This window comes from Hyperolius riggenbachi, chromosome 7 (assembly GCF_040937935.1).
Source record: "Hyperolius riggenbachi isolate aHypRig1 chromosome 7, aHypRig1.pri, whole genome shotgun sequence".
Classification (NCBI taxonomy): domain Eukaryota; kingdom Metazoa; phylum Chordata; class Amphibia; order Anura; family Hyperoliidae; genus Hyperolius; species Hyperolius riggenbachi.
The window spans coordinates 73724002-73792739 of record NC_090652.1 but is presented as its reverse complement, the minus strand read 5'-3'; the positions used below and the strand labels follow the sequence as shown (position 1 = coordinate 73792739).

The 68738-nt window shown below is 45.1% G+C and overlaps 1 protein-coding gene across 2 annotated transcripts; it reads right to left on the bottom strand.

Moving 5' to 3' along the window:
* Positions 1–10587: 10587 nt before the first annotated feature.
* Positions 10588–32758, bottom strand: LOC137524344 (cytospin-A-like). 2 transcript variants are annotated; one of them, XM_068244100.1, is made up of 14 exons: positions 31876–32758; positions 31230–31439; positions 30614–31033; positions 30459–30505; positions 27130–27232; positions 26886–26947; positions 21905–22038; positions 19564–19660; positions 16773–16839; positions 14489–14555; positions 14300–14402; positions 13224–13340; positions 11719–11778; positions 10588–11636 (listed from the first exon to the last, which is right to left on the bottom strand). In XM_068244100.1, exons 2-14 carry the CDS (start codon positions 31270–31272, stop codon positions 11547–11549), a joined length of 1410 nt encoding a protein of 469 aa, XP_068100201.1. In that variant the 5' UTR covers positions 31273–31439; positions 31876–32758; the 3' UTR covers positions 10588–11546. The 2 variants fall into 2 exon arrangements, with proteins under 2 accessions (XP_068100201.1, XP_068100200.1); XM_068244099.1 differs by having other exon boundaries at positions 31230–32758.
* Between the last annotated feature and the right edge of the window lie 35980 nt (positions 32759–68738).

Here is a 68738-nt window from a genome sequence, read left to right as displayed (position 1 = left end):
TCTCTTCTCTCCTCTAAACACCCACTAATTACCCATCAATCACCCCCTATCACCACCTGTCACGGTTACCCATCAGATTAGACCCTAATCTGCCCCTTGCGGGCACCCAATCACCCGCCCACACCTCAGAACGTCCTCAGACCCCAGCCCTGATCACCTCGCTAGTGCATTGCTTGCATCTATTTCCCCCCTCTAATCACACCTTGAGACACCCATCAATCACCTCCTGTCACCCCCTAGCACACCTACCCATCAGATCAGGCCCTAATTTGCCCTGTGTGGGCTCCTGATCACTCGGCCAAACCCTCAGATCCCCCTCAGACCCCCTTCCGATCACCTCCCCAGTGCATTGATTGCATCTATTTTCCCCTCTAACCGCCCCCTGAGACACCCATCAATCACCTCCTGTCACCCCCCTAGCACTCCTATCCATCAGATCAGGCCCAAAACATCCTGTCATCTAAGAGGCCACCCTGCTTATGAAAGGTTCCACAAAATTTGCCCCCTCATAGACCACCTGTCATCAAAATTTGCAGATGCTTATACCCCTGAACAGTCATTTTGAGAAATTTGGTTTCCAGACTACTCACAGTTTTGGGCCCGTAAAATGCCAGGGCAGTATAGGAACCCAACAAATGACCCCATTTTAGAAAGAAGACACCCCAAGGTATTCTGTTAGGTGTATGATGAGTTCATAGAAGATTTTATTTTTTGTCAAAAGTTAGCGGAAATTGGATTTTTATTGTTTTTTTCACAAAGTGTCATTTTTCACTAACTTGTGACAAAAAATAAAATCTTCTATGAACTCACCATACCCCTAACGGAATACCTTGGGGTGTCTTCTTTCTAAAATGGGGTCACTTGTGGGGTTCCTATACTGCCCTGGCATTTTAGGGGCCCTAAACCGTGAGGAGTAGTCTAGAAAACAAATGCCTCAAAATGACCTGTGAATAGGACGTTGGGCCCCTTAGCGCACCTAGGCTGCAAAAAAGTGTCACACATGTGGTATCGCCATACTCAGGAGAAGTAGTATAATGTGTTTTGTGGTGTATTTTTACACATACCCATGCTGGGTGGGAGAAATCTCTCTGTAAATGGACAATTGTGTGTAAAAAAAATCAAAAATGTGTCATTTACAGAGATATTTCTCCCACCCAGCATGGTTATATGTAAAAATACACCACAAAACACATTATACTACTTCTTCTGAGTACGGCGATACCACATGTGTGACACTTTTTTGCAGCCTAACTGTGCTAAGGGGCCCAAAGTCCAATGAGTACCTTTAGGATTTCACAGGTCATTTTGAGACATTTGGGTTCAAGACTACTCCTCACGGTTTAGGGCCCCTAAAATGCCAGGGCAGTATAGGAACCCCACAAGTGACCCCATTTTAGAAAGAAGACACCCAAGGTATTCTGTTAGGTGTATGATGAGTTCATAGAAGATTTTATTTTTTGTCACAAGTTAGCGGAAATTGATATGTATTGTTTTTTTTTTCACAAAGTGTCATTTTCCGCTAACTTGTGACAAAAAAAAAATCTTCTATGAACTCACCATACTCCTAACAGAATACCTTGGGGTGTCTTCTTTCTAAAATGGGGTCACTTGTGGGGTTCCTATACTGCCCTGGCATTTTAGGGGCCCTAAACCGTGAGCAGTAGTCTAGAATCCAAATGCCTCAAAATGACCTGTGAATAGGACGTTAGGCCCCTTAGCGCACCTAGGTTGCAAAAAAGTGTCACACATGTGGTATCGCCGTACTCAGAAGAAGTAGTATATTGTGTTTTGGGGTGTATTTTTACACATACCCATGCTGGGTGGGAGAAATCTCTCTGTAAATGGACAATTGTGTGTAAAAAAAAATCAAACAATTGTCATTTACAGAGATATTTCTCCCACCCAGCATGGGTATGTGTAAAAATACACCCCAAAACACATTATACTACTTCTCCTGAGTACGGCGGTACCACATGTGTGGCACTTTTTTGCACCCTAAGTGCGCTAAGAGGCCCAAAGTCCAATGAGTACCTTTAGGATTTCACAGGTCATTTTGCGTCATTTGGTTTCAAGACTACTCCTCACGGTTTAGGGCCCCTAAAATGCCAGGGCAGTATAGGAACCCCACAAATGACCCCATTTTAGAAAGAAGACACCCCAAGGTATTCCGTTAGGAGTATGGTGAGTTCATAGAAGATTTTATTTTTTGTCACAAGTTAGCGGAAAATGACACTTTGTGAAAAAAAACAATTAAAATCAATTTCCGCTAACTTGTGACAAAAAAAAAAAATCTTCTATGAACTCACCATCCTCCTAACGGAATACCTTGGGGTGTCTTCTTTCTAAAATGGGGTAATTTGTGGGGTTCCTATACTGTCCTGGCATTTTAGGGGCCCTAAACCGTGAGGAGTAGTCTTGAAACGAAATTTCTCAAAATGACCTGTGAATAGGACGTTGGGCCCCTTAGCGCAGTTAGGGTGCAAAAAAGTGCCACACATGTGGTATCGCCGTACTCAGGAGAAGTAGTATAATGTGTTTTGGGGTGTATTTTTACACATACCCATGCTGAGTGGGAGAAATATCTCTATAAATAGACAATTGTGTGTAAAAAAAATTAAACAATTGTCATTTACGAAGATATTTCTCCCACCCACCATGGGTATGTGTAAAAATACACCCCAAAACACATTATACTACTTCTCCTGAGTACGGCAATACCACATGTGTGGCACTTTTTTGCAGCCTAACTGCGCTAAGGGGCCAAAAGTCTAATGAGCATCTTTAGAGTGAACCAGAGACGAAGCACCCTTATGTATTTTACCATAGAAATCAGTGGGAACATTAGAGAAAACATTTACCATGCTCTCTGTTCCATCCTCACTGCTAAAAGTGTCTGTTATCTAGCTGAGATAAGAATCCCGGACTGAGCATTGAGTCTGGCTTTGCTATAATGACTCAGCTATAATGATTCCTGAGCAAAGCCAGCAGGGGGCAGGCTTGGACTTGAAGACAGCAAAGAACACAGTCTCAGCTATAATTATTCTGTAGCAAAGCCAGACCGACTGCTTAGTCGGGATTCTTATCTTAGAGGTGATAACAGGCAAATTAAACAGAGAACAATGTAACAAAGAGCAGATTAGGTGTTTACTGTCATGTTCCCACTGATTTATAAGGTAAAATACAAGAGGATGCTTCATCTCTGGTTCTCTTTAAGCTTTACAGGGGTGCTTACAATTAGGCACCCCCCAAAATGCCAGGACAGTGAACACACCCCACAAATGACCCCATTTTGGAAAGTAGACACTTCAAGGTATTCAGAGAGGAGCATAGTGAGTCTGTGGCAGATTTCATTTTTTTTGTCGCAAGTTAGAAGAAATGGAAACTTTTTTTTTTTCTTTTTTTTGTCAGAAAGTGTCATTTTCCGCTAACTTGTGACAAAAAATAAAATCTTCTATGAACTCACCATGCCTCTCACTGAATACTTTGGGATGTCTTCTTTCCAAAATGGGGTCATTTGGGGGGTATTTGTACTATCCTGGAATTTTAGCCCCTCATGAAACCTGACAGGTGCGCAGAAAAGTCAGAGATGCTTGAAAATGGGAAAATTCACTTTTGGCACCATAGTTTGTAAACGCTATAACTTTTACCCAATCCAATAAATATACACTGAATGGTTTTTTTTTTATCAAAGACATGTAGCAGAATAACTTTCGCGCTCAAATGTATAGGAAATTTTACTTTATTTGAAAAATGTCAGCACAGCAAGTTAAAAAAGTCATTTTTTTGCCAAAATTCATGTCTTTTTTGATGAATATAATAAAAACTAAAACTCGCAGCAGCAATCAAATAGCAGCAAAAGAAAGCTGTATTAGTGACAAGAAAAGGAGGTAAAATTCATTTAGGTGGTAGGTTGTATGACCGAGCAATAAACCGTGAAAGCTGCAGTGGTCTGAATGGAGAAAAAGGCTCTGGTCCTTAAGGGGCGAAAAGACTGTGGTCCTGAAGTGGTTAAGGGTACTTCTGACTACCTAATACTATGTGGCACCTGTAGCTACCTTTGACAGGCAAGGGAAGTAAGGGAGAAGGGACAGCTGGGACAGCCAGCACAATTGCAGTGCAGTTTTGTGGGGGTTTGTAGGTTCATGGGTGTGGTCAAGCATAATATGGGCACGGTCATGGGTGGGGCCAAATATACATGACCTTAGCAGTGATGTAAAAGGTCTGCCGGGGAAGTTTGAGCTGTGCCATAGTGTATGCCACAAAAATAAATGTAATCTGACAGCAGTTCACCAAAAAGACAGGTAATTTGGTAGAAGTTCTTCCAAAATACAGATAATATGGCAGTGGTTCCCCCAAAATAGACAATGTGGCAGCAGCAGTTCCCCCCAACATACACACAATCTGGAAGCAGTTTCCCAAAATGTGCAAAACCTGGAAGTGGATCACCCAAAATACACGTAACACCCAAAATACATGTAATCTGGCAGCAGTGGTCCCTCAAACATACACAATCTGGCAGCAGTTCCCTAAAATACAAGTTATCTGGCAGCAGCTGTTCCCCTAACATACACATAATCTGGCAGCGGTTCCCCAAAATACACTTACTCTGTTAACAGCGGTTCCCCAAAAATGCAGATAATCTGAAAGCCGTACCCCCAGCATAGGTAGCCAGGTCTATAGGTGTCCCCAGTATAAGAAGGCATGAGTATAGTTGTCCCCAGAATAGGTAGCCAGGTCTATAGATGCCCCCAGAAAAGGTGGCCAGGTGTATAGATGTCCCATAGGTGTATAGATGTCCACAGAATAGGTGGCCAGGTGTATATGTTCCATAAGTAGCCAGGTGTATAGTAGTCCCCAATATATGTAGCCAGGTGTATAGCTGTCCCCAGTATATGTAGGCATGGGTATATGTGCCCAGTATATGTAGGCAGGGGTATATGTCCCCAGTATATGTGCCCAGTATATGTAGGCAGGGGTATATGTCCCCAGTAAATATAGCCAGGGGTATATGTCCCTAGTATATGTAGGCAGGGGTATTTATCCCTAGTATATATAGTCAGGGGTATATGTGCCCAGTATATGTAGTCAGGGGTATATGTGCCCAGTATATGTAGGCAGGGGTATATGTCCCCAGTATATGTAGGCAGGTGTATAGCTGTCCCCAGTATATATAGTCAGGGGTATATGTCCCTAGTATATGTAGGCAGGGGTATATGTCCCCAGTATATATAGCCAGGGGTATATGTCCCCAGTATATGTAGGCAGGGGTATATGTCCCCAGTATATGTAGGCTGGGGTATATGTCCCCAGTATATGTGCCCAGTATATGTAAGCAGGGGTATATGTCCCCAGTAAATATAGCCAGGGATATATGTCCCTAATATATGTAGGCAGGTGTATAGCTGTCCCTAGTATATGTAGTCAGGGGTATATGTGCCCAGTATATGTAGGCAGGGGTATATGTCCCCAGTATATGTAGGCAGGTGTTTAGCTGTCCCCAGTATATGTAGGCAGGTGTTTAGGCAGGGGTATATGTCCCTAGTATATGTAGGCAGGGGTATTTGTCCCCAGTATATATAGCCAGGGGTATATGTTTCCAGTATATGTAGGCAGGGGTATATGTGCCCAGTATATGTAGGCAGGTGTATAGCTGTCCCCAGTATATATAGTCAGGGGTATACGTGCTCAGTATATGTAGTCAGGGGCATATGTGCCCAGTATATGTAGGCAGGGGTATATGTCCCCAGTATATGTGCCCAGTATATGTAGGCAGGGGTATATGTCCCCAGTATATGTAGTCAGGGGTATATGTGCCCAGTATATGCAGGCAGGGGTATATGTCCCCAGAATAGGTAGCCAGGTGTCCCCCCAGCAGGAGGGGAGCAGCGCAGAGAAGAGGGAGAGCTGTGGGATCAGCAGTGGGGAAGGGGGGACATCTCCCCCTCCTTCCCTCACCTTGGGGCTCCCCCTCCAACGCTCTCCCCTCCAGAACTAAGTGTTGTGCAGTGGCTGGCAGCGGGCGGAACTTGCCTCCATCTCGTAGGCGCGGGATGGTCTAATGGATTTGCCGCTAGTCTGGTCTGGTCCAGACCAGAGCAGCGGCACCAGAACTTCCGGTGCTTGGAGCAAGATGGAGGTAAGTTTCGCCCGCTGCCAAACGCCGCACAAGACTTAGTTCTGGAGGGGAGAGCGAGGGAGGGGGAGCCCCAAGGTGAGGGAAGGAGGGGGGAGACGTCCCCCCTTCCCCACTGTCCCCACAGCTCTCCTCTGCGCTGCTTCCCTCCACACATGCCAGGGTGGACGTCGTCCACCCGCGTTCACACCCCACTCGACCCCTGGGCTCCTGTGAGGTAAATCCGGGCCTGCCCCCCGCAGTTGCAGGGGCTATTGTTAGTAATCCAACTTTTTTACTGAGAGATACTGTTTGGGTTTAAAATCTATAGCTAAGCCTATGTGGCATTTTTATTTTATTTATACTGTATTAAATGACAAAAACGTGTAAATATTTAAAATCGGGCCCATCACTTGGGGTGGAGTATATTACACATCCACAGACAAGAACAGAGTTTAAACTTTTATTTTATCACAAATGATTAAAAAGGAAACCACAATGGTTCTTGCGTATAAGAATAAAGCAACGCAGCTGGCAGGGGTGGGTATAAAGAACAGTCAGAATATATCTAGTACTGACAACAAATGACATTTATTATTATTATTATTATTATTTATATAGCGCCGACATATTACGCAGCGCTGTACGAGTTTATTCTCTTGTCACTTAACTGTCCCTCAGAGGGGCTCACAATCTAATCCCTACCACAGTCATATGTATGTGTATGTATCGTATAGTGTATGTATCGTAGTCTAGGGATAATTTAGGGGAAAGCCAATAAAGTTCTCTGTATAGTTTTGGGATGTGTAAGGAAACCGGATTGCCTGGAGGAAACCCACGCAGACACAGGGAAAATATACAAACTGTGCAGATAGTGCCCTGGCTGGGAGATGACGTACAAACCAGGGGCCCAGCGCTGCAAGGCGAGTGTGCTAGCCAGTATTCCACCGTGCTGCCCAACCATAAATGTACAGGATTGCTTTTGGTACACCCCCAAGTTTTGCAGTCATACCGTGCCACTTGGAGAGCTGCACACTATAATGTAACACAATAAGGAGGTAACAACATTTCATCCATGATTGACATGGCTTCATATAGTTCTATGAGTTGCAAAAAACATATAAACAATCAGGTTATTATTATTGCTTTTATCATGAGGCTATAAAGTATTAGCATATATAAACATCAGCAAAAAAACGTTACCAGTAATTGGGCAGCGTAGCCAGTACAATGGACACAGAGGGCACCTCCAGAGGGGCCACTTATCTGATTTCCTAGTACTCAGGTAGTGCGCAAAGCGTAATGCTAAAGTCCAGCCCTTGGCAGCAGCACATACAGGCCGGCCAGCTGACGTCGGGATTTGCAGTTGAATTTGGGTCACCTTGAAGTTCTGCCCAAACATCAGTCATTTCAGCTGAACCAAAAGAAATATTGCTGACATTTGGGCTTCTGTGTTTGGGTGTCTAATTTACCCTTCATTGTTGTGTTTTCATCTGTTGATATATGCGTTTCAGCTGAATGCTGGCTAAATCGCATAAACCCGCAGCTGAATAAGGACTATATGATATAACTGAGGGCTCTTTTCCACTATGAAATGCAATCGCAGTTGTGATTGCAATCGCAATCGCGTTTCAATTTCCACCATGCAATTGAGCTACTATACTCAGTATAGTAAAGCTCAATCGCATCAAAAACGTGGCAGGACGACGATTTTGTTTTGACCAAAATTGCATCGCAATCGGATCGCACTAATGAACATTGCTGCTGCAGTTTCCATTAGTTTAATGTACCTTCAGAATGAAATCGCAAATCACGGGGTAATGGAAAAAGGCCCTGAGAACTTAGAAAAAATGTGGTTACCAGTGGGGAAATGTGTTGTTCCTGTCTTCAGCCCGTAGGTGGCACTGTTGTTGACCCTGTAGTAGTGTTCATTACTTGAATTTCCTGACTACAATACGCAACAATAACCAAGATAGAGAGGAAGACTCAGGTTCACATAGTGGCTGTGTGTAATAGTGCTCCTCCTCATTCTTTATTCCTGATCACGCACTGATGGAAGACAAGATGATACCCAGAGGAGTAACTAGAGGGAAGCAGCTTCTGTGATTGCACTTGCTTTATGACCCTTGTGAGATGAGCCCCAAGCCGTAAGGGGCACCAAGAGGAGGCAAGAAGACGTTCAGGGGCCCCATCAAAGTGTCACTGGGGGGCCCCATGGATTGTGGTCATGCCACTGGTGATGCCTTATATTATGATGGAGATCTGCAGAAGTATGACCTGTCCTCTTGCAGCTGACTTTGTGATGATAACATCATGCCTTGCGGAATGTCCATCCGCATCTGTATAAATAGACATACCACGTCCATCATCCACGGCACTCTCTGTGCATTCCCTGAGACATTGCTGTGTGCCATGGCCTCAATCAGTGGCGTAGCTAAGGAGCTGTAGGCCCCGATGCAAATTTTACAATGGGGCCCCCCAAGCACTTTATACATAACAATTGATACGGCGTACCAAAACCTTCCAATGGCAATTACAGTATCAGAGGTGCAAGAGGGGGATGGGGAGGAGTTTGTTAATGATTACTACTATTCAAAGTATCTATAGAAGTGATTATTATGAGCACAGTGTCAGGAATATACTGGGGTGCTTATGATGTAAGGATAATATTTTCATTTGCCTGTCTGACTGCTATGTACTGTACTTCAGATGCGTATGTATGGGTCATCATCTGGCTTTGGGGGAAGCTGTACTTGTCTGTGTGACAGTGTGGAATACAATTACCCTCAGTTCCTCGGAGAGCAGGGAGCTAATTAGAAGCCCTATTGTCCCATTATACCAATCAGGACATAGTCAGGGAACTTCAAAGACCTACATTTGCATCTAAAGAGGACTTCAGTGAAGAATGCTTGGGGTAATAAGACAATGGCAGAAATGAAGTGTGAAGTCCTTTTGATACCATTTGCTACCTGTGGAAATTGAATTATTGGTGGAGGTGCAACCTCCTTATCTTTGATCAGCTAGGAAGTACTGTCAACAATGGGGTTGTCACCTGTAACGTGGACTAGGGAAATCTTTTCATGTATGTGGGCTATTGTACATTTTTCGCAGGTGGATGTTAGATCTCTGGAGATCCAATTATGACTGAGGATGTAATTAAATCTAGCTCCCCCCCCCCCCCCCCCCGTCCACACAGGCTTACAGCCTCCAGGCGTATTTCATAGTATAAAACCGCAGCTAGGATAGCCACAACTTGTAGTTCTTGGAGGTAGCTCACACGGCTAGAACTAACCTGGTTCCTGACCAGAAGTGCGAACCCCCCGCAACAACACCAGATCGATACGCTGGTACGTTTATTTCCCGTTTATTTTGGTAAGCAAAATCGCTTTGTGTGTTATCTTTGTAACTTTTATCTTGTAACTATTTTCACTTTGTTTTTTGTAATCTTTTTGTATATATTAAGTTCTGCATTGTTCTATGTTTTTCTAGAATATTAAATTATTATTTAATAAGTTTGACTTCTGCCGTACTAAACTAACACTCATAGCCTAGAAGAGACTGAAGTGTAACCGTGTATAAGTTCATGCCTAATTGTACGCTTGAGCAACACTACCGTATGAAATTGTAATTGCATTGTGTGTGGGGGCGTTTGTCATACGTTGGCCTAAGCGCGCAGCTGACCCAACGTACGAACAACGCCAGTGCGAGTAGCAACAGCAGAGTGGCTAACAGTATCGTTCGGAACAACTGTTAGTGGGTCTTTGCTTCACGACAGTGTAAGATTGCAACTGTGTGTGTGTGTGGGTGCGTGGCGTTCCCGTATTTGGCCTAAGCGCAAAGCTGACCCAAATACGAAAACGCAGATTGCGTATTGAGCACTCGATAGCTGAGTGAACGTGTCTAGCAACGCTAGTGGTGGCAGTGGGAAGTGTTTGAGGGGTTCCAGCCTTGTTTGTAGCTTAAATAAGGCTGTTCCCCGCTTAATCTGGTCAAACCCGCAGTCGGGAACCGTATACGCAGGCGTGCCGCGGGCCGGTTCCTGACACACAGGACCAATAGAGAGGTAATACTGTAGTTGAGGGAGGGCCCTTCGGGGCCCCTCTGGCCCAAGGGCCCCGATGCGGTCGCAACCTCTGCAACCCCTATTGCTACGCCTCTGGCCTCAATTCACTAAGCTTTATCAAACACTTTATCGAATGTTTGATAATTTACCTCATGGGTAAAATCTCATTTTGAATTCACTAAGGTGTTATAAATTTATTGAACATTTTATCGATAAAACATTCGATGAATATACTGTATAACACCTTTGTGAAGTCAAAATAAGATTTTACCCATGAGGTAAATTATCAAACGTTCGATAAAGTGTTTGATAAAGCTTAGTGAATTGAGGCCCATGTGTCTTCTGAAGCACCGCTGGGTACACTACACCACTTAAAGTTTAACACTTGTGTTCGGTAGTCACGGAAGCAGTATAACTGAAACTAAGTTTATTTACAGGCTTCAACAGCTCTCTACATAAAACAGCATTTTCACTCTGTGCTCCTAGCTAATAAAAAAAAAATACAGGAACCAACAACCCACAACAGTACAGATCAACAGATAATCATATCAGTTTTACAAGTAGCACAGCGCCATCTACAGCGTACCAAGGATTGGATGTATATGATGTCCTTTCCCCCAGGCACGTCTGTGTTATGTTTGTTGCTCAAGGAACTACTTATATTGTGAGTCCTTCAAGGTAATGGTGTACCATGTGTCTCCTGAGTTATTGCTGTGTCTCATGTGCTCCCTAAGCACTGTGTGTCATTTCCCCTCCCTGAGGTGCCACTGTGTACCGTGTGTGTCCAAGGTTATGTTGTGTACTTGTGTGTCTCCAAGGTTCTGTTGTGTCCAGTGTGTCCATGAGGTAAAGCTGTATACCTTGTAACCCCCGAGGCTCCACTGTCTACTGTTCTCTGACACACATCTGTGTACCATGTGTCACGCGAGGTACTACTATGTACTGTTTGTCCTTTGTAGTAACGCTGTACACTCTATGTATCCGGAGGTACCACTATGTACTGTTTGTCCCCTGAGGAACCACTGTGTTTTTTATGTCTCTGGAAGCACTGCTGTGTACTGAAGGCCCCCCAAGATACTGCATTGTACTGTGTGTCCCGCAAAGTTCCACCGATGCTGGACATGTCACCAGTTGTGGACACTCCAGCAGTCCTGGACACCATTAGTGCAGCTAGGATATGGCAGTGCTCTGGCATTATATTGTCCAGCCAGTCTTGTATAAGACACAGTTATTTTCAGTGGGAGGAGCTATCACAATACAGCTCCACCAATAAATAAAGTGAGAAGCTCTGTGACGCAATCATAGCAGCAGATCCTGACCAATCACAGGAAACAATCGTCACAGGCTGGGCTCTGGAATTGTCGCTCCTCTTCATGCCTCAAACTTCTGGTAAATGGATTCAACGTAGAGAAGCACTTTCTGCCAATCAGGGCCCTGCGTCTGCAGCATGTGATCAGCGGTCTGATGGGAAGAGACAATTGTGAGAGGAGAGAAGCAGAATTGGTGGGGAGGGGGAGTCTGTGAGTGGAAAACGGAGACTCACCAATACAGAGGGGATGCCAATGCTTTCTGCTACCTGGAAAGCCAGCTGGAGATTCTTCCTCTGCAGAGGAGACAGATTATTACCCTCGCATCGATTCAGAACAAGACAGGCTGCAATACGGAACAATTAGATTCAAGTGTGTGTGGCCATGGAATCAGTTTATGACTATCATTATACCTTCCCATGTATGAAGTAATGTGAGAAAGATGTGATTGGGAGGATCTGGTGCCACCGCCATCGGGTTGGCTGCTGGATGCTGAGGCTTGAAAGGATGATGAAAGTTTGTGAACAGTGGCGTCACTATGGGGGTGTGGTAGGTGCAGACCGCACCAGGTGACACCTGCAGAGGGGGCGACACCAAGCTCCAGTCTAAGGGAGAGTGAAGTTTAAGGCTATATAATTATAGACCTTTTTTTAACTACAAAAAAGCATTATTGGTTTTGTTTAGAGTCATGAGATTGGAGGCTTATGGGGTAAAAGAGGGGTGACACCATGAATTCACGCACCGGATGACGCCTCTGTTTGTGAATGTCCGTCAAGGTTATTGGGCAGGGTTAGATGTATATGGGGGAAAGAGGAAAGAGGTGGTTGCTAGAGACTGAAGGTTAAGGTCAGGGATCCAGAAGGGGAGGAGGACAGTTCTCACATTAGATGTTTGAAGAGGGTATTTTTTTCTAAGGGAATGATTATGGATAGTACATCGGGGAAGAAGAACCAAAAACACTCAAGAAACAACATAAAGTACCTCAAGTACAGTATGAGGTACAGTTAGTAACTTCTCAGCCAATACACGGCACTGCTGCCCAATCCTGCCAAGTAACAACCAGAAGTACCTTTCTTGGAGTTTACTGCTATGACTAAACCTCCCACACTGCTGGACATTGGCTCTGCTATTACCACTGCCATATTGGAACATTTCCTAAAGTCCAAAAGAAAACAAAAGCTGCCACAATTATTCATATTGGTTTTCTTGTCTCCTGCTTCAAACAAAGCTGTTATCTGGCCTGAGGCCACCCCCTGCAATGTAAAGGTAGAGGGCCTTCACTTGGCTATAGAAGAGTCAGTGTCTGGCTACCTCCTGCAGTGTGAAGGTAGAGGGACTTCACCTGGCTATAGCAGAGCCAGTGTCTGGTTACCCCCTGCAATGTGAAGGTAGAGGGACTTCTGGTTATAGCAAAATTGGTGTTCAGCCACCCCTACAGTGTTAAAGCAGAGGTGCTCCTCCTGGTCATAGCAGAGCCAGTGTCTGGCCACTCCCTGCAGTGAAAGAGCAAGGGGTCCTCCTCCTGGTTATAGTGAAGTCAGTGTCCAGCCACCCCTAGTCTCTGGGCACCTGCACCAGGCTTGCAAAAAAAAACCCAAAAGAACAAAATCCCTCATCTTTGAGTTTTCCTTAGATTATGAATCTGTGATTTCCCTTATCTATGTACTATTCCCATGACTAGCTAAAGACCATGCTTAGCAGAATGCTATATTATTGTTGTTAGTGCTGTAAATGGTCTTACCTTTTCTAGGGGGCGGAGCTGGTTGTAGGGGATCCTTTCTGGCAGGTAGGAATGTAGGAGGGCACAGAGCGCCATGCCATCCACCCACGAGGAGCTGAAGTTTGTAATCACCACATGCTGAAAAATATATATATTCACAGGTCACCTTGCTCGATGGTGTAAAAAATTTTACTTCTCATCATAATATTTATGAAGGTTGACATCAGACCGCTTCCCTTTCCTCCAAATCCAGGGCACTACCCCCTATCCCCTAATAGGCAATATCCTCCTACCTTCCAACCTGTTTGCTACAGACCAGTTCTGAGCTCTCTTCTTCTGTGTTGTTACTCCTTCAAAGGAATTGGTCTACAACCACCCTAGCAGAGCAGGGACAAGGTCCTCCAGCACCCAAGGCTGAGACACCAAAGTGCGCCCCTCCATCCCTCCCACCCCAGCTATTACACACTGATTGCTATTAGACTAAGAGGGCCACAGGGCCCACAACCTCCCCAACACCTTAATATCTAGTTATCTGGCTTGCAGTCACTGCTATATATCCCCTTTTCTTATTTCTTTCTGCTTCATACACAATTAGGAATGACAGCTGAATGAATTATGCGCCCCCTCCTACACTGAGCCTCTCCAGCCTATGCCTCGGCCCGGCCCTGCACCCCAGTGATCAAGCCCAGATTTATACTTTTATCCACCCTAGGCCAACTTTTGTGCACCTCCCTTTAATGTGCGGCACCTCCCTCCTATTCCTTGTGGAGCCCCCTCTTCCATGTCTAACGTTCATGTACAGCAGCCCCCTTCAGTTATATACAGACCGCTTGGGCAGCAGCTCCCTATGTCCATGTGTTGCTTCACATTTGCAACCTCTCTATTCCATTGACAGCCTCTTCTTCAACATTCAGCAATGTTCTTCCATGTCCAGCAGCCCCTTGGCCAGTTGTCGCTCAAGGTCCAGGCCCTTGTGGCCTTTGCATAAATCTGGCCCTGTCAGTGATATGTCACCCCTACTATCAGTATATCCCCCTCCACCTCAAAGCTTCTTTTCCCTCCTACAAGCGCAGACTGTATGGCAGAGGCTCACCCACCTTATAGCCACAAGTTCGGTCCTGGGCCCAGCGCAAAAAAACACCCCTCTTGGAGCCACCATAGCGACGGAAGAAGGACCCAGAGTCATCAGTCAAGTTCTCCCTGTGAGAAGAGACGATAGATAGATGAGATCTCAAGAGCTTCCAGAGACAGTTATCTATCATGAATGAATGAGAAGAGTGACCCACGTGGCTTTAGACTGGTTTAGTAATGTCTCCAGGCTACCTCTTCGCTCTCGTCGAGATGCTGCAGCATCTTATAGAGGAAAAACAGATATATTCACAAACCGAATTGTAAAAGGTAGCAGCCAGAACCAATCAGAAGACAGAATGTTGCAGACAAGTGTTATATAGAAAGACATCTTCCCTATGTCAGTTTCTGTCACCTGAGTCAATGCTAACCACACACCATATATACTGTATGTGCATCTCTCCACAGACATGAAGAATAAGCAGGCTGGGTTTCCACCTGGATTTTGCAGTTATAGCTTAATTTATTAGTGGTAACATAGCCACAAACAGCACAAAGTTTCGGCACTCGGCATGCTGAAACGTTGTGCTTTTTGTGGCTATGTTACCACTAATAAATTAAGCTATAACCGCAAAATCCAGGTGGAGACCCAACCTGCTTTTTCTTCATGATTGACTTTACACCTTTGTGGGATCTGGGTGTTTGCTGGTTGACTCCCTGGTGTATTAATGGTTGGTGGTTTGAGCTCAGGGGCCATCTTTTCTTTCTGCAATCTCTCCTCAGACATCTGGACCAAACAGACGCTGTATATATGTGCTAAGTGTGCCATGTGTCCACCTCTCCTCAGATGCCTGCGCCAACCACACAATGCATATTTGTGCCATGTGTTTATCTCCCACCAAGCCCTTGGGCCAACCACACACTGTATATAAATGCCCTCTACCCATCTCTCACCAAACTCTGAGGCCAACCACACAACCTAGATGTTTTCTCTAGCCATCTCTTACCAGACTTCAGCCCCAAGCAAACATTGTAGACTTGTCTTCAACTCATCTCCTAAATATGACCAATGGGCCAACTACACACTGTATATGTGCCCTCTGCCCATATCTCACCTCAATCCTGGGACAACCACACACCCTACATGTCCCCTTTACTCTTCTCTCACCTGACTCATGGGCCAACCACACACTCTATATTTGTGCCATTTGCCCATCTCTCACCAGAACTCCGAACCAAACACGCATCCTTAATCTGCTCTATGCTTGTTTTTCACTTGACTCATCATGATACATTGTCATTAAACATTATTCTATAAAGAAGACACATGATCTAATAAAGACAAAATGGATCAAAGCATAGTTGTTTAGCACATAGTCTGCAAATACAGCAATACCAAGATACAACACAAGAGAGAGCCCTGCTCATATGAAATTTCTATCTACATCTGTCCTGTGCCAATTTCTCACCTGACTCCTCGCCCAACCACATAGCTTACATCTGTCCTGTGTCCATTTCTCATCTGACTCCTGGGTCAACCACTCATCCTACATCTGTCCTGTGCCCATTTCTCACCTGACTCCTTGCCCAACCACGTCTTACATTTGTCCTGTGTCTATTTCTCATCTGACCCCTGGATCTACCACTCATCCTACATCTTTCCCTTTGAGCATCTCTCATCTGCCACCTGAGTCTACCCTATATCCTACATTTTTCCTGTGCCCATCTCACACTTGACGGTGGCCAACGACTATTTGTAAATCTGTCCTGTATCCACCTCTATTCTGCACAGACCACGTTAATTGCAGTATTTGTATAGCGCCTTTCTCCTGTCGGACTCAAAGTGCTTGCGAGGCAGCCTCTAGAGCGCACTCAGTAGGCAGTAGCAGTGTTAAGGAGACTTGCCCAAGAAACTCCTTACTGAAATAGGTGCTGGCTTACTGAACAGGCAGAGCCGAGATTTGAACACAGGTCTCCTGTGTCAGAGGCAGAGCCCTTAACCATTACACTATCCAGCCACGTTAGTCCTGCGCCCATCACTGACCTCACTTCTGTTCCACCACATCTGCCATGTGCCTATCTCTCGTCTGACTACTTGGCATATCACATAACAACATTTGTCCTGTGCTCATTGCTCACCTGACTCCCGAGCCAACCACACACCCTACACTTGTTCTGTAATCACGTTCTTCATTTTTTCTGTGCTCATCTCTCTCCCGACTTCTGGTTTAACCACACATCCTACATCTACCCTGTGTCCAGCTTTCACCTAATTTCTGGGCCAACCACACATGCCACATGTCCTAATTCCTGGGCCAGCCCAATAGACCACACCTATCCTAATCCCTGTGTCAACCACTTTCACCACATCTACCATGTTCCCTTAATTCCTGTGCCACCAGACTGGGCAAATCACACACAATATTTCTGTCCTGTACTCATCCCTCACCTGACATTTGGCTCAACCACACAACCTACATTTGCACTATTCCCATCTCTCACCTGATTCTTGGGTCGAGGAGGCACCTGGAGGCACGCTCATTAGGCTGCTTGACTTTACAATAGGGTCCTGTAGTAGAGGGTGAGATAAATAATATGTAAAGTGGGATGATGGGACAGTGGAATGGGGGGTATGAGATGCTGGAGAGGAAGGATGTTGGAAAAGAGGGATTATAGAGGAAGGAAAGTTCACACGATCAAAGGAGAAAAGGAAGAATGAATGAAAGAGGAGAAATGATTATGGAGGTAAGAGAGGTGATAGTAGAGAGATGATGGTTAACATGATGGAAGGATGAGAGGTGGGATGTTAAATAGAGAATAGGTGGCATGATGATGTGGATAATGTGAGAATAAGTACAATGTTGGCAAGAGGAGAGGTGGGATAATGGAGAGAGAAGTCAGATAGCAGAGAGGGGGAGGATGGGATGATAAATAAGGAAAATGGATGATGGAAAGGGAAGAGCTGGAATGATGGAGAAGGGAGCATTGTGTTGGTGAAGAAATAAGAGGAGTGATGGCGCGATGAAGAGAGGTGGATGATGGAAGAAGTGGAAGGATGGAGGAAGAAGAGGTAAGACGGCAGAGACAGGAGGTGTGGGATGATAGAGAGGGAAGAGGTACCATCATACAGAGAGGAGAGGTGGGATGATGGAGAAAAAAGCAGTAAGATGTCAGAGAGAGAGGAGGTGTGGGATGATAGAGGGGGATGAGGTACAATAATAGAGAGAGGGGAGGTGGGATGATGGAGAATGACGAAATGGGATGATGGACAATGGTGAGGTGGAATGATGAGACAGACAGGAGAAATTTAATGATGGAGAGATAAGAAAAGTTATGGAAGAAAGGATGATGGAACATAGAGAGATGGGGTAGTGAAAAGAGGAGAGATGGGGTGAAATAAGGCGAAGTAAAATAATGTAATGAGAAAAAGTGAGGAGATGAAAAAAGAAATGGCATGTTGTAAAATAGAGTGGTAATAAGATAGAGGAAAACAAGGAAATGTGAGACACGGAAGGGAGGAGAGTCGTCATGAAATGTGATGATGAAGAGATAAGAGAAGAGAGAGAGGAGAGGCATGACGATGGACATAGGAGCAGTGGTATGATAGAGAAGAAGAAAAAGAGAGTGGTTGATAGAAAGAGGAGAAGTAGGAGCGGTGGGATGATAGAGAAGAAGGAGAATAGAGTGGTTGATAGAAAGTGGAGAGGTTGGATAATAGAGAGATAAGAAGTGCGTGTGATGATGGGAAGAGAGGTGAGGGGATGATGAAAAAGCAGAGTTGGAGATAGAGAGAAGAGATGTGGGGTGGTGGAGAGATAAGAGGTGGGTGGGATGATGGAGAGAGAATAGGTGGACGATAAATAGAGAAGAGATGTAGTGATGCTGAAGTAGATCTAAGATTATGAAAGGATAATGGAAGATGGAGATATGATACTATGGATAGAGGAGCATTGTGAGGAGATAACAGAGACAGGAGAGGGAAGATGATGGAAGAAGGCAGTGTACATCACTTGTGCAATCAAGTCAATGTATTGCTTGGGAGGAGGTTCCATATTCTGCAGCAAAGGGGTGGGACGATGGAAGAAGAGTAGGGTTGACGGAGAAAGAAGTGGAATGATGAAGAGAGTAGAGAGTGAGGATGGTTAAGACAGGAGAGGTGAGATGGAGGAGAAAGTAGAGATAGGGTGATGTACATATTAAAGGTGGGATGGTGGAAAGATGAGAGGTGGTATGATGGAAAGTAGCATTTGTATGGTAGATGCAGGAGAGGTGAGATGGTAGAGACAGTAGAAGTAGGATGATTGACTTATGAGATGTGAGACAATGTGAACATGAGAGGTGGGCAAATGAGAGGTGGGATGATGGAAAGATGGGTGGTGGGATGGGGAGAACGTAGAGTTTGTGTGGTGAAGACAGGAGAGGTGGTGGAGACAGTAGAGGTAGGATGATGGACATATGAGAGGTGGGCTGATGAAAGATGGGCGGTGGGATGGGGAGATGTTTGTATGGTAGAGGCAGGAGGGGTAGGATAATGGACATATACGAGAGGTGTAGAGACAAAAAAAGAATGGGGACACCGAGAGCCCGATATAGTGTAGTATGTATTGGTAATGAAGGAAGTTAAAGGTAAGTATAGTCATACTCACAAACCAGGGTTACCGCTTAGGCAACCACTGAAAATGCAGGTGGGAAGAACAAGCTTGTCCCCACTCAAGATTAAGAAGTCGCTCTGTGTAGATAAGAAGAAAATTAGGGTTTTCGCCCTTCCACCAAGGGTGGACTAGTAGAATATACGAGTGAACCAAGGCGCCAAACGAATAAAATCTCATAACATTTTTAAAACATGGAAGTGGTGGCGGTGGACTCTTACCCACTCCAAAGGACACCTATCTGACTGCCTGTTGAAGCGGGAACACACCTGTGAAAAGCATTGCAAATATTGTGGAGTATATGAATACATTCTCTTTTATACGTTAACACGTTTCTACTGTCTTGTCCTTTAGAGCGGCTAAGAGTCCAACACCACCACTTCCATGTTTTAAAAATGTTATATTTTATTCTTTTGGCGCCTCGGTTCACTCATATATAATATATGAGAGGTTGGACAAGGGAAAGATAGGTGGTGGGATAGGGAGAAGGTGGAGTTTGTATGGTAGAGGCAGGAGAGGTAGGATAATGGAGATGTGAGACATAAGATGGTGGAGACAGGAGATTTGGGGCAGTGGATAGACAAGTGGGATGATGAAAAACAGAAGGTTTAGGATGATGGAGATGTACTACTATTTGCAGTTACCCTCAATGAAGAAAGGATGACTCCCCGTGGAAGGCTGCGGTATCCTTGAAGAGATCCATTGACATGTGAGGTCTCTGCCCAATCCACAGTGTCTGACCTGCAATGTAGTTATACAGCTGAATTAGCTGGAACTCCCCATCACCTTCAATTATTGCTTTCAGCAGGAAAGAATGAACCACAGGCAGCATATATCAATACCCAGGATCAGAGGATTCCAGCCATGTGCATTAGTAAAAGTAAATTACACTGGTTGCCGGGCGCAAAATTTAAATATTGACCTTGGTCTTTTTATACATAGGAAATGGATATGTACACCCCTTTACTTTCACTCATTTAGGCAGTGGCATATTTAGGGAAATTAGCACCAAGTGGAAGCACTGAAACTGCTCCCCAGGCCATGACTTGAAGTAGGCGTGTCCAATTTTAATAGTGCCATGACCGGCAAGGGCTGTCAAACAGTGAGACATAAATAGGTTAATTTAAAGAAATCGCCCCTAAAAATAATTAGGCAACGCAACAGCATATGACTCAAATAAAAACTAGACAGGATGTTCTCAATTAGCAAAATTAGCCAGACATTTCTCCCAAATAACATAATTAGGCAGCATGTCCCATCCCAGTGAAAGCCCAGACCCTTGTAAGAGACAGCCCCCCCCCCCCCCCCCCCCATTGACAAACTCCAGTAACAAATATCACCCCATGACAGTCCCCAGTAATAGACAGCTACCCATTAAGAACCACAGACCTGCACTCACTGCACTCACTTCAGACCAGCCAGCATTCATCTGCACCGCTTGCTATCTCCCCCATCACATCCTCCGTGGCTGAAACGTGTGAGGAGGGAGCTGGGAGATGCCAGACAGCCAAGATGAATGCTGACCAGGCTAAAGAATCTGGACACAGCCACTTTGATAGGGAGCAGGGGTCCAATGCATGTGGAAGGTATGCAGGGGCTTCACCTCCCTCCTTCTCTCTACCCTATGGCTGCTCTATGTCCTAAGTTATGCAACAATAATCCTGTTCCCAGAGTACACTTGGTGCGCAATACCCTACATATGTCTCTGCTGTCTGAGAGCCGAGTCTGTGCAGCTCAGCCCAGTAATGTCGCCCATACACAAAGATGTGTATGCACCTTTCCTCCTCATTACACATAATCGTTTTATTATATCACAATGATGGCCCCAACCAAGCCTCAGCCATCATGCAGCCACACCTTGAAGAGCTTCTGCTAGCATACAAAAGGAGGTGCTAGGAAACTGTGGGCCATTAGGATAAAGCTGCAGCTGTTATAGGAGAGGTCTGGACCCCGGAGACCAGAAGGATGAAGGAGCAGCTGTGATAGGTGAGGTCTGGACCCCGGAGACCAGAATGATGGAGTAGCTGTGATAGGAGAGAGAGGCCTGGACCCCAGAGACCAGAAGGATGAAGGAGCTGCTGTGATGGGAGAGGCCTGGCCCCCGGAGACCAGAAGGATGAAGGAGTAGCTGTGATAGGAGAGGCCTGGCCCATGGAGACCAGAAGGATGAAGGAACACCTATGACAGGAGAGGCTTAGACCCCCGAGACCAGAAGGATGAAGGAGCAGCTATGAAAGGTGAGGCCTGTCCCCCGTAGACCAGAAGGATGAAGGAGTAGCTGTAAATTGTTTTTACATGAAGAGTGCGACCATACCCATCTTGTCTAGACACCCCAGTGGAGTCGGGTTTATAGATTTCCACCTGCTTACAGCGGTTGTTTGGAAAGTTGGAGATGTTGCATGGTAGAAATAAGCACTGGCTTGGCTGAAGAGTGTCAGGACATGAAAGTGCCATCACCAGCCAGTGACAGTTTTTCGCCTTCCTGCTTCAAAGGAGCCCAGCTCTGTGGCTGCAGGCAATTCCACAGCAGCTAATCTGGGGTATGAATGGTAGAACACAGCTGGTGCTCTACACCCCAAATTATCTGTAGCCCAAGGTGCAGGTCATGTCTTCCATATTCAAATACATATCTGCATTTAGCTGCTGTCTTTTGTACCATTTTAGGACAGATTCTGTTCTTCTTACAGTGCTGTACCCAAACCTGTCCTCTATATCCAGGATGTATCTGTTACCAGTGACCTACAGAGGGACAATACTAGACTTCCATCATGTGTTTTATCTTGTCCTAAGAGTAAGTGACTTTTGCAGCTGCTGTCTAGCATTAATCGTTGATGCTGATCTTACTGGTAACCAGGATTAGCAAATCCTTCAGTTTTGGTTCCCTAATGGGCAGTTCCAGACTTCATTCCCTGTGACCTCCCCACTTACCACCCTCCAGGAAAAAACTTTGTAGCCAAAAACAGATGACATGATAGAGGCACTCACCCTTTGCCTCGGAGCTTCCTGTTCTCCTTCTCGCTTCTCTCTAGCTTCTCCTGGGCCTCTTCCCGGAATCTCTCAGCCACAGTCACAGCTGTTCGGAGGTCAGACTGTAGGAGGTTGAGGTCCTGCACTTCACCCTGCATAAAAAGGGAAGCTATAGCATTCAAAATTTGGTGAGGCTGTATCCATGCTAAACTACCAATCCCACATGGAAAAGTTCCTACCAATCCCAAGTGGAGAAGACACCAAGAGTCTATCAACCCCAGTTGAAGAAGTTTCTACCTATCCTAGGTGAAGAAGCTTCTACCAATCCCTGTGGAAGAAATTTCTACCAATCCCAGGTGAAGAAGTTTCCACCAATCCCAGGTGAAGAAGTTTCTACCAATCCCAGGGGAAGAAATTTCTACCAATCCCAGGTGGAAAAGTTTCTACCAATCTCAGGTGGAAAAGTTTCTACCAATCCAGGGTGGAAAAGTTTCTACCAATCCTGGGTGGAAACATTTCTACCAATCCCAGGTGGAAAAGTTTTTACAAATCCTGGGTGAAGAAGTTTCTACCAATCCCAGGTGAAGACGTTTCTGCTCTCATATTTTAGTAAACTCCTCCACATCTGTATTGCTCCTCGCATTTTGTTTTGCTTCTGAGGTGATTGGGAATGTAGACTAAAATGAAACCAGTGACCCCCTATCCGGATAAAAATAATGACTTCTTAGCGAGATCTGCCAAGATGTCCTACCACTGTTATAGCAAAATGGGAAAGGAGCTTATCTTTTATTCATTTATAACTTATTTAGTCAATCTTTGCCCATTGTTAAATATTTTCAAATCTTTTCCCTCCCTGATTTATCACAGGTGAGATATTTACTGCTTGGAAGGTGCATCAACGCAGAATGTTTGTTTGTTGAGTGAACCAAAGTGAGCACCTGGTCTCCCAGAATGCTCTGGGGCAAAAGGCTGCATAACCAAATAGTCTAGGCTAAACATCACTGGGAGGGCGGGGCTACATACCAATATACAGCAGAATATACATATAGGTAGTCTTTCTAATCCTGAAACCAGGATAATTAACATAAAATTAGGTATCCTGAATAATGCAATACATTATACTATATGTGGTTGCATACCCCTTTAAATATATAAATATAATACTTTGCCATGAGTGAATCTTCAGTTTGGGTGTTGGAGGGACTCCCTTGACCTTATGATAAAGGGGAGACAGAAACCTACTTCTCCCCGAAGCCCAGCTCAGAGGTAAGAGAGCTCTGATTGGTGGTGGCTTTTGGCCAAGGAAGCATGAAAACAATTCTCTGAGTATGGTCTAATTCTCTTAAATGAATTATGTGAATGTTTTATAGATCAGTGTTTTGGAATATACAGTTTTCCTTATAAGTTTACATACCCTGAATTTATGATTCCTTAGCAAATAGATCACAGGTGAAGGTGGTTACCTCTAATAGCCATTAGAACCAGTTGTGTCAAGTTGCGTGCATGTTATTAGGCGAAATCACCGGGTATTGTAAACTTTTGATTATGGTAATATTGGGAGATTGTGTAGGGATCCTGATTTAAAGTGGACCTGAACACTTGCACAGGACTGAAGCAATACATAGAGAAATGCACCCTGTATGTATTTAGAGAGTTTAGCCTGTTTAATTCCCCCTCATTTGTGTCTAATCACAAGTTGTAATTTGATCTCTCCTCTGTGTCACATGACTGCCTATGGCAGAGATGGCAGATAAGGCCATTTGAAAGCACAGGAGGTTAACAGTATGTCTGCTTCCATGAATCAGGAAGTAGAAACACTGCAGATTTATTTTAGGATTTGTATCAGGTGTAACAAAGAAATGTTTTTGTGTTTAAAGGTTATTGTGCTGTTGCTTATCTTTTAGAGTGGAGAGGACGTTCTGAGTTCAGGTCTGCTTTAAAAAGATTAAAAACAGTTGATTGTCAATAAATGGCATCAGCCAACTACTAACGATGAGTGAAATAAAAGTTTTTGTGTTATCATTCATATTTTATGAATAATGGTTAAGAAATCATAAATTCTTCCAGGGTATGCAAACTTATGAGCACAACTATGCCTGTATTTCCATAGAAATGAAGGAATGATGTGCAGGTCAGCTGAAGGGGCACATCATGGGAGTAAATATGTAGAGTATACAATATACACGTGTCTTCCATATTACTGCTCACATTTGTTTTGCTATTGATGTGAAGTGCACTTTGATGAGAAGAGTTGCCAGAAATGATGCCAACTTCCCCTACATTGACTATGGTAATTACTCATCAGATTAATCTATCATTTTCACATTAACTGGAAGCGATGTACTATGGGGGTCACTAAATATGTTCAGCAGGGCTGGGCAGAGGCAAGAGAGGCTCCAGCCTCAGGGCGCAGTGTAGGAGGGGGAGCACATAACTCACTCAGCTATCATTCCCCTATTGTGTTTGATGCAGAGAGAAATAAGAAAAGGGGATACATGGCAGTGACTGCAAGCCAAATAACTAGAGATTAAGGTGTTGGGGGCCCTGGGGTGCCTCTTAGTCTAATAGCAATCAGTGTGTGTGACGGCTGGGGTGGGAGGGATGGAGGGGGAAATTGTTCTTGGCATCATGAGCTATGACTTAGGCCACATACACACATCAGACCATAGTCTTTGGAAAATGAAAGACCACAGACCAATTTTACCCCCTTCCATGTAGTATGAGAGCCATACCTACACAGTCTATTCTATGGAGCTGAACTCCCCATCAGACAGAAATCTTTGCAAGATGCTGCACACACAGATGCTGTACAGACACAAAAGATCAGTATCTGCAAAAGATCCGTTCCTGCCAAAGATCCGTTCCTGCAAATTGCATTCATAGTCTGAGATCTGCAGATCATCATACACACCTTGTTTAACAGACATTCATCTGCAGACCAGATCCACCAGGATGGATTTTCAGATCTGCAGATAATTGTCTGATCTGCAGATGAATGTCCATTAAACAAGGTGTGTATGAGGATCTGCAGATATCATAGAATGCATTTTGCAGGAACTGATCTTTTGCAGATACTGATCTGTTGAATGTGTGCAGCATCTTGCAAAGATTTTTTCTGATGGGGAGTTCAGCTCTATAGAATAGACTGTGTGGGTATGGCTCATATACTACATGGAAGGGGGTAAAATTGGTCTGTGATCTTTCATTTTCCAAAGACTATGGTCTGATGTGTGTATGAGCTTTAAGGAGCCATGTTTCTGCTCCGATACGCGTGAGCTATTTTACTGTACTGTCCATTAATGCTGCAATAAAGATTGGACTTTTACTTCACCTCCGGTGCAGATTCCTTCTTAGGATTGGTATGTTTATGGCTTGTCGTTTTCCTGCTCCCGATGGTATGAAAATGTGGTGGTTGTAGTGACCTATTCTTGGTCTACATGGTCCTTGGCCTCAAATTAGCTCTATTTGGCTCTTTTTGGCCCTCTACAAAAAAATCAATAGCTTTGAATCTCCAGTGGCCATTAAATTGGCAATGCCTCTACCTTGCAAATACTACGGTTAACTGTTTTCAAATATGTGCCTGGATTTTCAGGGACATGTGGGGTTAATTGGCATTGTTCATGATTCATTTTCCTGGAGTGATGCATTATGGGCAGAAATGGATTAAGATGAAATGGGGTCCTAGGCCAGATAGCAGTTTTTGCTCATCGCTAAATTTTTTTTTTTTCTAGTAAGATTTGGTGGGGGCTAGAAACCACCAGACCCCTAGTCTTTCTCCGGGCCCTAGGCAACTGCCTAGGTTTGCCTTGTGGATGATCCAGCTCTGATTATGGGAGTTAATTTGTAGACCGTATACATGACATCCCTGTTACCAGAGACTTGCAAATATAATACTGTTGGCCACAGCACAAGTCACATAAAAGGGAGCTGAAACAATGTCAGTAATGTTGGGGTCAGAGCCAGGACAAAGTCCTCCAGTACCCAAGGCTGAGACACCAAAGTGCGCCCCTCCATCCCTCCCACCCCAGCCGTCACACACTGATTACTATTAGACTAAAGGTGGCCACTAATGGTCCAATTTCTAGCGAAAAATCGTTTGAGCGATCAGAAATTCTGATCGGATTGGTTGTAAATAATCTCCATTGGTGGACACAATCGATTATGAACGAGTGAAAAAAATGTCGTCCGAATGAATTTTCGTCGAACCAAAATTTGGATTTTCTTGTTGGTTGTGATAGATAGGAAGCAAAAATTGGTTCGTTGATGGTGTAGTGAACGATGTATTACAATATTTCACTTCCGATCAGAATTTCTGATCGCTCGAACGATTTTTCGCTAGAAATTGGACCGTTAATGGCCAGCTTAAGAGGCTCCCAACCCGGCAACACCTTAAGCTGGCCACTAACGGTCCAATTTCTATCGAAAAATCGTTCGAGCGATCAGAAATTCTGATCGGATTGGTTGTAAATAATCTCCATTGGTGGATACAATCGATAATGAATGAGTGAAAAAAATGTCGCCCGAATGAATTTTCGTCGAACGAAAAATTGGATTTTCTTGGTGGTCGTGATAGATAGGAAGCAAAAATTGGTTAGTTGATGGTGTAATGAACGATTTTTCATCCGATCAGAATTTTTGATTGCTCGAACGATTTTTCGCTAGAAATTGGACCGTTAGTGGCCAGTTTTAATATCTAGTTATCTGGCTTGCAGTCATTGCCATGTATCCCTTTTCCTTATTTCTCTCTGCTTCAAACACAATAGGGGTATGATAGCTGAGAGAGTTGTGCATCCCCTCCTACCCTCCTACACTATGTCTGAGGCTGGAGGCTCTCTTACCTCTGCCCCGGCCTGGCCCTGGTTGGGGGGGGGGAATTAGTCTGCAATGAAAATGGTAGAATGGTACATTTATTTTGTGAGACTGAAGGCGATGGCGCAGGAGTACAGGGGGTTATTGCAAGATGATCTAGCTCTGGTGGAATGAGTGGGGATCAACTAACCTGAAGCTCCAAGATTCTCTCAGTTAGTTTCACGTTCTCCGACTGCAGCTGATGAACTCGTTCTGAAAAGAGAGGAAAGATCTCCTAAGTTTCTGCACATTACAGTCAGCACTACGAGCTGCTCCTTCACTGTGTAATACAGGCATAAGGCCTGCCTGGAACGCCTTCCACAAGCATGCACTCTGCTATTACTGCTGGGAAATGAGGCGCATCAGCTTAGGTTGCGCCCATATCCTCCTCTCACCTCTCAGCCGGTCCTTCTCCTTGCTGTCCTCTTGTTGGACCCTGAGGGATTCCAGAATTCTTGCATGACCAAATTCCAGGCGTTCTCGTTCACTCCTGAGAACCTGTGACAGGGAAATTCCAAGTTCATCAGTTACACTGCATAGAGGGAGGAGTAGTACACAGAGGGTGGTGGGAGGAGTACTGAATAAGATAGGGTAGGAGCACTACATGGTGGTCAGCGTAATGACCTACTTAAGATTATGCAAAATTTCGCGTAATTCACAAAATTATGAAGATAATCGAAAATGTGTAATTTAACGGTATTACGTGAAATTTCGCATTTATTCGAATTTTGTAATTACGATCGTTTTTCTTAATTACAATCATTTTCATAACGGAAACGTATCGTAATTTCGTGTTTAACGCGGAAATTTGGCTGTTCTCGAAATTGTGTTCCAGTCCAGAGCCTCCTGACACATTTAAAGTGTCAACACATGCAGAGACCTTTGCATTATCAGATATTGCAAGGCCCAAAACCAAGTGTCTCAGCATGCATGACCGCTAAGTGCAACTTGCCAAAGAGCACCTGTCTTAGAAGTGACTGCAACAGCACGTGTAGGGACCTTTGCATTATCAGGTATTGCAAGGCCCAAAACCAAGTGTCTCAGCATGCATGACCGCTAACAGGACCTTAGCAATAAGCACCTGTCTTAGTAGTGGCTGCAGATAGAGCCTCCTGATACATTTAAAGTAACAGCGCATGCAAGGGCTTTTTCATTATTAGTGCTTGCAATCAGTAATTGCAATCAATGAGTGACTTTCCTGAGTTTAGTAATTAATTACCTTTACATAACTACTATTAAAACGAAATTACGGTCATTTTCATAATTAAAATTACTGTTTCTATCGTAAACACGAAAATACAAAATTACGCAACGGAAATTTTGGTTACGGAATTTAGAATTACCGTTTGAAAGGCAATTACGAAATTGCGATTTCGCAATGTAGTGGCAAAATTTGTGCCCGTAATTACGGAAACACGAAATTACGCAAATTTTGGCTCAACACTAACTACATGGTGGGGAGCCTGAATAAGGTTGGGGAGGAGCAGAACAGAGGGGTGGGAACCTGTGTATGGTGGCAGTGGACACAACACAGAGGGAGCTGGATGAATGAAGTGGGGCAGAAGCAATACACAGGGGGAGGAGCCTGAATAAAGAGGGGTAGGAGTGCTACATGAGGGAAAACCTGAATAAGATGGGAGAAGAGCACTACATGGGGGCAAGCCTGAGCCTCAGTAAGGTTTGAAGAGGAGCATTTCATGAGGAAAGGGGGGAGTAAGCCTGGGTAGTGCTGGGTAGTGAGGAAGCTGGCCAGATGAAGTAAAGGAGGAGCATTGCACATGAGTGGTGGAGGTGGGTTGGGTAGAGCAGAGGAGGAACACAACACAACGCAAGCAGGATGAATGTAATAGGGGGCACTAAATGGTCGGAACAGAACTACATAAAGGGACACTATTTGAGGGAGCAGCCGTGGTACTGTGTGGGGAGGAACACAGATCAAGCCTGGATAAAGTAGTGGGGGACATTACTTAGGAGAGAAACTTGAGTAGAACAGGAGAGGGGCACTGCCTAGGAGGAGGAGCCTCAATAAAGGAGAGGCCCTACGTATGGGAAAAGCCTAAGTACTGGGAGGAAGAACTAGGCCTAGATGGGGTACAGGGGGAGAACCGTAAAGGAGGAGGAGCCTGGGGAGTGTGGGAGAGAGACACAGAGCACAGAGAGAGAAATCTGGATAAGGTGTGGGAGGAGCGCTACAGAAAGAGAGTGATAGCTGGGTAGTTTGGGGACACAGCACAGCAAGAAAATAAGGAGGAGGAGTCACACAGAGAAGAAGGAAAGACACAACACAGGAGAAGCAGCCTGTGTAAAGCGAGGGTGGAGTATAACATGGGGAGGAGCCTAGGAAAGTGGGGGAGGAGGGGCAGAACAAAGGGAGAGCATCCTGGAGAAGGTGAGGAGGAAGCATTAGGTGGGTAGGAAACTGGGGCTTATAAGGGTTGCAGACAGTACAGGGGGAGGTGCCTGGATAAGGAACCAGCAGAGGTACACAACACATGATGAGCAGGTCTGGAATGGGGAGTAGGAAGAGTACTACACGGAGGGAGGAGCCTTGATGGAGTAGGCGGCACTCAGCACAAAGGGAGCTGCCTAGGTGTGGTGGATTGGAGCACAACATGGGGGAGAAGTCTCTGTGTGGGTGTGGGAAGGGGAACTTTTTCATATTCTATGATACTAGGAAAAGAGAAAAATTAAATTAATTCTTATAACTAGTACTTTAACCATGGCCTTATAATTTGTGATACTAACCTGACCAATACCAGACACACAGCCACACGATAATGTCACCTATCCCTCACCTCAATGGTGTGGTACCTATAGGTACCATTCCTGGTACTAACCGTAATCTTTAGACTCCAGAGCACCACACAACCAGCACCACCACCCTGCACCACCACCCTGCCCTCAATACATTTTAGCACTTTCTTCTTATTTTATCTTAAATGTCTGCAAATGGGAGACTGGACTTGCATCTTGCTACTACTCAGCCCTTAAAGGACAACTGTAACAAGAGGGGGATGTGGAGGCTGCCATATGTATTTCCTTTTAAGCAATACCAGTTACCTAGCTATCCTGCTGATCCTCTGCTGGATACTTTTATCCATAGAACCTGAACAAGCATGCAGCAGATCAGGTGTTTCTGACATTATTTTCAGATCTGACAAGATTAGCTGCATGCTTGTTTCTGGTGTTATTCATACACTACTGCAGCCAAATAGACCAGCAGGGCTGCCAGGCAACTGTTATTAATTAAAAGCAAATAAATATGGCAGCCTCCATATTCTTCTCACTACAGTTATCCTTTAAATCTATGTACACACGCTGGATTGAACGCGGATGTGGCTGCTGATAGAGAATGCCTTGGACAAGAATCTTGAGTCAATCTAGTGCGTGTACAGTGCCAGATCTTTGAAAACCTCTGACAAGCAAGGAGCACATTGTTCTCAACAATCCAACACCAGAGGTAAACAGTTCTGTCATGCACTGCTTAATTTCTCTCACCCATCTACATAGCAACAGATGCGTTCGCCAGCCAGGTAGCTAGTGACGCATCTGTACAGTGTTGGCTCTCCACTGTCGGCTAAGGGATAAGGTCTCTGTCCCTGCCAGAAGTCCCTCAGTGTGTATGAGGCTTTAGACGTCCATTTTAACTCAAATTTCGGATGATGGGATCCTTTCAGTACAGCTCATATGTTATCTTTCTGTGCAATAGCCTGAGTTATCTCACCTGAATGTCTTTGAAATTTGACTTCTCACCTCCCGTTGTCTGTATACCTGGAAAAGACAAAAAATCTGTCTATGTCAGATGGAGAAGTGAACCAGGCCGTGGACATTTAAAAGTGAAAATAAAAGAGAGAGGGAAAGGGTCTGCATACGTCTTACCTGCATTCTGAGCTTCGTACTGACTCCTTAAGTCCCTCAGCTCTCTCAGACCACATTTCAAGTCTTTTCTGACTTGCATGAGTCGGGCCTCCCAACCCAGAGCAGTGTCCAGTATCCGAGTCTCTTCCGTACTGTTTCTGGAGGTCAGAAGCCCCCTGAGCTGGGCATGCATTTGGTCCAAAGCATGAGATGCTTCCTGGATCCGCTCCACAGCCTGACTGAAGGGGGCTCCCCAGCTATCCACGCCCTTCTTTTCATCACGCTCAGTCTTTGGTTCCTCAAAGGCAGGTCCTGTGTCCATGGGGATGGGACTTGGTTCCGGACTAGCCATTGGTGTGTAAAAGGTGTCCCGAGTGGGAGACTGGGTTGGGGTTTGGTGAGGTTTGTATAGAGAAGGAGAAACAGGGGATGCCAAGTCATCTGTAAAAACAAAATGCTTATATTGTTTCCTTTAAGAAACCAAAGGAGATTCAATGAAAACTATAAAGTGAATTGTAAAAGATAAATATCTCAGTACACAGACAAATGTGACACATAGAGAAATAAAAGCTTATAGAGGAAGAACCATGAGAGCAAGAAGATAAAAGACTTAAAAAAAAATATCTACCAGACTTACCTGTTTGCATTTCAGGAGCATTTTTTACATTGTTTCCACCCATATTTAGGAATAGATGAAGGGCCTGAAAAAAGGCTAGAGATCTTTATAGGATAATGGAAGTCTTGGAAAGAAGCTGGAGATCCGTAGAGGACACTGGAGGTCTTGGGGAAAAAAAAGCTGGAGATCCTTAGAGGAAGATGGAGAGGGTTCAAATCTCAAAATAAGATCCTAGGGACAAAACGGAGAGATGGAATTTGAGAGTAGGACCAAAGTTCGGAGGAAACTCCTAGGAGGAGACTGAATATTCTGGAAAAATAAATGCGTCCTAACAGGATAAAAGTTCTGCGTAAAAAATTAAGGTCCGTGTAAAAATATTGAGGTCCTAGGAAAAGGCTGCAGGCCTTGTGAGGAAAATTACGATTCTGGAAGAAGGATGGGAGTTCTAAGGGAAAGGTGTAAGCTCTCAGACAACAATGCCAGTCCCAGGAAAACTCTGAAAATTATGAATCTTCCAGCCCTAGCATAAACCTGGAGTTTGTAGGAATGCGGAGAGAAGGAAGTAGTTTGCTAGTACAGATACTCATTCTTATTGGTAACTGATGGTCCTGGGAGATGAATACTGACCCCAAAGGAAGGGTGCTGCGTCCAAGAGATTGATAATTACCTTTGAGGAAGTGATCACTCCTGGGAAGTGGATGTGAACCTGAAAGAAAGGGTGTAGCTCCTGTGAGATGGATGCTGACCTTGGAGAAAAGGGTGGATCCTCAGGCAAAAGTATACTGATCCTGTCAGATGAATTTTTGTCCTGCTAGGCAACTGTTGGTCATCAAATAGGCATCACTCTAAGGATGGAGGATTGAAGGCAGGCCCCAAATTATAGATGCGGATCCCTGGAGATCCTCTAAGCAACATATGGTGGACTTGGAAGATAGATTGTGGACCCAGGTGAAAGATAGTTGCACCAGGAGATCATTGCTGAAACTAGCAATGCTGCCCCTAGGATCTTAACATCCAGAATGACAGAAGACAATCCTAGGAGACTGATATCAATCCTTGGAGATAGACAGTGGTCCTAAGAGACAGATGATGGTGAGGGATGATGCACTCCTGGGAAAGGAAAATTAATCCTGGGTTGGAGGTGACAGTCTTGGAGATGGATGTTAATCCTGGAAGAGAGGAAGTGGTCCTGAATGACAGATGGTGGTCTCAGGATGTAGGTGAGAGTTTTATAAGATCCACTTTATGCCTGAGAGGTAGATAGGTCCTGAGTGATGGATATTAGTCTTGGGATATAGACAGTTGTCATGAGGGTTGCATGCTAGTCCTGGTTAAGATAAGGCGGTCTTGAGTTGGAAATGACAGTCCCAGGAGTTCAGTAGACCTGTAAGAGCGAGTGGTCCCAGGTATATGAAGAACATAGAGACAGAGGCTGGTGTGAGGCAGCCGGAGAGACAGACACACCTGTCACAGACAGCCAGGACTGGGTTTTCCTGCAGAACCTCTTTCCGTTCTCACTATCGCTCCATCACTTTCTCGTCACGCTTTGAGCTCCTCCTGTCTCTGCTGGTGAAATCCTGTGTGACCGCATTACTATGCAGTGAGTGCACACCCAGCACACCAGGCTGGCACACTGTGACACTCCACACCCAGCTGACAGCAACAATCCTGACCGCTCCCTGCAGCAAGTCCTGACCTGTGTGTGTGTATTTGTGTGCACTCAATGTGTGTGTGTGTTTATATACACTGTAACACTGTGTGCACACGGACACATGTATACACTGAGATCACTGTAACACTAGGTGCACGCCAACATGTATTCAATGACCTCACTGTGACAGTGTGCACCATAACCTGTGTGTGTATGTATGTGTGTATATATATATATATATATATATATATATATATATATATATATATATATATATATATATATATATATATATATATATATATATATATATATATATATATATATATATATATATATATTCACATTCACACACTGACCTCACTGTGACAGTGTGCACTCTAACCTGTGTGTGTGTGTATACACTGAACTTACTGAAATACTGTGTGCGCTCCAATGTGTGTGTTTGTATACACTGACCTCACTGTAACAGTGTGAACCCTAATCTGTGTGTATACACTGACCTCACTTAAACACTGTGTGCACCAAAGTGTGTGTGTGTGTGTGTGTGTGTGTGCGTGTGAATGTACTGTATGTGTGTGTGTGTGTGTGTGTGTGTGTGTGTGTGTGTGTGTGTGTATGTGTGTGAATGTGTGTGCACCCAATGTGTGTGTGTTTATATACTGTACACTGTAATACTGTGTGTACCCAAACATGTATACGCTGACATCACTGTAACTAACACCTGGTGCACGCAAACATGTATGTATATTTAAATGACCTCACTGTGACAGTGTGCCCCCAAACCTGTGAGTGTATACGCTGACCTCACTGCAATACTGTGTGCACCCCAGAGTGTGTGTGTGTATACACTGACCTCACTGTAATAGTGTGCTCTCTAATCTATGTGTGTATACACTGACCTCACTGTAACAGTGTGCTCTCTAATCTATGTGTGTATACACTGACCTCACTGTAACACTGTGTGCACCACAATATGTGTGTGTGTATACACTGACCTCACTGTGTGTATACACTGACCTGGGGCCCATCTCACCCTTGTGAGATGGGCCCCAGGCTGTGAGGGTCACCACAAGTGGGAGATAAGGGAAAGGGTGTGAACATTGGGGGGCCCCTCAACGTTTTGCTGGGGGCCACATAATGTATAGCTATGCCCCTGTGTGCACCCCGATATGTGTGTGTCTATACACTGACCTCACTGTAACCCTGTGTGCACCCCAATATGTGTGTGTGTATACACTGACCTCACTGTAACCCTGTGTGCACCCCAATATGTGTGTGTGTATACACTGACCTCACTGTAACCCTGTGTGCACCCCAATATGTGTGTGTGTATACACTGACCTCACTGTAACCCTGTGTGCACCCCAATATGTGTGTGCGTATACACTGACCTCACTGTAACACTGTGTGCACCACAATATGTGTGTGTGTATACACTGACCTCACTGTAACCCTGTGTGCACCACAATATGTGTGTGTGTATACACTGACCTCACTGTAACCCTGTGTGCACCACAATATGTGTGTGTGTGTATACACTGACCTCACTGTAACCCTGTGTGCACCCCAACATGTGTGTGTGTATACACTGACCTCACTGTAACACTGTGTTCACCCCAACATGTATGTGTGTATACACTGACCTCACTGCAAAACTGTGTGCACCCTAACGTGTGTGTATACACTGACCTCACTGTAACACTGTGTGCAGCCTAAAATGTGTGTGTATACACTGACCTCACTGTGTTCACCTCAAAATGTGTATGTGTATACACTGACTTAACTGTAATAATGTGTGCACCCTACCATGTGTGTGTATACACTGACCTCACTGTAACACTGTGTTCACCCCAACATGTGTGTGTGTATACACTGAACCTACTTTGACACCTTGTACACTCCTGGGGCTTGATTCACTAAGCCGTGATAACTCAAATATCACACCTTATCACAGATATCACACCTTTACAAATTTAACGGCGAGGCAGATTTCCAAGAAATAGCACCCCAGATTATCACAGAACCCCCGCCATGTTTTAAGGCAGTCTGGATGAAATGCTTCTTTCGGCTGTCTCCCAACATACACTCGGCCGGAGGTCGGAAATAAGGGACCAATTCTGGTGGTTTCTACACCACTCTAAACGCTTTGAAACATTTGTCTTTGAGAGCAGAGGTTTTCTAATTGCAGTTCTTCTGTGGAATCCAGATTTGTGCAGCTCCCGACGAACAGTTTTTGTGGAAACTGGGTTCTGTAGGTGTTCATTCAGCTCTGCAGTGATTTTAGGAGCGTGGTCTTGCAAGCTTTAGGCCCGGTTCACATTAGCGGTGGCCGTCCGGAATCGCCGTGCCGGAGCCGGACCGCTTTCAGAACGGACGGAACGGACGCACGGCATGGCAATGAAAGCCTATGCGTCCGTTCACATGCGTCCGTTCTGCCGGACCGGAGCCGGACTGGATCCGGGCCGGATCCGGACTCCGGCGTCCGTTCCAACATGCGCTATTTTTTGGTCCGGCTCCTCCGGCAGCCGTATCCGGAGCGGAGCCGGACTGCACCATCCGGCCAATACAAAGCAATGAGAGCCGGAGAGCGCACAACACACTGGCTACAAAAACCGGACGTTCTACCCCACTTCCTATGCATTTTGGATGGGGACCACATGGGCCCAGCGAAGAGTGGGGCAGCAGCGATTTCATGCTGGAGCTCTTTTTGCCAGCAACATGTCTGATATGTCTGAAGGAGGCGAACAACAGAGAGAATTCCCAGGTTTACGAGTAAAAAATGCCTGGATCCATGGTCCCAACTGCAGTCTCTGTATCCACGGATGGTCTCCACACGTCCACCTGTCTCCAACAATGACCCCAGACCCTTCTGCTGACCTCCCAGACCCCAGGTAATAAAAGGATGTTATCTCCTTAAGAAACCGGATCCGGACCGCAACCGTGTTCACACCGCACGGAAACCGGATGCAAACGGACCGGATCCGGACCGGATCCGGATAGGAACCGTACGGATCAGGTCCGGTCCGGATACGGTGCGGTCCGGACATCCGGTGCGGTTTTTACTAAACCGCAAGTGTGAACGGGGCCTTAGAGTCCGATGGTCTCTCTCAGACAACTTCGACTTTCTGCCACAACTGTGCTTTGCTGAGGAAGTTTTTCCTTCTCTTTAAAAGGCAGTCATTACTTTTGAGACAGTATCTCTTGAAATGCCAAGCATTTGGGCAGTTTCTGTTACAGTAGCGCCTGCCATACGAGCACCAACTATTTGGCCTCTTTGGAAGTCTGAGAGATCTGCCATTTTTATAAATTATAACCAACTTTGGTTTAAATATATGTAAAAAACAATTATTTTAATTAAACATATCAAATAACAAAAAGAATAAACAAAAATAATTTAACATATGTCAAGTTTTATTTGCTTAAAACATGTTCAAAGATTATGATGCCCAAATGATAGGTGTTTCCATTATTTGTCCAACCCCTGTACTATGTATACCAATGTGTGGGGGTTTATTTGAGTACACTGTCTACTATACATGCTCATATTAAAGGACAACTGTAGTGAGAGGTACTGTATATACAGTATTTATTTTGTTTTAAGCAATACCAGTTTCCTGGCTGTCCTGCTGATCCTCTGCCGCTAATACTTTCAGCCATAGACCCTGAAAAGCATGCAGCAGATCAGGTGTTTCTAACGTTTTTGTCAGATCTGACAAGAGTATCTGCATGCTTGTTTCTGGTGTTATTCAGACACTACTGCTGCCAAATAGAAAAGCCAGGCTGCCAGGCAACTGGTATTGTTTAAAAGGAAATAAAGATGGCAGGTTCCATATTCCACTCACTTCAGTTGTCCTTTATAGGGAAGGTCCAAGCAAAATAAAAAAATGAGTTTCACTTACCTGGGGCTTCTACCAGCCCCATGCAGCCATCCTGTGCCCTCGTAGTCACCCACTGCTGCTCCAGTCCCCCGCTGGCAGCTTGCTGACCTCGGAGGTCGGCGGGCCGCATTGCGTACATTTTTATGCATTCCCGCTACTGCAGGAACATTAACACATACATTTTTACGCGTTGAACCAGTAAAAACTTTAACTCTCCGAATTCCTGCATCCTGTTCCTGTGTGTGCAGGGGGAAATCTGTACCTTCTTTGGTTTTCTGGACATGCCGATGATGATTCTACCAGCCCCAACTCTTCACCTGGATAACTGACCAATAGAGTTGGGCCGAACGGTTCGCCGGCGAACGGGGTTCGCGCGAACTTAGGTGGTTCGCGTGCGGGTACCGCACGCGAACCTTTTGCGGAAGAAGTTCGGTTCGCCCCATAATGCACCTGAGGGTCAACTTTGACCCTCTACATCACAGTCAGCAGGCCCAGTGTAGCCAATTAGGCTACACTAGCCCCTGGAGCCCCACCCCCCCTTATATAAGGCAGGCAGCGGCGGCCATTACGGCCACTCGTGTGCCTGCATTAGTCAGAGTAGGGCGAGCTGCTGCAGACTGTCTCTCAGGGAAAGATTAGTTAGGCTTAACTTCTTCCTGGCTGCATACCTGTTCTGTTCAGTGAGCCCTCAGCCCACTGCATACCTGTACTGTGATCCTGCCACTGCATAGCTGTTCAGTGATCCTGCCACAGCATACCTGTTCTGTTCAGTGAGCCCTCAGCCCACTGCATACCTGTACTGTGATCCTGCCACTGCATAGCTGTTCAGTGATCCTGCCACAGCATACCTGTTCTGTTCAGTGAGCCCTCAGCCCACTGCATACCTGTACTGTGATCCTGCCACTGCATACCTGTTCAGTGATCCTGCCACAGCATACCTGTTCTGTTCAGTGAGCCCTCAGCCCACTGCATACCTGTACTGTGATCCTGCCACTGCATAGCTGTTCAGTGATCCTGCCACAGCATACCTGTTCTGTTCAGTGAGCCCCCAGCCCACTGCATACCTGTACTGTGATCCTGCCACTGCATACCTGTTCAGTGATCCTGCCACAGCATACCTGTTCTGTTCAGTGAGCCCTCAGCCCACTGCATACCTGTACTGTGATCCTGCCACTGCATACCTGTTCAGTGATCCTGCCACAGCATACCTGTTCTGTTCAGTGAGCCCTCAGCCCACTGCATACCTGTACTGTGATCCTGCCACTGCATAGCTGTTCAGTGATCCTGCCACAGCATACCTGTTCTGTTCAGTGAGCCCTCAGCCCACTGCATACCTGTACTGTGATCCTGCCACTGCATACCTGTTCAGTGATCCTGCCACAGCATACCTGTTCTGTTCAGTGAGCCCTCAGCCCACTGCATACCTGTACTGTGATACTGCCACTGCATACCTGTTCAGTGATCCTGCCACAGCATACCTGTTCTGTTCAGTGAGCCCTCAGCCCACTGCATACCTGTACTGTGATCCTGCCACTGCATACCTGTTCAGTGATCCTGCCACAGCATACCTGTTCTGTTCAGTGAGCCCTCAGCCCACTGCATACCTGTACTGTGATCCTGCCACTGCATAGCTGTTCAGTGATCCTGCCACAGCATACCTGTTCTGTTCAGTGAGCCCTCAGCCCACTGCATACCTGTACTGTGATCCTGCCACTGCATAGCTGTTCAGTGATCCTGCCACAGCATACCTGTTCTGTTCAGTGAGCCCCCAGCCCACTGCATACCTGTACTGTGATCCTGCCACTGCATACCTGTTCAGTGATCCTGCCACAGCATACCTGTTCTGTTCAGTGAGCCCTCAGCCCACTGCATACCTGTACTGTGATCCTGCCACTGCATACCTGTTCAGTGATCCTGCCACAGCATACCTGTTCTGTTCAGTGAGCCCTCAGCCCACTGCATACCTGTACTGTGATCCTGCCACTGCATAGCTGTTCAGTGATCCTGCCACAGCATACCTGTTCTGTTCAGTGAGCCCTCAGCCCACTGCATACCTGTACTGTGATCCTGCCACTGCATACCTGTTCAGTGATCCTGCCACAGCATACCTGTTCTGTTCAGTGAGCCCTCAGCCCACTGCATACCTGTACTGTGATACTGCCACTGCATACCTGTTCAGTGATCCTGCCACAGCATACCTGTTCTGTTCAGTGAGCCCTCAGCCCACTGCATACCTGTACTGTGATCCTGCCACTGCATACCTGTTCAGTGATCCTGCCACAGCATACCTGTTCTGTTCAGTGAGCCCTCAGCCCACTGCATACCTGTACTGTGATCCTGCCACTGCATAGCTGTTCAGTGATCCTGCCACAGCATACCTGTTCTGTTCAGTGAGCCCTCAGCCCACTGCATACCTGTACTGTGATCCTGCCACTGCATAGCTGTTCAGTGATCCTGCCACAGCATACCTGTTCTGTTCAGTGAGCCCCCAGCCCACTGCATACCTGTACTGTGATCCTGCCACTGCATACCTGTTCAGTGATCCTGCCACAGCATACCTGTTCTGTTCAGTGAGCCCTCAGCCCACTGCATACCTGTACTGTGATCCTGCCACTGCATACCTGTTCAGTGATCCTGCCACAGCATACCTGTTCTGTTCAGTGAGCCCTCAGCCCACTGCATACCTGTACTGTGATCCTGCCACTGCATAGCTGTTCAGTGATCCTGCCACAGCATACCTGTTCTGTTCAGTGAGCCCTCAGCCCACTGCATACCTGTACTGTGATCCTGCCACTGCATACCTGTTCAGTGATCCTGCCACAGCATACCTGTTCTGTTCAGTGAGCCCTCAGCCCACTGCATACCTGTACTGTGATACTGCCACTGCATACCTGTTCAGTGATCCTGCCACAGCATACCTGTTCTGTTCAGTGAGCCCTCAGCCCACTGCATACCTGTACTGTGATCCTGCCACTGCATACCTGTTCAGTGATCCTGCCACAGCATACCTGTTCTGTTCAGTGAGCCCTCAGCCCACTGCATACCTGTACTGTGATCCTGCCACTGCATAGCTGTTCAGTGATCCTGCCACAGCATACCTGTTCTGTTCAGTGAGCCCTCAGCCCACTGCATACCTGTACTGTGATCCTGCCACTGCATAGCTGTTCAGTGATCCTGCCACAGCATACCTGTTCTGTTCAGTGAGCCCCCAGCCCACTGCATACCTGTACTGTGATCCTGCCACTGCATACCTGTTCAGTGATCCTGCCACAGCATACCTGTTCTGTTCAGTGAGCCCTCAGCCCACTGCATACCTGTACTGTGATCCTGCCACTGCATAGCTGTTCAGTGATCCTGCCACAGCATACCTGTTCTGTTCAGTGAGCCCTCAGCCCACTGCATACCTGTACTGTGATCCTGCCACTGCATACCTGTTCAGTGATCCTGCCACTGTATACCTGTTCTGTGAACCCGCCACTGTATACCTGTTCTGTTCAGTGGACCCGCCACTGTATACCTGTTCTGTGAACCCGCCACTGTATACCTGTTCTGTTCCAGCGATCTCATGGTGATGTCGGACATGCGGACGTTCTTTAGTCCAACGCCTCGCCGTAGCCCTTCCGGATCCACCCTCCACCAACGCCTGGAACGGCAGGTAGCCGACTACCTGGCCTTAAGTGTGGATGTAGACACTGCTGTGAACAGCGATGAGGAACCCTTGAACTACTGGGTGCGCAGGCTTGACCTGTGGCCAGAGCTGTCCCAATTTGCCATCCAACTTCTCTCCTGCCCTGCCGCAAGCGTCCTCTCAGAAAGGACCTTCAGCGCAGCTGGAGGCATTGTCACAGAGAAGAGAAGTCGCCTAAGTCACAAAAGTGTTAAAGAGAACCCGAGGTGGGTTTGAAGAATATTATCTGCATACAGAGGCTGGATCTGCCTATACAGCCCAGCCTCTGTTGCTATCCTCAACCCTCCTAAGGTCCCCCTGCACTCTGCAATCCCTCCATAAATCACAGCCACGCTGCTGACAAACAGCTTGTCAGAGCTGGCTGTGTTTATCTCTATAGTGTCAGTCTGCTGCTATCCCCGCCTCCTGCAGAACTTCAGTCCCCACCTGCATCCCTTCCCTCCCTGCTGATAGGAGGGAAGGGACGGGGGCAGGGACCGGAGCTATGCAGGAGGTGGGGGAGCAGCTGAGACTGACACTACAGATGTAAACACAGCCGCACAGCATGGCTGTGATTTATGAGGGATTGCAGAGTGCAGGGGGACCTTAGGGGGGTTTGGGATAGCAACAGAGGCTGGGCTGTATAGGCAGATCCAGCCTCTGTATGCAGATAACATTCTTCAAACACACCTCGGGTTCTCTTTAAGTACCTCACCTTTATAAAAATGAATGAGGCATGGATCCCGGAGGGCTGCTGCCCGCCCCAAGACTAAGTCAGTCCCCGCACATACAGCATCTCTGCCTGCACGCCGTGTGACTGGCTGCCTGGCCTGCCCCAAGAAGACTAAGTCGCTCCCAGTCCCTCCACACAGCATGTCTGCCTGCAGGCCGCTTCACTACCTTCTCCGCCACCACCAACAGGGTCCGGGACTCCAGGCGGATTGCTGAATTTTTTAGGCCGCTGCTAGCAGCGGCCGCTGTAATAATTTTTCGGGTGCGTGTACATGACTGCCTAATTTTTCTGGCTGCACAGCTGCAACAACAAAAGAAAAGGCATGAACATGCGCCCATTCCCCTTCGTGATCATTACCTTGCCGTGGTGAAGGGGCTTGCGTATCACAATGGAGCAATGACCGGCGCCTAGATGAGTGTCTCGGGGGGCACACCCACGATAATAAGGTCGTTGCCTCATTGTGGTCAGACCAAATTTGATCAGCTGGACAGTCACTGTTCTGTCATTCAGCTACATCAGCCAGGTGACTGACCATATGGGCTGTAAAGCCACCAAAACCTGCACTCTCGCCATGGTGCGCACCAGTCCAGCACGGCCGTCACTACACAAACAGCTGTTTGCGGTGCGTTACACGATGAGTTTGGTGCGTCAGTGTGAAGCAGTACCTTAATTACACTACCTGATTGATGTATACACATGCAAGATGTTTGAAAGCACTTTAGGCCTGTCATTTAACATTCAATGTGATTTCTGCCCTTAAAACGCTGCTTTGCGTCAAATCCAGATTTTTCCCGGGGACTTTTGGCATGTATCCCACTCCGCCATCCCCCCCTCCAGGTGTTAGACCCCTTGAAACATCTTTTCCATCACTTTTGTGGCCAGCATAATTAATTTTTTTTTTCAAAGTTCGCATCCCCATTGAAGTCTATTGCGGTTCGCGAACTTTAACCACTTCGGGACCACAGTCTTTTCGCCCCTTAAGGACCAGAGCCTTTTTCTCCATTCAGACCACTGCAGCTTTCACGGTTTATTGCTCGGTCATAAAACCTACCACCTAAATGAATTTTACCTCCTTTTCTTGTCACTAATACAGCTTTCTTTTGATGCTATTTGATTGCTGCTGCGAGTTTTACTTTTTATTATATTCATCAAAAAAGACATGAATTTTGTCAAAAAAATGACTTTTTTAACTTTCTGTGCTGACATTTTTCAAATAAAGTAAAATTTCCTATACATTTGAGCGCGAAAGTTATTCTGCTACATGTCTTTGATAAAAAAAAAAACATTCAGTGTATATTTATTGGATTGGGTAAAAGTTATAGCGTTTACAAACTATGGTGCCAAAAGTGAATTTTCCCATTTTCAAGCATCTCTGACTTTTCTGCGCACCTGTCATGTTTCATGAGGGGCTAAAATTCCAGGATAGTACAAATACCCCCCAAATGACCCCATTTTGGAAAGAAGACATCCCAAAGTATTCAGTGAGAGGCATGGTGAGTTCATAGAAGATTTTATTTTTTGTCACAAGTTAGCGGAAAATGACAGTTTGTGACAAAAAAAAAAAAAAAAAAAAGTTTCCATTTCTTCTAACTTGCGACAAAAAAAAATGAAATCTGCCACGGACTCACTATGCTCCTCTCTGAATACCTTGAAGTGTCTACTTTCCAGAATGGGGTCATTTGTGGGGTGTGTTTACTGTCCTGGCATTTGGGGGGTGCCTAATTGTAAGCACCCCTGTAAAGCCTAAAGATGCTCATTGGACTTTGGGCCCCTTAGCGCAGTTAGGCCGCAAAAAAGTGCCACACATGTGGTATTGCCGTACTCAGGAAAAGTAGTATAATGTGTTTTGGGGTGTATTTTTACACATACACATGCTGGGTGGGAGAAATATCTCCGTAAATGACAATTTTTTTATTTTTTTTACACACAATTGTCTATTTATAGAGATATTTCTCCCACTCAGCATGGGTATGTGGAAAAATACACCCCAAAACACATTATACTACTTCTCCTGAGTACGGCGATACCACATGTGTGGCACTTTTTTGCACCCTAACTGCGCTAAGGGGCCCAAAGTCCAATGAGTACCTTTAGGATTTCACAGGTCATTTTGAGAAATTTCGTTTCAAGACTACTCCTCACGGTTTAGGGCCCCTAAAATGCCAGGACAGTATAGGAACCCCACAAATTACCCCATTTTAGAAAGAAGACACCCCAAGGTATTCCGTTAGATGTATGGTGAGTTCATAGAAGATTTTTTTTTTTTGTCACAAGTTAGCGGAAATTGATTGTAATTGTTTTTTTTCACAAAGTGTCATTTTCCGCTAACTTGTGACAAAAAATAAAATCTTCTATGAACTCGCCATTCTCCTAACGGAATACCTTGGGGTGTCTTCTTTCTAAAATGGAGTCATTTGTGGGGTTCCTATACTGCCCTGGCATTTTAGGGGCCCTAAACCGTGAGGAGTAGTCTTGAAACCAAATGTGGCAAAATGACCTGTGAAATCCTAAAGGTACTCATTGGACTTTGGGCCCCTTAGCGCACTTAGGGTGCAAAAAAGTGCCACACATGTGGTACCGCCGTACTCAGGAGAAGTAGTATAATGTGTTTTGGGGTGTATTTTTACACATACCCATGCTGGGTGGGAGAAATATCTCTGTAAATGACAATTATTTGATTTTTTTTACACACAATTGTCCATTTACAGAGAGATTTCTCCCACCCAGCATGGGTATGTATAAAAATACACCCCAAAACACATTATACTACTTCTTCTGAGTACGGCGATACCACATGTGTGACACTTTTTTGCAACCTAGGTGCGCTAAGGGGCCTAACGTCCTATTCACAGGTCATTTTGAGGCATTTGGATTCTAGACTACTCCTCACGGTTTAGGGCCCCTAAAATGCCAGGGCAGTATAGGAACCCCACAAGTGACCCCATTTTAGAAAGAAGACACCCCAAGGTATTCTGTTAGGAGTATGGTGAGTTCATAGAAGATTTTTTTTTTGTCACAAGTTAGCGGAAAATGACACTTTGTGAAAAAAAAAACAATACATATCAATTTCCGCTAACTTGTGACAAAAAATAAAATCTTCTATGAACTCATCATACACCTAAAAGAATACCTTGGGGTGTCTTCTTTCTAAAATGGGGTCACTTGTGGGGTTCCTATACTGCCCTGGCATTTTAGGGGCCCTAAACCGTGAGGAGTAGTCTTGAACCCAAATGTCTCAAAATGACCTGTGAAATCCTAAAGGTACTCATTGGACTTTGGGCCCCTTAGCACAGTTAGGCTGCAAAAAAGTGTCACACATGTGGTATCGCCGTACTCAGAAGAAGTAGTATAATGTGTTTTGTGGTGTATTTTTACATATAACCATGCTGGGTGGGAGAAATATCTCTGTAAATGACACATTTTTGATTTTTTTTACACACAATTGTCCATTTACAGAGAGATTTCTCCCACCCAGCATGGGTATGTGTAAAAATACACCACAAAACACATTATACTACTTCTCCTGAGTATGGCGATACCACATGTGTGACACTTTTTTGCAGCCTAGGTGCGCTAAGGGGCCCAACGTCCTATTCACAGGTCATTTTGAGGCATTTGTTTTCTAGACTACTCCTCACGGTTTAGGGCCCCTAAAATGCCAGGGCAGTATAGGAACCCCACAAGTGACCCCATTTTAGAAAGAAGACACCCCAAGGTATTCCGTTAGGGGTATGGTGAGTTCATAGAAGATTTTATTTTTTCTCACAAGTTAGTGAAAAATGACACTTTGTGAAAAAAACAATAACAATCCAATTTCCGCTAACTTTTGACAAAAAATAAAATATTCTATGAACTCATCATACACCTAACAGAATACCTTGGGGTGTCTTCTTTCTAAAATGGGGTCACTTGTGGGGTTCCTATACTGCCCTGGCATTTTACGGGCCCAAAACTGTGAGTAGTCTGGAAACCAAATTTCTCAAAATGACTGTTCAGGGGTATAAGCATCTGCAAATTTTGATGACAGGTGGTCTATGAGGGGGCAAATTTTGTGGAATCGGTCATAAGCAGGGTGGCCTCTTAGATGACAGGATGTATTGGGCCTGATCTGATGGATAGGAGTGCTAGGGGGGTGACAGGAGGTAATTGATGGGTGTCTCAGGGGGCGGTTAGAGGGGAAAATAGATGCAATCAATGCACTGGGGAGGTGATCGGAAGGGGGTCTGAGGGGGATCTGAGGGTTTGGCCGAGTGATCAGGAGCCCACACGGGGCAAATTAGGGCCTGATCTGATGGGTAGGTGTGCTAGGGGGTGACAGGAGGTGATTGATGGGTGTCTCAAGGTGTGATTAGAGGGGGGAAATAGATGCAAGCAATGCACTGGCGAGGTGATCAGGGCTGGGGTCTGAGGGCGTTCTGAGGTGTGGGCGGGTGATTGGGTGCCCGCAAGGGGCAGATTAGGGTCTAATCTGATGGGTAACAGTGACAGGTGGTGATAGGGGGTGATTGATGGGTAATTAGTGGGTGTTTAGAGGAGAGAATAGATGTAAACAATGGATTTGGGAGGTGATCTGATGTCGGATCTGCGGGCGATCTATTGGTGTGGGTGGGTGATCAGATTGCCCGCAAGGGGCAGGTTAGGGGCTGATTGATGGGTGGCAGTGACAGGGGGTGATTGATGGGTGGCAGTGACAGGGGGTGATTGATGGGTGATTGACAGGTAATCAGTGGGTTATTACAGGGGAGAACAGATGTAAATATTGCACGGGCGAATTGATAAGGGGGGGGTCTGAGGGCAATCTGAGCGTGTGGGCAGGTGATTGGGTGCCCGCAAGGGGCAGATTAGGGTCTAATCTGATGGGTAACAGTGACAGGTGGTGATAGGGGGTGATTGATGGGTAATTAGTGGGTGTTTAGAGGAGAGAATAGATGTAAACAATGGATTTGGGAGGTGATCTGATGTCGGATCTGCGGGCGATCTATTGGTGTGGGTGGGTGATCAGATTGCCCGCAAGGGGCAGGTTAGGGGCTGATTGATGGGTGGCAGTGACAGGGGGTGATTGATGGGTGGCAGTGACAGGGGGTGATTGATGGGTGATTGACAGGTAATCAGTGGGTTATTACAGGGGAGAACAGATGTAAATATTGCACGGGCGAATTGATAAGGGGGGGGTCTGAGGGCAATCTGAGCGTGTGGGCAGGTGATTGGGTGCCCGCAAGGGGCAGATTAGGGTCTAATCTGATGGGTAACAGTGACAGGTGGTGATAGGGGGTGATTGATGGGTAATTAGTGGGTGTTTAGAGGAGAGAATAGATGTAAACAATGGATTTGGGAGGTGATCTGATGTCGGATCTGCGGGCGATCTATTGGTGTGGGGGGGTGATCAGATTGCCCGCAAGGGGCAGATCAGGGGCTGATTGATGGGTGGCAGTGACAGGGGGTGATTGACGGGTGATTGACAGGTGATTGACAGGTGATTGACAGGTGATTGACAGGTGATCAGGGGGGATAGATGCATACAGTACACGGGGGGGGGGGGGTCTGGGGAGAATCTGAGGGGTGGGGGGGTGATCAGGAGGGAGTAGGGGGCAGATTAGGGACTTAAAAAAAAAATAGCGTTGACAGATAGTGACAGGGAGTGATTGATGGGTGATTAGGAGGGTGACTGGGTGCAAACAGTGGTCTGGGGGGTGGGCAGGGGGGGGTCTGAGGGGTGCTGTGGGCGATCAGGGGGCAGGGGGGGGGGAAATCAGTGTGTTTGGTGCAGACTAGGGTGGCTGCAGCCTGCCCTGGTGGTCCCTCGGACACTGGGACCACCAGGGCAGGAGGCAGCCAGTATAATAGGCTTTGTATACATTACAAAGCCTATTATACACTGTTGCAGCGGCGATCCGGATGCCAGTAACCCGCCGGCGCTTCCGAACGGCCGGCGGGTTACGGCGAACGGGGGGCGGAGCCAGTCCCCGGCGGCTGATCGCGTCACGAATGACGCGATCGCCGCATAGCCACTCCCGCAGCCGCCCCCGCCGATGGGCGTATTGCGGTCGTTTGGGCCCAGACTTTGCCGCCGCCCATCGGCTGGGGGCGGTCGTTATGTGGTTAACGCGAACCGAACCTTTCGCGAAAGTTCGCGAACCCGGTTCGCGAACCGAAAATCGGAGGTTTGGCCCAACTCTACTGACCAACCCAGTCAGGTCTGACTCTGACCAAATACCAACCAAACATGACAGCTGCTCAGGGCCGGATTTGTACTCTTTACCGCCCAAGTCCACTGTCAGCAGCCCCCTCCCTCCAGTATAGCCAGATGACCGTTCCCTCTAGTATAGGCAGCCAGATGACCCTCCAACTCCAGTATAAATGGCAGGTATTCCTTGCCCCTCTCCTCCAGTTTAGATAGCCTGATGACCTTGCCCCCTTCACTCCAGTTTAGATAGCCTGATGACCCTCCCCCAGGGGTCGAGTCCTGCGTGGACGCGGGTGAACGGTGTCCCCCCACTTTTTCTTCAAAGTGAACGCTGTTCACCCTGGCTTGCGTGGAGGGGGGAAGAGCAGGGAAGGCGAGCTATAGGGACAGCGGGGATGGGCGGACATCTCCCCCCCCCATCTCTCACCTTTGTGCTCCCCTTCCTGCCTCTCCCCTCCGGTGTTTTTAGGTGTCGGGCCCGGCGGCGAAAGTGGGCGGAGACTTTCCGCGTTCCAGTCGCATTGAATGCTCCGCTCTGTGTGCGGCTAGTCTGGTCTTCTAGCCGCACACAGAGCGGAGCGTCCCTTGCGACTGGAACGCGGTAAGTCTCCGCCCACTTTCGTCGCCGGGCCCGACACTTAAAAACGCCGGAGGGGAGTGGCAGGAAGGGGAGCACAAAGGTGAGGGATGCGGGCGGATCGCTGGTAACCAGTCTTATCACCCGAACGATAGTCTGTACACGCGTCGGATTTGACGCGAAAACGTCCGAACGATGGAACGTTCAAACGACGGGTCGTTCGCTAAAATCCGACGTGTGTATGGGCCTTAAAGCTCGCCTTCCCTGCTCTGCTCCCTCCGGGTGGGACTACTGGCTACCTGGGGGTACCTATTTTGGGGGAACTGCTGTCAGATTATCTGCATTTTTGTGGAATCGCTGTTATGTATTTTGGGGAACAGCTGCCAGATTATGTGTATGTTAGGGGAACGGCTGCTGCCAGATTACGTGTATTTTGGAGAACTGCTGCCAGATTGTGTATGTTTGGGGGACCACTACTGCCAGATTATATGTCTTTTGGGTGTTACATGTATTTTGGGTGATCCGCTGCCAGGTTTCGCGTATTTTGGGGAACTGCTTCCAAATTACGTGTATGTTGGTGGAACTGCTGCTGCCACATTGTCTATTTTGGGGGAACCACTTCCATATTATCTGTATTTTGGAGGAACTTCTACCAGATTATGTGTCTTTTTGGTGAAATGCTGTCAGATTACATCAATTTTTGGGGGATACACTACGGCAGAGCTCAAACTTCCTTGGCAGACCTTTTACATCACTGCTAAGGTCATGTATATTTGGCCCCACCCATGACCACGGCGTGCTTGACCACACCCATTTTTTGGCGCGCCGCGCGAGTCCACTCACTTCTTTTCCCAGGACTAGACCCCTGCCCTCCCCCCTTCCCTGTAGTATAAGAAGCCAGATGACCCTCCCCCCTTCCATATGGATAGCCCGATGACCCCCCTCCCTCCAATATAGGTAGCCAGGTGACACCTGCCCCCCTCCCCACTATAGCCTTTTGCCTACCTGCCCTTGATCCTGTGGTACCCTAGGCCATGGCCCATGTGGCCTTTACTTCAATCCGGCCCTGCAGCTGCTTATTCTGGCCCTTAGATAATTAATTTTGGTGCAATAAACAACTGAAGAAACCCTTTGATCCTCATGCTTACCTGGTATGTATTACTTTATGGTATTAGTAGGAGGTTTGTTATTTAGTTTCAATAATTTTTATTAAGAATTTTTCAAAAAATAACAGTCAAACAGTAATATTTTGACATAGCAGTATACAGTAAGTCATAAAGTCATATATTGTGAGTTCAAGAAATAGACTAGCAGTAGAATGACAATAATATTAGTGATAAAAATAGCATCAATGACCTTGATAGTTTTATTGAACATACTCGTAAGCTTAAGATAATAGTAATATTAATATCAGTATTAACAGTATTAAACAAAATGGATTCATATTGCCAATCTATTATAACAGTTAAACTTGATATGGTCTTTTCCAGTACCACCATATCATTATTTTTAGGAATTATTTCCTTTCTTTGACACATAGTGGTAAGAATCAGTTAACTCTTTGTCCTCTCTACCTGAGAAATGGGGTATAGAGCCGCCCTACTGAGATCTCAGGGAGTGGAACTTACTGGGATATAGTACTATACAATACCACCATGTAAGTTCTAACTGAGGTGGGACTTTAGTTATGTATCTTTAATAAGGGTTACCCTTAAGGGTAATATATGAACAATATGATATAGGAACCAGGACAGTAATAAGATCATCTTATCCTATGTTGTTGATTTTTAAGTTACAATCAACTGACTAGATTTGACTCAACTAAACTAAATTAAACTAAATTAAATTGAACTAAACATTATACCTAGTATGTATGTCCCCAGAAGGTAAGTATTATGATGCTTTACTTCCTCTTATTCATGGATACTCACTTGTGAGTAATCACTTAAGAAAATCACTTGTGAAATGGACTGTGATTTGTGAGGTGCACCAAGCCTGTGAATGAATGTCAAGAGGATCATTCCGTATATCAAAATTCCGACAGCTTAGACTCTCTGTATACTGTAGGCCATAGACTTGCCCTTTTCAGGAAGGACTTCAAATTACCACATTTAATCGCCCATGCTTTTTCAGCTAGAAAGTTTGATTCTACCATTCTTAGTATATCTTTAATAGTTGGTATAATAGAAGATTTCCAGTTAGAAGCTATTAGATTTCGTGTTATTATTAAGATGTGGTTTGTTATTAGTCTCTCCTGTGGGGGCAAGTCCATGGTATTTATATGCAGTAATGCCATACCAGGTGGTATGGATTCTAAAAACATAGGTAATTGTTTTAGAAAATTTTCTATATCTTTCCAGAGGCCTCTCAGTTTAGGACAGTTCCAGAAGATATGTGGAATGGAACCCGTCTGGCCGCAATTTCTCCAGCATAAAGGGGAAGCTTTGCAATCAAATTTAGAGATTTTTTCCGGTGACATATACCACTGCCAGATAACCTTTAGAAGGCCTTCTTGATGACTAATGCAATGGGATGATTTTTTGAGAGATCTAATCGTCATTTCCCAATCTTCTGTACCCAATTCTACCTCTAGAAAATCTTGCCATTTTTGAAGTTGCCACTTAGGGGCCTGATCTTTTAGTTCTAGTAATGATCTATAAAATGATGAAGTTCCTTTGATATTAGATCCTTCTGGTTTGGTTAGTTTTTTGATTAAAGGTGTTATAGTTATTGATTCTGTTGGGTATTTGTTGAGGAATTTTTGAATTTTAAAGTATATAGGTTTATCCAATGTAGATATATCATAAAGAGTAGTTAATTCTTCAAACGATTTAATCTTAGCATCGGTCATTATGTCTTCTATAAATAATATGCCTTTAGTGGTCCACGGTTCTAAGTCAATATTTTTAATGACTGCATTAAGATTAATCAGAGGGGTGGAAGTTTTTATAGCTAGAGGATTCCCTTTGCACAAATTAATCATTTCTTTCCATATCCTTGTGGTATTTGCTGTCACTGGGTTGCTAATAGTTTGTTTAACCTTCCATGTCAATCTGGATTCTAAAAATGTTTTGTAAGATTTGCATGATAATTGCTCTTCTTCGATTGAGAGCCATTGTTTATTGTTGTCATTAATCCATATTGACCTGGATTGGTCCAGAATTGTGGCTTTATAATATAATTCTAAGTTGGGAACACCTAGGCCTAAGTTGGAGGTGTGTGCTGTTAAAATTTTGCTTGAAAATCTAGCCTTCTTGTTCATAACTATATATTTGTTTAATAATTTTTGTAATGTGTCAAAAAATTTCTGTGGGATCCTTATGGGTAAATTTCTGAATAGGTAGAGTAATTGGGGTAGAACCATCATTTTAAACGCTGCAGAGCGTCCAAGCCATGAGAATTCTAATTTAGCTAAAGAATCTAATTTGTCTTTGAATTTGGAGAGCCAGGGAAGATAGTTCTCTCTATAGATTTGAGCGATAGTGGGGGTAAGTTGTACGCCTAAATATTTTAAGGATTTCAAACTCCAAGTATATTGGCATGTTAATTTAAGGGATTCTAGCATTTTATTGGGTACAAAACATGGGAGGACAACTGTTTTGTTTTGGTTTAACTTATAGAAGGAGACCTTAGAGAAATCATCCAATTCTTGTTTTACATTAGGCAGTGAGATCTTTGGTTTTTGAAGATATAACAGTATATCATCAGCATACATGCCAAGCTTAAACGTCGATTGTCCTTGTTTAATACCATAAATTAAAGGGTTTTCTCTAATTCTCTGAGCAAGCGGTTCTAGCGTAAGATTGAAAATTAAAGGGGACAGTGGGCATCCCTGACGGGTTCCATTTTTGATCTCAAAAGAAGATGACAGTGAGCCTGAAGTTAAAACTCTAGCCGAGGGGTGTGTATACAGAGAGAGAATAGCTTTGTGTAGAAATACAGGTATCCCGAATTTCATAAGTACTTTTGACATATATGACCAATTAACTCTGTCGAACGCCTTTTCGGCATCTAGAGAAACCAGGATGGTAGGCGTTCGACAGAGTTTAAGTCCGTGAATCAATGCCAGTGCTTTCCTTGTTCCGTCACTAGTGGTTCTCCCTTTGGTAAATCCCACTTGATCAGGGTGTATAAGTTGGGGCATTAAAGGGGTCAGCCTATTAGCGATAACTCTTGCGTAGATCTTAATATCGGTATTAAGCAAGGATATAGGCCTATAGTTCCCAGGGTCAGAAGCATCCTTCCCTTCCTTTGGAATTGTGGTTATAAAAGCGGCTAGAGACTCTCTAGGGAAAATACCCTTAATAGCAATTTCGTTAAACATTTCTGTGATAGGTTTGGATAATATACTTATGAACTTTTTAAAATAATCGTTTGTGAATCCATCTGGGCCTGGAGATTTATTTTTTTTAAGAGAGCCTATAGCCGATTCAATTTCTTGTTGACGGAATGGGGTTTCTAAGTATTTCTTTTCAAATTCTGATAAGGAGGGAAGTTGTATATTTTCTAAATATGCATCTATTTCTTCGTTTTTTTTTTTTCAAGATTGTATAAGCCCTCATAATAGGCTGCCAATGCCTCCACGATTTCTTGTGGGTGATGTACCTCTGAACCAGTCTTCGGATGTTTAATTTTAAGAATTCTTTGGTAGATGCGTTTACCCATTATTTTCCTCGCCATTGCCTTTCCAGCTTTGTTACTGTCGTAGTACCATCTATCTTTAAGCATGGTCTGCCATTTGTCATATTCCAGATATAGATAATTTGCTAGTTCTTGTCTGGTTTCCTCAAGTATTTGTATTAGGTTGGTTTTGTTATTGGTAAAGATTTCAGTTTCTAGGTTTTTGATTTTTTTTAGTAATGTGTCAGTTTTCTCTTTTGTTTTCTTTTTATGAATGGCACTTTGTTTGATAAACATGCCTCGAATAAAGGCCTTGTGTGAATTCCATAGGGTAGATTTGGAGACTTCTTTTGTATCATTAAATTTAAAGAATTCAATGAGTTCCTCTTTAATACGGGGGGATGTATGCTCTGAGTTGAGAATGTATTTGTTTAACCTCCAGATGGTTGGTTGTGGAGACGGGTGCTGAAGGTGAAATTTCATAATTATTGGCGAATGGTCAGACCATACTCTGGATTCTATTTGGATATCTGAAACTAATGGTAAAGAAAATTTATCAGCTAGGCAGTAATCTATTCTGGTAAATGTTTTGTGTACTGGGGAATAATAAGAGAATTGTTTCTCTTTGGGGTGATAACACCTCCAGACATCATATAGTTCAGCTTTTAGTAAAGCTGGTTGAAGTAATGAAGGAATTCTTCTGATTTTAGATGTGCAGTCAGTCTGTGGGTCTAATATAGAATTTAAGTCTCCTGCAATAAACAAGAAGCCTTTAGAGATTTTGGTTATCTTGGTGAATTTTTTGTTCAGAAAACTGATTTGGTGAGAGTTGGGGGCATATAAATTAGCTATGGTGAAATCTTGGGAGTTTATAGTCCCAGTTATCACCACCATTCTGCCATCTGTGCTGCTAAATGTATCTTTAACCTTCAGTCCCAGATTGTCTTTAATTGCTATACATACTCCACTCTTTTTTTATTAGTTAGGTTAGAATGATAAATATTACTGAATTGGTCTATTTTCAATTTTTTAGCTCCTTCATTGTCCAGGTGGGTTTCCTGTAGGCAGACAATGTCTGCTTTTTGTTCTTTAATTATCTTATGAAGTAGATACCTCTTTCTATTGGAGTTCAACCCTCTTACATTCATTGATAACAGTTTGCAGTCATGTGTCATAGTTGCCAGTCATTTTGCTAATACCTGTTGTACATGACAATATAGTGACCTCACCCAACACAGCCCTTAATATCTCAAGCCTGAAAAAAAAGAATGTTAGTAGCATCAAGGGGAACATCAATTGGAGACAGAAAACAAAAAATAACATTAAAAACATTAAATCAGTTAGGCCTCTCAGCGACATTTCGGCATCCGGTTCTACCCAATATCTCTGAGAGTGCTCAACCAATGAAAACAGCAGATAGAAAGAATTTCAACTATTAAAGAAATTACTTTCAAATTTCAAACTATAAACCAACAACTAACAAGGCCTGGATGGCCAATATCCACCAATGTGGATCTGAAGTGGACTTTCCTTCTCTAGGGTAAAGCTACCTGAGAGGGAAGATCAGAAGTGGGGGAAAGTTAGTGGCAATTGGCAAACACCATTGATTCAAGAACCTAAGGAGTTGTCTGCAGATTCCCTGTTCTCTTCATGGTCTGGTGGATGCGTAGTGTCCATTGATTGTTGTCTGACATCCTTAGATAATTGTCTGGGAGAGGCAAGTTGCTTGGACAAAGAGACTTGGTATATGGGTTTATCCTTTTTGGGATCTCTTGGTATAAACAGTGGAATGTCCCATTTAGCCAAGAGTGCTTTAGCCTCCTTTGGGGTTTTTGCTGCATAGGTTACCCCATTGTCTTTGATGAGTAGTTTAGGGGGGAAACCCCAAGAGTAGTTAATCTTCTTGTGTCTGAGCGTTGCAGTGACTTCAGAAAACCCTCTTCTAGTTTGCAGGGTTGCCTGGGAAAGGTCTTGGTAGATAGATAAATCCCGATAGGGGTCCGGTAGTTTCCGTCCTTCTCTTGTTGCTGATAGCAGTAGTTCCTTGGCATGGAAGAAGTGTATCCGAGTGATCACATCTCTGGGAAGGTGTTTGGGAAGATGACTCGGTTTGGGGAGCCTATGAGCCCTATCGATAGTGAGCTCACTGTCAGTGAGATTGGGGAAAGTGGTTTTAAGAAGATCTTTGACGTAGTCCTTCAAATCATCTGTGGCTACTGATTCTGGAACTCCCCTGATTTTTAAATTGTTTCTGCGGTACCTATCTTCCCCATCAGAGATTTTTTCTTTCATCAACTTGTTTTCCACTATTAATTCACGATGTGAATCAACCAGCTCGTTGTAGGCAATTGACATTTCAGCTACCCGATCCTCTAATTTAGAAATCCTCGTGTCTGTCTCTCCTGCAAATTGTGACATGTGAACAGCTAAAGTCTTCATGTCTCTCTTGATATCAATCATATTATCTTCAATAGTAGCTTTGAAAGACAGCATGAAGTCTTTAAAAAATGTCTGTGATATAGGTTGATCCGTAGCAGGAAATGCTGCTAACGGGTCTGACTCAATGCGTATAGGAGTTGAAAGAGCAGCTGTCTGTTGTTGTAATTGAGAAATTAGTCCTACCTGAGGTGTTTGGGCTTCAATTCCGCCTGTTGTGGGATTTCCTCCTTGACCTGGAGGAATTCCGCATTGAGAAGGAGGATTTCCGTATTGAGAAGGAGGATTTCCGTATTGTGAAGGAGGAATTCCGCCCATGGGAGGAATTCCGTTTTCCGGCTTCAGTGGGCTCCGTTCTCTGCTCTTTTTGGACGGCTGTAGCCTCTGGTGATGTTCCTCATCACTGTCCTCCTCATAAATCGCCTGATGCCCCCTGGGGTGAGGTGTATAAAGTGGGGAGTACCTGTTTCTTTGTGGCAGCACTGGAGGTTTATGGAAGGAGGCTTCATCCATAGGCCTGTGCTGTGTGTAGCGGTGGCCATCTTGCCTTTCTTCTCCATAAAAGTCTGTGAGTTTCCTGGGTACAGGGGATGTGTTCTTTCTTCCAGAATTCACTCTTCTCCATTCCATCTCATTCCTGGTATGTTCTCCCATCATTCCGCTGAAGAAAGGGACTCCTTAGCTTGCTTTTAAGTAGCTTAATAGGGTGTTTTGTCAGAAAGCTGTGGATTCAAGCAGCCATCAGCTTCTGCAGCTAGCCACGCCCCAAGGAGGTTTGTTATTTAAAGGACATCCGAGGTAAAAAATACACTGATGAGAAAAACAATTGTATCTATCCACCTTCTCCTAAAAGTGACTTTTTTTTAGCTATCAGATTTATTTTATATAGTTTTTTTTAGCTATCAGTTTTATTTTATATAGTTTTTAAGTTTTTACTGTTTCACCGTCTCTTCTTAATGACACCTTCATTGAAGTATGCCAGAGCTCAAATCTATGAATTGTTGGCCCTTTTTTTAATCTCTTTTCTGCTTTTAGAAGCCATTTACTGACAGGAAAGTGTTTTATGGCTATAATTACTTATCAGTGAGGGTTATGCTTTAGTCTGACCCGGTCCCGCCCAGGACAGAAACTGTTACTTGCATACCAGATGTTTAACTCTTTCAGGCAGAGAAAGAAGAAAAGGAACACAGCCTAGTTATTTGTGTGCTTGGCACTGTACATACACATGTCTATCTCATCATGTCACGTCACCTTGGTTGTCCTTAATGGCCCATACTCACGAGGGACTTTTGTCGACAGGTCGCCCGTGAGTATGGGCCGTTGCACGCGCGCGCACCCCGAACTGTCGCCCGTCGCTCATGTCGCCATGCGATTGGAAGTTTCAATCGCATGGCGACAGTCGCCGCCGCACCTCCGCCGCAACTGTCGCTAGTCCGCGTGAGTACGCGGACTAGCGACAGCAACCTCCATTAAAGTATATGGAGCTTCCGGCGGAGGGAGGAGGAACGTCGGCGACAGCTTCCGCCTCGCCGCTGGTCCCTCTTCCACGTGTGTACACGGAGGGACCTGGCGAGGAGCTGTCGCCGGCCTGTTGCCCACACGCTCACGTGTGCTGGCGACAGGCAACATTTGCAGCCCGTGAGTACGGGCCATTAAGCTCCGTTTTGTAAATGAAGACTGTTTCTGCTTTCTGAGTCTCCATCTTGAGGGAAAATCTAGATACTCGACCAGCATGTTTAAAGTTAAGGGGAACTCTGTTGGTTTGGCATGTCAGCCGTGTTACCAATTTTTTTGGGCTGAAATACAGCCAACTATACCTTTATCAGCAGGCATTGCTCTACGATCACATGGGATACCTACAGCTGTGCTTGTCTGGTCTTTCATCTGAGATCTAAGTAGGCATGCCCCATGCCACTGGCTTTGGTAAAGATTAGACATTTTTTCTTCTTTTATTTCAATGCTGTTTCAACCATTTTAATTTAAGAAATGCATTGTATCCCACATGCAGACCACTTTTTTGTTTTTGATGTGGTTATGGTTAAAGTGAGGGAAGTGGCAGCAGATGCTCCTCAGAATCAGAATTGTTTATTTTGCCAAGCATGACTGGGTCCTGCCCGGGAATTGGGTTTGGCACAAAACATAGCTCAAGTATAGGGTAGAGACTGATAAGTAGGTAGATACATAAACATGCAATTAAACAAGAGCAAAAAGAAAACAACTTGAGGAAGACAATATACATCATTCACAATATACATCAACATACATCAAATGACTATATACATTGTACAAAACACTATCAACAATTGTGACACAGAAAAGTCTAATCAGCTAAGTAATTTTTTGCCAGTTGACTGGTTGACCGAAAGCATGGCGCTGGCCGCAGCTTAGCGGCGATGAGGCACTGATGGGGGGGTGGAAGAATGTGGAGGGAGTTCAGGAGACTGACGGCTGAGGGGAATAGTTTCTGTGTTTAGCGGTCTTGGTGGAGATGGCCGAATGGAAGCGGGCTGAAAAAGCAGTGGCCTGGGTGAGAGGGATCACTTGCAATCCTCAGCGCTCTATAGCGCACTCTTGGGTTGTGCAGGAGGGCAAGTGAGTGTTGGGTTCCTCCGAAGATCCTCTGCGCCACTCTGATGTCCCTCTGTAGTTTGTGTCTGTTGCTGGTGGTGGCGCCGGTCTACCAGCAACTGATGGATGAGCAGAGGATTGATTAAATGGTGGCGGAGTAGAAACCTATCAGAATCTCCTGGGCCATTCTGAACTTCCTCAGTTGGCGGAGGAAGAAGAGTCTCTGCTGGGCTGTCTGCTGGGTGGCAGTGATGTTGGGCTTCCAGCTGAGATCGCCAGAAGATGGTGGTGCCCTGGAGGCGGGCACAGGGCACTCTAGCCACCTCAGTATCGTCAATATAGATTGGAGGTGGGGTGGGAGCAGCATGTTATAACTGCATGCAAGTCAGTATCTGAACTTGACCCAATGCCACATGTCTATCCTCACAACCTCCCTTCCATGCTGTGTCCATTCCTTTTATTTGTATCCACATTACTGTGTTTGTTCTTTTCTCTTCAAAACATCTTGCTTTTTCTTTTCTCTTTGCATGCCATTCCACCTACAGCTATGACCAGAGTGTAAATCATTAGATGGGCACTTCACTTCCCTAGTTTTCCCACATGCATGCATGGCTGTTGCTTTAATTCAACCAGGTCTCTGTACTGCTGCCACCTCCCTCCTTTAGTCAGGTCATTGTAGAGCCGCCCTCTCCTTGACTGCAAACTCAAATCAGCCAGGTTTCCATAGTGTTTAGTTTAGCTAGGTCTCAGACTTTACTGCTGCTAGCTACATGGAATCCTTGCACCTGGACACCCAATTCTACTTGGTCTCTGTGCCCCAAGCAGCTCTCTGGAATTCTTATCTTTACCCCGATCTTGTACCTGGAATCTTGGTCTTGGACTTTGTCCAAATTCTGGAAACTTGATCTTGCATTCTTTTGAACCTGCCTTAAGTTAGCCATACATTACTTGACCTGCCACCAAAATTGTCCATCAGATAGATCCCTCTCTGATAAGATTTGATGAGAAAGGGATCTATTGCCCACCCATACACTGCACACTGATTTTCAATAGATTTAAACATGAAATCTATTGGAAATTGCCCTAGCACTGCCGCCCCCACAAGTGCTTATGTGTCCTGCCCGTGTGCAGTGTTGAAGGCTCACCTGTCATGCCGCCGCAAATCCTGGCTTCCTCTGGTGTCCTGTGTCAGCACAAGCATCTGTACCACGTGACACCATAGTGATGTCCCTGTGTGAGGTGAGCCCTCAACACTGCACGTGGGCATGGGGGAGGGGGGGGGGGCAGACACAGTTCTTTGAGGGGTCAGCGGACAGGGGTGCGTCGGGTACATCTCAATAGCACCCTTGTGTCATGAATGATACAGAAGTCGAGGCGATTAGCGATTCTGTATCGTTCTGCAAAGCAGAGCAAAATGACATTTTTTCTTTTCAGGAAGTCTGTTTTTTGACCAGTGAAGGCATGGTTGTTTTAATTAACTGTTTAAAAGAATTCCTTGCTGACCAGTGACACAGAGGTGTGACACCCTAGCCAGAATCCTGGTGTAATATGTCAAAGATTGTTCTAGCTGGTCACACTCAGATGATAATTAACACACCAAAAGGTCCTTTCGTCCAGGGGAAGCCAAAGGAAGCTAGCTCCACAGGGGTCCACTGCCAACCTCAGACACATTGGCCTTGCTGGGGAACAGATTTAAATACATGTGGTTTATGATTTCGGTCTGTTAAATGAAAACTGTGTATAGCACAGCTATGAAATTAATATAGTCTTATTCGTTAACATCTGCCCAATGTGCTGATATAAAATTCCTAACCATAATCCGCCCGGTAATTGGTGTACGACTCTTCTCGGGGACAGGACAGCCTAACGCACTCATGCAAAATGTCATATTAATCAGTATTTTCTGACAAGTATGAATCTGCTATCCACCTAAATATGACATGTATAGTTTATGAGTTACAATGTTTTACAATTTAAGCTCAAAATCCTCCTAGGAGGAGGTGGACTGTTATTGGTGGATAATTCAGAGGGGGCAGGCGTTGCCACACCCCCAAACCAGCTTCATCAAAAGCACATTGCCAGCAAGCGGACTTTAGTCCTCCAAATCCCATCTTCACGAGAGCCTGCTGCTGCTAACCAGAGAGGACCATGTGGTTAGCAGCCATCTTAGAACTGTAACATCTGCTTGGATTACAAAATATACCTAAAGGCCTATGATTCTGAAACCAAGGACTTTGCATTTCTTTTCCCCGAAGGAAATATCCCCACACAGACTGCATTTCGGCTAAGTAAACCTTTCACAATTATTCCCTTTTATTTTAAGCTTTGTGTATATACCGGTATGTTAATTAGTGTATGTAAATGTGTGTAATGCATTTTTGTTATTAAAACATTTAAAAATAGTTTTACGGTTATGACCTGTTGCTGAACATACACAATCGCACCTACTCCTCTGAAAACGTTACCTTGTGTTCTAGAGTATCTTGTATTTATAACCCGTATGCTTGAATCGGGCACAGATAGACAGATCTGGCGCCGATCCCTGCATACAGCTAAGGGTTAAGTGTTTGCAGTGTGCTAATATATTTACAGTCATGTGCTGACTCACAGGTGGTGGTAAGCTTTTGAATTGTACGTGTGTGGTGAATCCTTTGGAGTCAGGACGCTCCTCTCGGCTAGTTGGGTCATAAACTGCGAATCCACATATGGGCATCTATGTGCAAAGCAACAGCGAGACCGAGTTTCTGACTCTGAGTGATTGACCCAATCAAGGACCGGCCCATGCAGCCTATGACACCTTGCAACCGAGATTTTGTCAAGAAAACTATCAAAATATCACTCAGGTGGCCATGTTGCAGAATTGATTCTCCTCCGATCCAATAAATGTATTATATCGAAAGATTGATCAGCCCGCAAAATTGAGTAATGTATGGGCACCCTTAACCACTTCGCCGCCCGGGTAAAGTATATCTACGCTCCTTTGGACTTGAGTTCCCTGCCCGGAGCGTAGATATACGCACCCCCCGCCACTGCCGCCGCTGTCCGCGCTCCCGCTCGCACTCCCGCGGTCGTGCACGTCGCTGCCCGCTCGCCCGGAGATCAATGAACGGGAAAATACATTCCCGTTCGTTGATCTCTGCCCCCGCAATGATCAGCATGCTTCTATGAGAAGCAGCCGATCATTGTGAAAAAACTCAGTTTCCCAGCCTCCCTTCCTGCAAGCGTCCTTCCGACGCTTGTAGGACGCCTGTAAAAAAAAATGTGGCCATCTTGTGGCCAAAAAGTAATACTACACCCAAACACATTTTCACATACAAATACATTATTATCACTATTAAATTTAACTCATTAACTCCCAAACTCCCCAATTGTTACCAATAATTTTTTTTGTAATATTAAAATAAATAAAAAAAAATTATAATTAAAAAAAAAACTTAAATAGTTACCTTAGGGACTAAAATCTTTAAATATTTATATCAAGAGGGTATAACACTGTTACTTCATAAATTATGGGCTTGTAATTAGGGATAGACGCAAAACTGAAAAAAATGCACCTTTATTTGCAAATAAAATATTGGCGCCAAACATTGTGATAGGGACATAATTTAAATGGTGTAATAACTGGGACAAATGGGCATATAAGTTACATGGATTTTAATTATAGTAGCATGCATTATTTAAAAACTATACTGGCGGAAAACTGAAAAGTAATGTTTTTTTTCCAAATGTTTTCCTATTTTCCCATTAAAACACATTTAGAATAAAATAATTCTTGGCATAGTGCCCCACCTAAAGAAAGCCTAATTGGTGGTGAAAAAAACAAGATATAGTTCATTTTATTGTGATAAGTAATGATAAAGTTATAGGCGAATGAATGTAAGGAGCGCTGAAAGGAGAAAATTGCTCGGATGCTGAAGGGGTAAAACCCCTCAGTTGTGAAGTGGTTAAAGTTAGTAACTTTCGTTTAGGGGCGGTTCTTCCATGAAGCAACATGAATCACGTGCTTCAGGGCGGCAACAATTAGAGCAAGGCAAGAGGCGGCTCCCCTCCCCAAATGTCCCCCTCCTCGCCCTCCCCTTCTCCTCCTCCCTAGATGTGCGGCGCCGCTTCACTCACCTGCTCTCAGCGTTCCAGCGATGGGATCTGCATCTCCCCGTCCAGTATCCTGTATCCGTGGCTACAGTGGTGCTTCATGTAACCTGTTACGTGCTGCTGGGTCACATGAGGCACCACTGTGGTCAGAGAGGAAGCAGGACTTCACGTGTGGCTGGTGAGCCCATCGCTAATCTGCTGAGAGTGAGTGAGTGATGCAGCGCTGGTGCAGCACTTACCCGGCATCTTGATGATCAGATGCTGCGGACCAGAAGGCAAGAGATGCTTGGGAGGAAGGAGGGAGGTAAGGGTAGTGCCCGTGCCTGCAATGCACAGCCCGATGTGTCTCTCCTCTCCGGTCCAGGTTTGCAAACACACGTTGAGGGGCAGGCCCTGCTTGAGCTCTCTTTTGCATGAAGACTCCAATAAAAATGTATTTAAAAACAAACGTATTGTTTTCTTGATTAACTTCACCTTGTTCCTTAATTCTGAGTGCTTGCAACTTGCCCCAACTATCAGACTTCAGTTTTGTAAATCTGCAGACCTAGGAGTCAACCCAGCTCTGTAACCTGGCCAGCAGGGCTTTGCCGCCTGTAACACAGTGTGATGGGTCTGATATAACGGCGCAAAAGGCTACTATTGTGTATGTGTAACAGTAGGGGAAATGTGTCATCACAAAGCAGCCATGAGGGAGGTCCAAAGAAAAGTATCACTTCATAGGAAACACTTTTCAGAATCAGGTACTGTCACATGTGTGTCCTTAGAGACAACTTAGTCAAATCACAAGTGTCACCCTTCTCAGACAACATTGTAATTAAAAAAGGCAGAAGAGTGGTCCAGCTGTTACCCCTTTTTGCATGTCATATACATCCAGGGGCGTAACAATAGACCCTGCAAGGAATGCAGCCCCAGGGGCCCCAAAAGCTGCATGGGGCCCTGTGGGGGAGATGTTTCTTTTCCCTGTCCTGAGAGACTGACAACTAAGGGTATGGATAAAAAAAGTGTTCTGCTCTCTGCACAATAACTGCATCTGCTCAGCCACTGATTACAAATCTTTTGTATGATTTGTTGACGGTCCCTATTCAGTGTGCAGCAGGTTCTTGTGTACAGCGCCCATTTCCCAAACTCTTTACCCCTCCCCAAGTGCTCTGTACTGCAGTGATGCTGGAGGAGTCTGCAGAGCCAGTTCTGCTCCATTAGAGATGGCCAGAATGAGTGTAATCTGAGGCTGGGAGCAAACTCATCTGTTGGTTTTCTGTATATGTTTTTTTGTACACCATGTGTGTCTATGTGTGAAAGCATGCACATATTCTCACAGAAGCTAATGCGATTGATAGAGAAAATGCTCCCAGTGATTCACTGGGGCGGGGGCTTCCAAAGCCTCGCAGGGGGGCCCAGTGATTTCAGTCTACCTTACTCACTGGCAGTAGTGGTAGTGATAGAAAGTGTTGGCACTGCAGTTTTCATTTAGAGTGACTGGGGGGGGGGATGGCTTGCGTCCGCCATGGACCTGAAATCCAGCCTCAGCATGCTCTGACCAAGTCAGATGTATTAATGGGAAGCATGAGCAGGAAAAAAGGTTGGTACTGCTGTTGTGGCTTTTTATAGCAACACTAGTGACCTTAGCCCATTTAAAAACGAGCTAGGTCTGTCAGTAATCCGCCGCGCGCACCCATGACCACCCCTTCTGGCCCCGTCCTCCTCTGGCTCTCGGCAGTGTCTATGCGTCTTGTCCCTGCACATGCGCAGTGCTAAAAAGCACTGACACACGGACAGACGCAGGGACACTTGCCTATTATTAGGTAGGATTTCTTTGTGCATATACATTGTGTTGAAATATACAGACACAGTCCTCAGTGTAAATTGCACATACCAGTCCAGATCGGGGGTGAGAGGCGGTGGGGTGCAGAGCACTGAAGCCTGATGGCCATTTCAAAGGGCTGACCGGGCAAAACGGCCATCAGCCTGCACCCACCACCACTCACCTGCCTACCTGGTCCGGTATGTGCAATTTACATTATCTTCTTGCCGACCGACTCATGCCAATTGTCGTGAACGCAGCGGCTACCCCAGGAACGCTTAATGCCAATTGGTGTTAAGTCCTGGGGCGGGGTTTTGCAGGAGCCCTTAGCCAGGCAACTGGTATTGTTTAAAAGGAAATAAATAAGGCAGCCTACACATACCTTTCACTACAGTTGTCCTATGTCCTTTAACCACTTCAGCATTCAGTGTTGTTTCACCTTATGCATCCGAGCAACTTTCACATCTTATTAGTTCGCCAATAACTTTATCACTACTTATCACACTGAAATTATCTATATCTTGTTTTTTTACGCCACCATTTAGGCTTTCTTTGGGTGGTACATTTTGCTAAGAATTATTTTATTCTAAAATCATTTTAACAGGAAGATTAAGAAAAAAAATGGAAAAAATTTATTATGTCTCAGTTTTCGGCCATTATAGTTTTAAAATAGTACATGCTACCGTAGCTAAAACCCATGACTTTTATTTGCCCATTTGTTACGGTTATTACACGTTTAAATTATGTCCCTACCACAATGTATGACGTCGATATTTTATTTGGAAATAAAGGTGCATCCATCACTTATTAGAAGCCCATCATTTAAAAAATAACAGTAATATACCTTACTACATACATATTAAAAAAAGTTCAGTCCCCAAGGTAACAATTTATGTAATTTTATATATATGTATATGTATATATATATATATATATATATATATATATATATATATATATATATATATATATATATTTTTTTTTTTTTCTTTTTGCAAAAAAAAAAATGTGTAGCTATTGGGGAGTGTGGGAGGTAAGGGACTAATTTTAAAAGTAAAAAAATGTCATTATCTGGAAATTTTTATTTCCAGATGTAATTTTACTATTTGTCCACAAGATGCCCTCGCAGCTCACTTCTGCATGCATAGTATTCTATACTTCTATACTCTATACTTCCTCTTTGGCACTAAAACCCCGCTTTTGGAGAGGACGGCGGACAGAGAGGAAACCCTGTCAGGACCTCAATAGCATGCCTGGCTACCTCAGGCCACAGGCCCACCTTGCCCACCCAGTAATCTTTGGGGTTATCATCAGTCTGCATGAGTCATAATACCTACATCTGTTCTCAATTCCAAATAGCCAATCATAATTTGCTCCAGGCTTTGCTTGCCAGAGCTGTCCCCAACTGATGATTTAGAATGGCCAGAAGTGGAACATCTAGACCAGGCTTTCTCAACCAGGGTTCCTTCAGTACTCTGCAGGGGTTCCTTGGCATTGTGGGGGAAGTGTAATAGACCACACTATAATAGGTGGTACTGTAACAAGAAGCATTAAATTGGTGGGTCAGGAGACAGTATAAAGAGGGGCAATATAATAGGAAGTAGTGAAATAAACAGCCACACATACTTTTAAAGACCATGCATCCTGCAAAATAAATGCAGGGGTTCCTCAAGACCAAAAAATTGTTTGCAGGGGTTCTTCAATACCAAAAAATTGTTTGCACGGTGTAACGATTGTGGAATTATCTCCGTGGTCAGCGCACAAGATGTGCGCTGACACTGCGGAAGTCCTCCACAAGCGTATCAAATGATAGAACCCAGCTTTTGGTGCAAAGCACCAGTAGAGGGGAATTCCCACTGGCAGATGAAGCTGTGGAGTGCAGAGGAATAAACCCTCTGCGCTGCACAGATGCCAGATGGAAATTGTATGAAGGGAAGCAACACAGGGCAAGATAGCCCCTAAAGAGAGAGAATGAGCACAGGGACAGAATGTATGTGTGTCCACCAATCTAGTCGCCACCCAGCGACAGTGAACACACAACAGCAGAAACGAAGTGGGAACGCAATCGCAAGAGTGGCGATTGCCAATAGTGACACAAGACCGAGTTAGACAGAGCACAAGTGTAGCAAGAAAGACGAAGCAATAAACAATGATCAAAACGTTTAAGGAAAATAACAAACGCTAGCTAAACGCGAACACCGCACTCATTCGCAACAGCGAACGCGTTTAATACACGATCACCGCGCGTTAGGCGCCCAGTGATAAGCGTGCCACCCTAACTAACCAATGAAACACAAACACGAAATAGAGAACGCGAACGCTTGCTAAACGGTTACCTCCCCGAGCCTACAGCAAACGTTCGTATCAGACAAGACAGACAGAAGGAGTAGCCAGTAGCAACCGCAGCTCTGGCCTACACTCCCAGACAGAGTACAGCAGGATCCACCGCCACTACCGCTAGGGCAAGTGCGATCCCAACAGACAGAACGATTTCCTGTCGACCGCCGCTAGCAACAAGACAATCGCAAGACAGAAGGAGTAACCAGTAGCAACCGCAGCCGAGGTTATACTCCAAGATACGGACTAGAAAGATCCACCGCCTCTAACGCTAGGGCAAATGCGATCTAAGACAGAACGATTCACTATCGCCAACCGCTGACGACCGTGCAATCGCACAGACAAGACAAGACAGAATAGGCAGTAAAAATTATACACCAACTGACTGCACTAAATAGGAATGCAAGGAGCACTCCCCAAGAATTAACTACACTAAGATAGCAATGGCTGACACGCCAGGTGAGTTTAGCAGGAACAAACCTCTATGACCAGCAAGGAATTCTGGGAGCAAAAGGCATTTATACTGCAAGCCATCAAAGGAAGCAGCTAGGCAAATTGCATGACAAGTGTATGCAAATTCCTCAGCAGAGCAACTCTGAAACTTGAAAAGTGAAGACAGGTCTCTTTTCCAGAGACCTGCAGCACTCAGACCTAAAGAATGGACAAACAGCTGTCTGCCCGTGCAGACAGCTGAGCAGATCATTACACAGGGGTTCCTTGAGATCAAAAAGTTATTTGCAGGGTTCCTTCCAGGTAAAAAGGTTGAGAAAGGCTGATCTAGACACAGCTTTCGCCAGTGCTGATAATGCTTGTTCTCCAATGTTGGATGAGTTGGCATGGACCGCGGCTGGGGACAGGCCTGAGCATAATTAGATTTACACATGTTCTATCTTGGATTCGTGTTGTAATGGTGACAGGAAGTTTTGGCACTTTATGTTTAAAGGACAACTGAGGTGAGAAGACTATGGAGGCTGCCATGTTTATTTACTTTTAACTACTTTAGGACCGCGCTGATTGAGATCTACGCCCTGTTTTGATGGCTATCTGGCTGCCAGGGCATAGATTTCAATAAACCGATGCCGCGCATTCTTGCATATTTCAAATCTCACCGCTGTTTTCCCGCCGCAGCTCACTCGTTCTGCCGTCTCTATAATGGCAGAGCACTGTGGCTCCTGGCCCTGTCTATCAACGTAAGCAGCTCCCATTGGCTCACATTCATAGGCAGGAGCTGCTTTCATTGGCTCCTGACCGGCTCACAGGAACTCTGCCATCATGGAGACGGCGGAGTGGGTGGCCCAGGTTCCCGACGTGTGGCGCTGACGGCGATTACGGCAGGTAGGTACGGCGATTTGTCGGTGTTCCGCTTTCCTGTACCAGCGGTCTCTGGTCCTTAATGGGGCAAAAACCGCTGGTACTTAAGTAGTTAAACAATACTAGTTGCCTGGCAGCCCTACTGGTCTGTTTGGCTGCAGAAGTGTCTGAATAACACCAGAAACAAGCATGCAGCTAATCTGTCAGATCTGACAATAATGTCAGAAACACCTGATCAGCTGCATGCTTGTTCAGGGTCTATGGCTGAAAGTATTAGAAGCAGAGGGTCAGCAGGGCTGCCAGGTATTGCTTAAAAGGAAATAAACATGGCAGCCTCCATATATCTCTGTCTCTAAAGTTGTCTTTTAAAGTGAACCTGAACCGAGTAAAATGATTTAAAATAAACCCGATGTACCTACAAATGAATATTACCTCGCCACAGTTCCTCTCAGAAGCTCAGTAATTTCTTTTTACATGGATTCCTTGCAGCTCTGACATGATCTTGTCAGAACTGGAATATATCAGTTGCTGTCAGTTATAGCTGAAAGTACAACTGATGTGCAAGGAAATGTCCCCGTTTCCCTGTGGCTCATGTGGTCTATATTACAGTTTAACCAGACAATTAAGCTATTATGGGGTAATGGCCATTTTCATAAATGGAGGACGGAGAATTCCATTGATCACAGTGGCCAAACAGGAAGCGGGAGAGGAGAAAGAGATTGATGAGTAGACTACACGGGAGGTAAGTATGATGTGTGTATGGTTATTTTGACTTTTTATTTTCAGTTCATCATAAAGGATCATGTGTCATCAGCAACTGACGGCAGTGATGGGACTGAGTGGACAACAGAAAGGTTCTCAGACCACCACTGCATGAAGCAAAGACTTTTTTGAAGGCCTTGGTTCAGGAGCCCCCTATAAGACCGTATTGCTCCATGTGCCTCACTCTTGGTGTGCCCTTTAACACGGGGGAGGCGCTCAGACTGGAAGTTTACAGCCGTGTGTGTGACCTGAGCCCTACCCTGCACAGGGTTGAACAGCAGGTGGCAAGGGTATAGAACATTAGTGGCTGGTCTAGGGCCTGCTGAACCTGTGTATGTGTGTGAGCACTGCTTTGCCTCTAAACAGACCCAACAAAAGTTTCAGGTGGGCTCAGAAGCCCACAAGACACACACGCACACACTTTCGTGGATGTTACTTTAGTCAGTTAAAGAGAAACCGTAACCAAGAGTTGAACTTCATCCCAATCAGTAGCTGATACCCCCTTTCCCATGAGAAATCTATTTCCTTTTCACAAACGGATCATCAGGGTGCTCTGTGTGGCTGATATTGTGGTGAAACCCCTCCCAGTGTGATGTCAGGACCATAGTTCTGACATCACACTGTGGGAGCCTTGTTGCATTGTGGGAAATAACAGCTGTTTAGAGCTGTTTCCAACTGCCAAAAAAAAGCATACAGCATCTCCTTCCACTGACATCACCTGCCAGCAGTACAAATGTCAACATGACAAATGTCAGAATGTATATCAGGGAAACGAAATATTTTACAATGGGCAAACACTGAATAAATCATTTATACATAATTATTGTAAAAATGAAGCACTTTTTTTATTACATTATTTTCACTGGAGTTCCTCTTTAAAGAGAACCAGAGCTTCATCCTCTTGTATTTT

Coding starts and splice junctions, on each gene's coding strand:
- LOC137524344 (XM_068244099.1), bottom strand. CDS start 31,272: ATGGGTGGAAACAATGTAAAAAATGCTCCTGAAATGCAAACAG. Junction 31,034..31,229: donor TGCTCCTGAAATGCAAACAG/GTAAGTCTGGTA, acceptor TTGTTTTTACAG/ATGACTTGGCATCCCCTGTT. Junction 27,233..30,458: donor CAAATTTCAAAGACATTCAG/GTGAGATAACTC, acceptor TCCCTGTCACAG/GTTCTCAGGAGTGAACGAGA.